The following is a 72089-nucleotide window of genomic DNA, read 5'->3' on the forward strand; positions in this document are numbered from 1 at the left end:
GAACAAATATAACAACAAGAGGTGAATAAAGTTTGTTCACAAGTTTATAGAGTTGTTGTCTAACAAAGTGCTAACAAAGTGGTATCAAGAACCAGTTAGCTTAAGTGTTTGAGTGGAAAAAAGAGAGAGTTAGAGAGTTTGAGTGTTTGAGAAAAGAGAGCTAGAGACCTAAGTGATTGAGAAAAAAGAGAGTGAGATGGCAGTAAACATTTACTCAGTCAATTACAAATCATAATTAATTTATTGTTAAGGTAATTAATATTAAAAATGTCCACAAACTACTGTATATATAATATTTTATATTATAAAATATTGTAAAGGAAAAACTACACTTATTTATTTAAGTAGATATAACTTCTTTCCGATATGCATCTCCTTATTTTTATTTATAGTGATGCATATAAGTTGATGCTTTTAATTTTGTTTTTAGCAGAGAATGAAAGATTTAAATGGCCAACCAATTTACAAAGTCTAAGGCTGAGAGCAAACAATTTGAGCAACAACTTTCTTTCATCTCTAAGTGGTCTTGAATGTCTCCAATTCCTTGATTTAAGCAAAAATCAATTGGGAGGAGCACTTAATATAAGCGGTCAGTATTTTATAGATTATTTTAGGACATTCATTGTTTATCGTTTTATTCTAATCTTTTAGAATTAAGGTTTAATTATTTATTTAATTTTCATAATGCTACCAATATTTTCTAATAGTTTCTATACTAACAATTACTCATTTTAATCTTACAAAAAATTTAATAATTTTTAATCCATATATATTATTTTTTATTTTTTTAACTTTATCATATATAATACTATAACTAAAAAGATTAAAAATGATATGTATAAGAGATAAAAATAATTTATTTTTAAGAATAGATAAAATTTGTTTAATTATAGGTCCAAAAAATAATTTTACCTACACTCAATATAAGTTATAAAGTTATAGAACTAATTATATAATTACGGATATAGTATATGTGAAATTTTTATCGTATTTTCTAATTGTTTAGTTAAATTAAATTTTAAAATATTTTTAACTTTTAAAAAAGGAAAACAAGCAACGATTTCTCATAACATAATTCTAATTAATATCATTCTTAGCCATTTCTCTTTTCATCCCATAATTAATAAATATATCATGTATGAAATAATTGTTTAAAGACGTGAATCCCCTAAATCTTTTAACTATACTACTAATTGAAGAAATAAAGTTTATGCTAAACTTTTATATACAAAATAATATCACCATGGGTTCTAAAACAAGACAATATACAAAGATATATACATATAAAAAAACCAAAATACTAGTGGAACAAAAGTTCTCATAACTCTTTTTCATTCTTGGTCCATTCATAATTAGGGCTGGGCAAAATAAACCAAATTGCACTGAACTACCAAAAACTGCACTGAACTAAAACACAGTTCGTATGAACTGCACTGAACTGAAAAACAATTCAGACGAACTGAACTGAACTGTTTTTCTGAAAAATAAACTGGACTGAATTGCACTATACTGAACTGCACTGCACTATAGTATGAATTGTACTGAACTGTTATAAACTGAACTGTTTTATGAACTGCACTATATCAGAACTGAACTGCATTATTTTTTAATTGAACTGCACTATTCTTGAATTGAACTGCACTCATTTTTAACTTAACTACACTATTTTTGAACCGTTTTTGAATCAAATTGCACTGATTTTGAATAAACTTCATTATTTTTGAACCGAATTGTACTATTTTTGAACCGAATTGCATTGATTTTGAACTGAATTGCACTATTTTTTAACTGAATTACATTATTTTGAACCGAATTGCACTAATTACATATGATTGTAATACGCAATAATAATATAAAGTTTATAATTTAAAAGTGCTTAGGAAATAATACTTGAAATATGTCTCATACTTCAATACACCAAAATCAAAATAATTATACATCTTAATACATAGGTTCTCCGGTAGGTTCTCCCATAAACAACATCAAAATATTAATACATCTTAATACATCTTCAATCATCTAAATTAATTGCACTTGAAGGTCCCACTTCGTCTTGAGAAGTTATATCTACAAAAAAAATATATATTTTAGGCTTTCATATAAAGTATCAACTAAAAAGTATATAAAGTTTTCATATAAACTCAACTTGCTCAAATTCATCAAGCTCTTTAGGATCCTCATTAAAAAGTATAGAGAAAGGTGTTCCTCTTATTAACTATAGTTCTTTTAGTATTAAAAAATGGAAAATATCATTTATGATAAAAGAATAATAAAATAAGTTTCAAATAAAAATAATTAAACCATTTTTAAACATCCAAATCAAATAAAATATTTATTACTTAATACAGATAAAGTAATTATATATGTTATTCTAAATTGCATTTTCCATCCAATCATATATTAAAAAATATACGGGTATTATTAGTTAATCTGAATCAAAATATATTCTGATTTTATTAATTTGATTTCAAATCATGAAAACCATACCAGTACTAATTTATGTGATTATGCCTTAAAGTATATATTGTATATATATAATAATAATAAAATAAACTTGAGTCAAAATATATTATTACTGGTTTGAGTCATCAAATCTTAACAAAATATATTTATCATAATTTCTCAATTATTACAATAACATATTTTATGAATTAAAATTTAAAAAGAAAAAGAATGAACACGTGAATCCTGCTTCATTAATAAATATAATAGATTTAAATTGTGAGTATAAAGAAAGAAAAAAAGGATTAATATGAATATATTATACAGGTTGGGTATATAAAGAAAGAAGTTGAAGCAGAAGTGATTATTCTTTTTTGCGTGTATTATTATATAAATAAATAATTAAATATATTATTTAGGTAAATAAAAAGGAAAAGTGTTGGTATATATAGAGAGAGAGCGGAGGAGAAAATGCATCAGTGAGTGAGCATGCGATTAAGATGGATGCGTGATGGAGTGTGGGCCGTGGGATTTAGAGATTCAGGACCCAAAGGAGTCTTTTAAGTGGAAAGAGGAGAGAGCCATCTAACTACAGTTCACTGTACTGGTCTAAACAGTTAACTGTTTCCAGTACAGTAATTTAAACTTTAACTTAAAAGTAGTACAGTTTAATTTTATTATTAATAGTTCAGTTATTTTTAGTTTAAAATAGTACAGTTAACTTAAATACAATACAGTTAAGTTAATTTTGCCCAGTCCTATTCATAATAGCTCACATTACATATATAAGGGTAAACTAATATAATAAACATCCATATTAATAGAAATATATTTTATATTCACATAAATATATTCTTTTTAAGTTAACACTCTCATCTCATAATAGTCGCATACATTTTCATATCAGAGAAGTAGCACAAAAAATTATTATTGAATTTCTTCCATCTAAGATACAAGAATCTCTAACAACATTCAATGATTCAAAAGAAAACTCACTCAATAATTACTCGCCAAAAACTTATATTAACTATATCCCACCAAAGACTAACAATTACTCGTTACAACCACCACATGTTAAAACTAACCTTAGGGTCTTGTATCTACTATGAAAAATAGTGATACATGAATATTCTTTAAATGATAGTAAAAGAGCAAGATGATCAACTATTATCCTAAATGAATATTCTTTAGGAATCCTTTTACGTCTCTTCTTTTTTTTTTTTTATGGACACCTTTAGATGCTTTATTAAAAAGTCGCCATTTTTTTTTTGTCGCCTTAAAAGGTCGTCGAATTTTTTAGTAGTGTTAGGCCACTAGGCACCTTGAAAGGTTATTACGCAGATCACTAATTCTTCTTGATGAGCACCTTGGTAGATAATCTCGTACGGAGTTGGTTATCTTTTAAATTGATTTTTAAATTTTATTGTTGTGAAAATTTGTACTTCCAAGATTTTAAAAAAGAAAATGTAATCTTAAAAATCCAATTAACATAACGTAAAAGGAAAACAAACAAAAAGAATCTCCTCACAAGGAAACATTATTCTTCAACATGCTTGATGAGATAAATAAAAAAATATTCTTCAAATATCATTGTAAAGAAACATATAACAATTAATTGATCATATTTAGTGATCAAATCCCAAAAAATCAAATAGAACAAAAAAGAGAGATAAAAAAAAAAAGAGAATTCAAGTTATCTTGAGTCATCATCTGATAAAAATAAAATTATAATTGTCAACCGATCATAGGATATCCTCACAATGCAAGGAATTGAACAATTAGTTCTAGAGATCTTCAAACCGACCAAACAACATTCACCATACGTCATATAACCCTAGAATGACGCATGAGTAGAAGGTGTGAACACTACACACTGCCATCCAATTGTTTGTGATATCATATATTATAAAAAATTCATTTTGGACGTTGGGAAATATTTTACCAATACCTCACTATGGACGCCAAAATATTCTACAATTTCTTTATCAAATACTTAGTAAAAAGTATTGGAACTCTTTTATCCAATATCATACATGCTAGAAATATTTCTAAATATCATTTCTACCTTTTTTTTTTCTACGAAAGTGGTGTAAGTAAAGTTACTAAAAAGTTGAATTTAGATATATTTCTTTCATTAAACATGGTCAACTTTTAGGTTAAATTTACACTAGTTTTTGGAAAAAGAATACTTTTGGTTATTTGAAATATATATACTAGTTTTGTAATGCTTCTGAGTAAAGAAAAATATAACTTTTCATGAATGTTTGTTGATTTTTATTAATTCTTAATTTACTTTTTGCAGGATTATCGACTTTATCGAATTTGACGAATCTTTATCTAAGCGATAATAATATCCATAATTTTGTGGTCCATCAAGGTATCGAAGAAAAATGATTTAAAAGGGTCTAATTTATTGTTTGGGGACAAAGAAAAAGATATATTAGCTAAATTTATAATACCAACACATTGTTGAATCTCATAATTTCGTCAAAGTCCTTATAAGCATATATGACCTATCTTATTTAGTAGCCTTGTTAACGTTTATTTACATTTGTTTTTAATTCAATTTACATATCTTTCAGGCTCAAAAAGTCTCAGTAGATTGGATGTCCTTAATTTAGATGGGAATATGATTGATGGAAACAAACTAAGAGAGTCATTGCGAGCTTTATCATCATCCATTAGGGAACTTTCTATATCCAACAATAACTTCAAAGGAACAATTGTAGCTGAACGTAGTATTATTTTTTGTTTTCACAAAGGTAAATTAATTTGATAGTTGTTACATTAAGATTGATGTAATTTTGTTTTCTACTATGCAGATTTTCACGATTTAAGCAACCTAGAATATTTGACATTGTACGGAAATAATAACATAGAGAGTAAATTTTTCAAAAGTATTGGAAACTTGACGTCCTTAAAAGTTCTGTTTGTTTCATATTGTCATATAAATGACACCTTTCCCGCTGCTGGTAATTATATTCTTATTGAATGTTATTCATGCAATACAAGTTCTAAAAGTTTTTCTTAGTTTCATTGAAATCTTTATACCCTTATTGTTATGACTCTCTCAAGATGTTTTCTTTTTTTTTTTCAAATTTTCGTTCAGGTTGGTCTAAAATGAAGAAGTTGGAAGCTTTGATTCTAATAGATAATGGATTTGAAGGATTTCTTCCCAATTCTTTTGTTAACATGACATCTCTTCGGAATTTGGAACTTTCTCAAAATAATTTTGTTGGAAGGTTTGATTCTAACATTGCAACCCTTTCATCACTTGAATATTTCAGTTTTGAAGAAAACCAATTTGAAGTTCCTATTTCTTTTTTTCCATTTGCCAATCATTCAAACCTCAAAGGCATATGGGGTGAAGGCAATACAATCATATTGGACTCACAACACAATTTGCACACTTGGATTCCAAAATTTCAATTAAATGTTCTTAGCTTGTCTTCAAACATTCAAACTCGTTCTTTTCCGCTCCCAAAATTTCTTCTTTATCAAAAACATTTAGATACACTACGATTTAGTAGTTTGAAGTTGGAAGGAAGGTTTCCTCATTGGTTGTTAGAAAACAACACAAAATTGGTTGAAGTTAATTTTATAAATTGTTCTTTGACTGGTACCATGCAATTACCATTGCGTCCTCTTCTTGGATTATGGAATATTGATGTGTCTAACAATATCATAATTGGTGAAATTCCAAGGAAGAATATAAGTTCAATTTATCCAAACTTGCAATATCTTAACATGTCTAGAAACTACTTCCAAGGTTCAATTCCTCGTGAGCTTGGCCGAATGAAGTTATTGAGGGAGTTGGATCTTTCAAACAACCAATTGTCTGGAGAAATATCAGGTGACATATTTGAAGCTGGACAAGAACTCATTTTCTTGATACTTTCAAATAATAAGCTCGAGGGACCAATCTTTCCAATACCCACTAATTTGGAGTCTTTGTCATTGAATGATAATAATTTCAGTGGTAAACTTTTGAGCAACATTTTTAACACATCCATCATTTCGTTGGACGTAAGCAATAATCATTTGGTAGGAAACATTCCAAGCCTTTTGGACAAATTTGTCAAGATTATCGGAGCTTCGAATGTCCAATAACCACTTTGAAGGATTCATTCCATTAGAATTGTCACAACAACTTAGAGATCTAAGATATTTAGATCTCTCCCAAAATAATTTGACTGGTCTTGTACCATCATTTCTAAATTCTTCTGTGAAATTTGTTCATTTGAGCAATAACGAATTAACATGATTATCCAAAAAAATGTTCAATGGAAACTCTCCTTTAGTGATGTTAGACATTAGCTACAACAAAATATCTGGAAATATTCAAGATATGATGCAAGACCTTAGTTACACAAAGTTAAATTTTCTCCTTTTAAAAGGTAATCACATTAATGGGGATATACCTAAGCAATTATGTCAGTTGATAGATTTAACCATGTTGGATCTTTCAGACAATAAATTTTCTGGAGAAATTCCCCATTGCTTGGGGAAAATGCCTTTTGATAATAAGAATCTTGATCCATTATTAAAAGCATCAAAGGGAAGCTTCATTGTTGAAGAATATACAAGTCAAGCACCATTAGCATCAGAGCATAAGAAAGAGAAAGCAAGTTTCACTTCAAAGAGAAATACTTATTCTTACAGAAGCATCCTTGGTTACATGTCTGGAATTGATTTATCTTTAAATAAACTGAAAGAAAATATTCCACACGAACTTGGCAACTTGACGAGAATTCGAGCATTGAACTTGTCTCATAATGATTTGATTGGACAAATTCCATATTCTTTCTCAAATTTGGTGCAAACAGAGAGTTTAGATCTTTCTTTTAACAAGTTGAGTGGTCAAATTCCTCCTAAGCTCAATATCCTAACCTCACTTGAAGTATTAAGTGTGGCACACAACAACTTATCAAGCTCGATACCTGAATGGACAAACCAATTTGCCATATTTGATGAGAGTAGTTACGAGGGTAACCCGTTCCTTTGTGGACCTCCACTATTAAAGATTTGCCATCCATCTTCTACAATTTTTCCAAAGAACTTAAGTACTGATAAAGATAATGGTAGTTTGGTGGACATGTATGTATTTTGTGTGAGCTTTATTGTATCGTACATATTAGCATTGTTAGCAACCATTGGAGTTTATATATCAATCCTTACTGGAGCTAAGCATGGTTTTACTACATGGAATTGGTAGTTTAAATTGTTATTACTTTATTGTGGACATTTTATTTTAGGTTTTTTAATGTGAGGATTATGTAACATGTACCATGTATCCCTAGGATATCTATTTAGGATATCTATTTCACAGTTATTCAATAAAATAAATCATGCAAGTGTTTGTAACTAAAGTTAAATTATGTATATAATAAATAAACACTAACTTCATGTATTTCTAATTTAAATGAAACCTAACTCTAACCAACAAATTCATCACATTTCAAACATATATGGACAACTTAATTGAATAAATGTAAGATATTAACTTCTTACATGGAGGCATCTTGTATTACAAGAAACACAATTTTGGTACCCAAAAACATCCCAAACAACAGAATAAAACTTAAAAACTTTAACATATTCAACACCTCTATTATTTTATATTAATATAACTTTCCTATCTCCTAAATTGATTAAGGTAGGTGGAGGATAAAACTCTCACAAATTAAAAAAAAAAAAGAGAGAGAGGTTAAAGTCACGGGATCTTTGAGAAATATGAACTTACCCATATCAAGATTATGATCGGCTTAGCTTGGTCTATCCTACACTACATAGAGGTGTGACTCAATCATAAAAAAATGGATAATTAATCTTGAATTAATCATAAAAAAATGGATAATTAATCTTGAATTATACAAAAAGTGCAGAAAATTTTAGAAAAATGAATTCTTAGAATAAATGAAGAATATCTTTTGGATCTATTTATAATAATTTCTTGAAGAATATATTCATTGTTCATTTAATTCAAAACTACATATCTTAACCTTAATAAAATGGGCTTACAAAGTTTTTTTTACAAGCCATGCACCATAAACAATGCTTCTTTTAATGCACTTTAGACTCAATCATAATTGTTTCGGAGTAGGGACCAAGAGCCTACTAAGAGAACCTCTCCAAACTTGCTCTACTCTTCACTACAGTTGTAACTTCAACAAAATCCACTCCTTAGCTCGATCGGCTGGGACGACGATCGGGGTACCTGTCTAAAAGGCTCCGATGCTTAAGTCAGTAATGGACCGATCGGTATATCAGTATAATTGTTGTAATAAATACGCAATTAACAAACCTACCTTTGGGCCCTATTTATAGCTTTCGGCATGGGCCTGTAATTAGGGTTCCTTAATCACGGCCCAATGACCCTTTAATCAAGATTACTGACTCGTTTAATGTTAATTAATTCGACTTAAGTTATTTAACCGTGCGACCGATGGCTGCCTGGCTGGGTTAATTATGTCCTGTTTTTAACAAGCGAACGATCCATGTGCATTGCTGATCAACCGACGAATGCGTGTAAGGGACTGCGCGAATCTAAAGAGATTGATCGATCGATCGACCCGATAGTTGATCCACAAACGGGTCCGATCGACCGATGCGCCATTGGGGATTAGAATGTCAGTCACTGATGTGTTACCGATGGACCGATGGGCCTGAACATGGGTGACTTGTGAGACCGATCAACCAATTGCTTCTTACGGTATAGTGACTTATTTGTGTAACCATTTGACCGATGGTCTGCGAACTTGTTCACCAGGCCGTTTGACCGACGGGCTCTTATCGTTGCTATACAGAGTTTATAGAATCGAGTGACCGATGGTCCTACACAATTTATTTACCGGGCTGTTCGACCGATGGTGTTTTATGTACGATTGGCCGATTGACCTATTGGACGTACAATACACAAGCCCCCCCAGCCTCGAGCGAGTGAAGTGAAGCGAGGAGGTTTACCAGGACCGTAGTGCCGACTGACCGCCGGCTTCTCAACGGTTACTTTGCATCGTAGATCGTGCTTGTCAGTTACGATTTGAAGCGTCGCGAGGTATAGGCCTGTTAGTACACAAAGAGACATTCATTTCATAATTGTTACATTAAGATTAATATTTTTTTTCTACTGCGCAGATTTTCATGATTTAAGGAAGCTAGAACGATTGACATTGGATGGAAATAATAACATGGAGAGTAAATTTTTCAAAAGTATTGGAAACTTGACGTCCTTAAAAGTTCTGTGTTTCATATTGTTATATAAATGACACCCTTCCTGCGGCGGGTAATTATATTCTTATTGAACGTTATTCATGCAATACAAGTTCTAAAAGTTTTTCTTAGTTTCATTGAAATCTTTATACCCTTATTGTTATGACTCTCTCAAGATGTTTTCTTTTTTTTTTTTTTCAAATTTTCGTTCAGGTTGGTCTAAAATGAAGAAGTTGGAAGCTTTGATTCTAATAGATAATGGATTTGAAGGATTTCTTCCCAATTCTTTTGTTAACATGACATCTCTTCGAAATTTGGAACTTTCTCAAAATAATTTTGTTGGAAGGTTTGATTCTAACATTGCAACCCTTTCATCACTTGAATATTTCAGTTTTGAAGAAAACCAATTTGAAGTTCCTTTAAACATGCAACTTCATCTTACTCTCACAAAAAATGGTGATATCGCAAAAAGAAGAAAACAACACAAGACCGTAAAGTGCAAAGGTAAGCTAGCTATACAAGAATAATCATACCTCACAAATAACAAATTTTATTACAATTATCATAAGCAATCAAGATCACACACATGTATTTTATCAGACTCTCTAGAACTTGATTTATCCGAATAAGTGCAACCTGAGTAGAACTTCAGACACTATGCACTTATGGTGGTGGAATAACTCGCCTACCCAAGCTACCACACACAAGGTAAATCATGTTTTACTATCATAGAACCCTATGGTCGTTCTCATGATAGAACTTTATGTCACTCTTACTACTTAATCATCCTTCTCTACATGAGTATGAATGACTAGTAGAGTTTCAGGATTAGCTCCTAACATGTAACTATTCTATTGATCTATTCTTAGTGCACACCCTAAAGATTTAGGTATTTAATGAGATTCCCTTCTTAGGAACACCCATACATTATCACCAATTACAATTATGACTTATGACTTAGACTCAAAGTTCTCCTAATTACCACAATATTCATCAACAACATACAACAAAATTTACATATTTCAATTTAAACAAGATCAACTAACTAAAATCATACCAATTCAAATTTTATCAATCTAATAAACAATTGCACAAATCAAAAAGCCCTCATTTTGATATAAGTTTAAGACTAACTTCCTTTACCTCTAGTGCAGGCCAAGCTTGAAATAACGAAACCCAAAATTGATTTGAGCACCAAAACCATAATCAACCTTTGAACTCGTGAACCCTCTACCTTAACCTAGAGACATTGAAAACATGCTTGGAGCGAGCCAAAATAGCCACTGATTAGCAAGTGAAATCAAAGGCTCTAGTGGCACATGCAACCCAAAAATAGACTGGGCATTGAAGGAGACCAACAAATCAGCTTACCCGAACAAATCAGCTTACCCGAATGGAGAATATATTTGGTTAGACTTAGCAAGTTTGTCGTGGTGAATGTAGCCCCAATCTCTTATCAGGAAAAGGATGATTTTTGGATGAGTTCTCAAAGAAAGGAGATGAGGGTTTTCTTTTCAAAGAGAAATTGTTTGATACAAGAAGGAACTTTGTGTTTATGATTTTCTAGAAGTTGAATTGGGTTTTAAAAAAGAAGAGAAATAAAAGAGGTTTTAAATTATGTCTTTTAGAATGAAACATAAAATTATGATATATTTTTAATTTTGAACTAAAATCTTAAAATCATAATTTTATAATTATATAATTATGGATTAAAATTATAAAATTATAATTTATAAAATTTATAATAATAAAATTATATATGATCGACAATAAAACGTAACATAACAAGATAGTAAACATATCAATCACTTAAGAATTAAGAATTATAACCCTTAAGTTAACGGTTAACAAAAATTCAATTAAGAAAATAAAATTTATTAAATATTTAATATAAAATAAAAATTTCATTCAAAATTTTTAAATTTATCATAAACTTAAAACATAATTAAACCTATTTTATTTGTCTTAAGAGATAATTAAGCCTATTTTATTTGAAGTAAATATCACTTTACTTCAACATGCACTCTCCTTCTTATTCTTAGTGGGTACTAATAAAAATTGATGTTAACAAGTTTGTCTTTTTTATCAGAAAATGACATATTTAAATGGCCCACCACTTTACGACACCTAAACCTTCAGAATAGTAATTTAAACAACAGATTTGTTTCATCTCTGAGGAGCCTTCCACGTCTCCAATTTATTGATTTAAGTCTCAATCAATTAGAAGAAGGGCTAGAAATGAACGGTCAGTATTTTTACTTTATTAGAACATTCAAAAATTACTTTGAGATATTACATTCTAATATTTTTTTAGAATTTATATAATATCACATAATTTGTTAGAAGAATAATGACTCCATTTCAAGATATGCATATGCATCTCTTATTCTTAATTAGTGAGTACTAATAAGTTGATGCTTTCAATTTTGTTTTTATCAGATAATGACACATTTAAATGGCCAACCACTTTACAACACCTAAGCCTATGGAATAACAGATTGAGCAACAAATTTCTTTCATCTCTGAGGGAACTTTCACATCTCCAATATCTTGATTTAAGCGATAATCAATTTGAAGGAGCATTAGATATAATCGGTAAGTATTTTTATTGTTTATTTTATTCGAACATTCAAAATATATTTTCTAATATTATATTATAATATTTTAGAATTAATATAGTAGTCAACGATTTGTTATAAAATCAGGAGTCTAGTAAACATTTACTCAAGTCAATTACAAATCATAATTAATTTATTGTTAAGGTAATTAATATTAAAAATGTCCACAAACTACTGTATATATAATAGTTTATATTATAAAATATTGTAAAGAAAAAACTACACTTATTTATTTAAGTAGATATAACTTCTTTCCGATATGCATCTCCGTATTTTTATTTATAGTGATGCATATAAGTTGATGCTTTTAATTTTGTTTTTTAGCAGAGAATGAAAGATTTAAATGGCCAACCAATTTACAAAGTCTAAGGCTGAGAGCAAATAATTTGAACAACAACTTTCTTTCATCTCTAAGTGGTCTTAAATGTCTTCAATTTCTTGATTTAAGCAAAAATCAATTGGGAGGAGCACTCAATATAAACGGTCAGTATTTTATAGATTATTTTAGGATATTCATTTTTATCGTTTTATTCTAATGTTTTAGAATTAATATTTAATTATTCATTTATTTTTCATAATGCTACCAAGTTTTTCTAATAGTTTCTATACTAAAAATTACTCATTTTAATCTTAAAAAACTTTAATAATTTTTAATCCATATATATTATTTTTTATTTTTTTAACTTTATCATATATAATACCAGAACTAAAATGATTAAAAATGATATGTGTAAGAGATAAAAATAATTTATTTTTAAGAGTAGATAAAATTTGTTTAATTATAGGTCGAAAAAATAATTTTACCTACACTCAATATAAGTTATAAAGTTATAGAACTAATTATATAATTACGGATATAGTATATGTGAAATTTTTATCGTATTTTCTAATTGTTTAGTTAAATTAAATTTTAAAATATTTTTAACTTTTAAAAAAGGAAAACAAGCAACTATTTCTCATAACACAATTCTAATTAATATCATTCTTAGCTATTTCTCTTTTCATCTCATAATTAATAAATAATTGTTTAAAGACGTGAATCCCCTAAATCTTTTAACTATACTAGTAGTTGAAGAAATAAAGTTTATGCTTAACTTCTAAAATATAAGAAAACAATGACCTCTGAAAATTACTCAAATACCCCAACTTAAACGATTGACAGCTGTCCAATTTTCATGTTTTTTGGTAACTTTTCCTTCTCTTAAAGATAACCCGTGATATGCTATTACCATTTCATTGATGGACCAATTTAACCCTGTTATCAAACATCTATTTCGTTTAAATGTTTGCCCATAAATGTAATATCCACTTTCCCGCCTGTTTGAGTATTGTGTGGAGGGAATACTTTGCATTAAGTTTATGGATGTTCCATCCGTTAATAAATGTTAGGTCAGAGTTGGATTGTTATAATTTTTTGATTTGTAAGGCTGTTGTTGCGTGGTTCCTTTCTCCAGATTTCCTATCTTTGTAAAGGTATGCCATTTCCATTCTTTAGTTTTTCGTATGTGGGTTTTTTATTTCACTGCATAGAAGAATTTAGTTTTGGGTTGTTCTTTCTTCTAGGTTTCCTTGGTTTCAAGGTATGCCATTTATGTATCAAAACTTTCTTTGCTTCCTCTTCCGCTCATCTTAAGTTGTTATTTCGTATTTGGGTTTTGTGGGATGATCTTCACTTTAAATAAAGTAGTGCTGGGTGGTTCCGTTGTCTGCACTACTTCTTCTTCGTTCCCCCAGTTTCCCAAGGTATGCCATTTTTATTTTGTGTTTTGAGTTTTTGGTTGGATTCTCTATCTTAGTTGTTTTGAGCCATTTTAGATTTCGTGTTTGTGTTTTCTAAGTTTCGAACCTTGGTGTTTGGTGCTTGGTTTTGTATGTTTCAAAAAAAGTGTTCTATTTCAAGCATTCCGAAAATTTAATTCTAAAAATCTCATTTCAGAAACTTTGTTTCGGAAATTCTTCTCCAAAATTTTTTGAACCGAAAATCTTGAAAATATTGTTTCGGAAAGCCTGATCCAGAATTTATAATCCAGAAGTCACCTCTATAAGGAACATATCGTCATTTTAAAAAAATCGATAGGGTGCATGATGAAGCAATTGCTAATTTTGAACTACAGTCCATTAGTCTTATTTTTTAAGACATGTCCTATCCTATGAGATATTTTAATGTTATGTTTTCAATTTTTCTTAGTACGTCTGTTATTTTTATTCTTTCATGATTTTGTTGTATTCATTTTGAGTAGATTTTTCTTTCTTCATTATTCATTACTTCTAAATCTTTCTTATTCTTTTTCCGCAAGTCCTTTTAAAGAGGTTTACTCATATTTCTTTTTCCTGTTAAAAGGTATGATCTACATGTTTCAGTTTCCATTTTAAAGATATTGTTTTTTACTTTTAAGTTGTTTTTTGCGGATGTCCTTTTAAAGGGTTTACTCATTTTTGTTTCCAGCTTGTAGAGTCAGCTACTAGACAACTGAATCATTGTCAGGTATTGTTATATTTAGACACAACCTCTGTAATTATATTGCATAGTAGTAGAATTGTTTGGTTTTTCTAAGCTTTTTTATATGATTATTGTTGCTATTGAGATTGTTTCTTCAATTTGAAACATTTTACTGATGAATCCAACTTTTAGATAAGTTAAAGCAGTTAGTTATAGCATCTCATATGTGTACCTTCTAAGCTTTTGACTTGCCTAATATATATTCCTTTCTCAGTTGGATTAATTATTTTATCTTGAAGTAAAGACGTATAAAACACGAGAATTCATGAGAAATTATATTCAACTAAAACATGAAATTCAATTAGAAATTATATCTGGAGTTCCTTCTGTTGGATGTTATAATTCCGTTCTTGCAGCTGACTAAAGTTGGTTTTGCCCTGTCTGAATGGCTGCAAGTGCAAAGTTGATATTGTAAACATGTCCAAACAAGAATGAGTTTTATGCAATTCCCCCACATATTTTCTTATTTATAATCCCCATTATATTTTAGATTAATGTTTAGCAAGTCAACGCAGTCAACCTTCAAGAACCTTCAAGAACACGTACCTATGCAGTATCCTGAAGTTGTTTTGTTTGTGGAGGTGTACCAGAATGTTCGCAAGGGTACCAATGTATTTCTCAAATTTAGAAGGACTAATATTTTAGGTTGATGTAATTGCTTAAAATTTGAGGAACCCTTTATTATGAACAACTTCTGTTATATCATAGCTTTATGTAATTGCCTTCTCTTATTTCTATTGTATGTATGAAGATTAGCAAAAAGCTTGTGAATATGTTGTTTTTCATGCTTTGTGTTATACCGTCCTTCATTCCTTTTGATTTTATCAAAGGTGTTGTCATTTTTTCACACTTTCCTGTTTCACAAATTTAAAGATAGCCTTGCGGCATTCTTATGCAAGGCATTCTTAGCCTTGCGACATTCTTAGCTAATATAGTCCTGCATGCATGTTACATTGGTTCATTTGCATTTTTTGATCCACAGTATACATCATTTTACTGTTAGGTATACTAATCAACACACATGAGGACTAATGAACGACCGGTTTCAACTCTTTCCTAGGGGTTTTTGTTTCAATTAGTTTTTTTGTTTTGTTTTGGTCCATGGAAAATTGAAAATTGAAACAGTATGATGTTACGCTGTTATGAGTTTTTGCAGGTTTAGGTATCCTTGTATATAAAGAAATGAAGTTAATTCCAGTTTACCATGGAATGTGTACAGGTTGATACTTCTTGGTATGGTCTTTGGAGGATGTTTTAATGGGTCTCTGAGCTGGCAACTAATCGTGTAGGAGTAGGATGAATGAGAAAACTTCTGTCATTTGCAGACTGAGGAAGATGCTTTTCTTTTCTTTTATGAAATATTAGTATAATATTTGTATCTTTAAATGTCCAATTGGTTACCAACTTTTGAACTTGATTTCCCGTTTGTAAAATTTTTTCTTTTATGAGATAAAGCCTATCCTGATTTTATTTCGTTTTCTCTTTATTTTATTTTATTTTTGTTTCGGGGAGCAAAAATGGATATTATTTATAGAAGAAATAAATTTTAAGACTATGAAATGATAAATTATTATTTAGTAATCATTTGAAATAATTTTATTATTATATATAATTCGATTCTTTTCATTTAGGTCTACAAAATGCAATTTTTTTTTGTAGAATTTCACGTAATTACAATGACAATTTTTTCTTTCTTGTGTTTTGTACTAACTTCTTTTGGAGAAATTGATGAGCAATCTTTTGGAGAAATTGATGAGCAAAATTTTATGAATAAAGTTTTTATGTGTTGATTATTCTTGGAAAATAAAAGCAGGCTACAGTATTGGAAGGCAAGCTTTTGGATTCAGTTATGTATTGTGAGAATTTTAAAAAACAAAACTTTATGTAATTATGATAAGTTGTCTTGCTTGAATGTGTCCCAAAATTAATTTTAAATATAGTTAAAATTGTAAAAACATAAAATACATAATTACAAAATTATATAAACCATAATGTGTCACAATGATGAATGACTTGCTTAGTTAAGTTTCTAACACTAGATAGTTAAGTTTCTTCAAATCAGTAGCATAGAAAATATAAATTATTATTAAAGACCATTTAATAACATGAGAAACATAAATTATTATTTAAAACCATTTAACGCAACTAGATGGTAAAATTTCTTCAATGAAACCTCTGAATGTTTCGGTCTCTTCAAATTAGTAGTATGGGAAACATAAATTACTATTCAAGACTATTTAATAACATGTGAAACTTAAATTATTATTCAAGACTATTTAATAATATGGGAAACATAAATTACTATTTAAGACCATTTAATGTCATAACTTACTCTGTCAATCCATCTTACGTTCAATGAAAACCTGCACAACTTCCAATGAAAATTTTAATTTATCACTGCATTGAAAATCTAAATTTATCATTGCTCAAGAAACCCTACACAACTTCCAATGAAAAAAAGTTTAAATATATTTGCATAACGTCTAAATAATGAATACGAAATCTGAATAAACGTTTGTATAATTTTTTGTAATTATTATTTGTATTGTTCCAGATAATCATCATTGACCACTAATCTAGATAATTGAACCGCTCCATTAATTTGAACTACTTGAAATAAACGTTCTGATGATTCAATTGATTAAAAATCAACTATTGAAGTAATTCATTCATCTCTCTTGATATCCGAATATGGTGCACGTTTGTATAAATATTTTTTCATTATTATTTGCACTGTTTAAGATAATCATCATTACATTGGTCCACACATTTCATCTTCAACACGCCCATGCGTAATGCAACTATCTTGGTATTAGTAAATTACTAAATCTATGCGAATTCCAACTAATGAAAACACAACTTTCAATAAAGAAGTTTTTAAATTTATTGGACCATTAAAATGATTATTATATTTGCCTTTTTTTTAAGTTGATTATTCATGTGTGGACATTACGTTTGCACGAGACCAAAGTTCTCAATATTCGTATATTTTATTTTAACAACAATATGTACATATGCATTTCATTTCATTATAATATATAACTCAATGTACATTTCAAAAAAATAAAATAAAATGTGTGTACCTATCAAGAATTAGTTATTATAAATTTAAGGATTAAATATGTTTTTGATCCCTCAAGTTTCAGCAAAATTTGGAATTAGTCCCTTATCAAAACTTTTGACCAATTTAGTCCTTCATCTTTCAAAATACGTGAATTTAGTCCTTTTAACCAAATTTTGTTAAGTTTATCTGATGTTTCAAGCACATTTCATGATAGTATTTAAGTTAACATTGAAGCAAAAATGTATCAAATAGTGTAAATAATTTAAATACTATCATGAAATGCGCTTGAAACGTCAAATAAACTTAACAAAATTTGGTTAAAAGGACTAAATTCATGCATTCTGAAAGATGAAGGACTAAATTGGTCAAAAGTTTTGATAAGGGACTAATTCCAAATTTTGCTGAAACTTGAGGGATCAAAAACATATTTAACCCTAAATTTAACGTCTACCTTGACAACAATACCTACATTTATTTTTGTTTAAAAATGTTAACATCAATCTTACATTGTATTTGCATTTTTGTTTAAGTTGATTATTCATGTGTGTACATTACGTTTGCACGATACCAAAGTTCTCAATATTCCTATATTTTATTTTAATAACAATATGTACATATGCATTTCATTTCAATATAATATATAACTCAATGTACATTTCAAACAAAAATAAAATAAAATGTGTGTACTTATCAAGAATTAATTATTATAAATTTAATGTCTACCTTGATAACAATACCTACATTTATTTTTGTTTAAAAATGTTAACATCAATCTTACATTGTTTGCATTTTTGTTTAAGTTGATTATTTATGTGTGGACATTACTTTTGCACGAGACCAAAGTTTTCAATATTCCTATATTTTATTTTAACAACAATATGTATATATGCCTTTCATTTCAATGTACATTTAAAAAAAAATAAAATAAAATGTGTGTACCCATCAAGAATTAGTTATTATAAATTTAATGTCTACATTGATAACAATAGCTGCATTTATTTTTGTTTAAAAATGTTAACATCAATCTTACATTACGTTTGTATTTTTGTTTAAGTTGATTATTCATGTGTGGACATTACTTTTGCATGAGACCAATGTTCTCAATATTCCTATATTTTCTTTTAACAACAATATGTACATATGCATCTCATTTATGTAATATATAACTCAATGTACATTTTAAACAAAAATAAAATAAAATATGTGTACCCATCACGAATTAGTTATTATAAATTTAATGTCTATATTGATAACAATACTTGCATTTATTTTTGTTTAAAAATGTTAAAATCAATCTTACATTATGTTTGAATTTTTGTTTAAGTTGATTATTCATGTGGGGACATTACTTTTGCACGAGACCAAAGTTCTCAATATTCCTATATTTTATTTTAACAACAATATGTACATATGCATTTCATTTCAATATATTATATAACTCAATGTACATATGCTCGGAACAAAAGTTCATAAGACATCTGATTATTATACCTTGTTGTCAAAACCACACCCTTCAGATTTATTCTCAAATGTAATCATTTTAATATTTCACTATAATCTAAGTATAACTATAAACTACGTATGGTGTAACTACGGATTATATCGATATATAATGCACCTGATCAATGGTCTTAAATAACTAGATAATAAAACATATTGTCGTAATTAACCAAAATCTAAATGATATATTTACAAATTCACATAAATTAAATCAATAATAACAATACCTTAATTTAATTTTTAACCAATATAATATATAATATTTAAACAAAATACCTACAACAATAATAACACAAAAAAAAAAAAAACCGTGCGTACACACGGGTACCATACTAGTTTATATACAAAACAATATCCACCATGGGTTCTAAAACAAGACAATATACAAAGATATATACATATAAAAAAACCAAAATACTAGTGGAACAAAAGTTCTCATAACTCTTTTTCATTCTTGGTCCATTCATAATAGCTCACATTACATATACAAGGTAAACTAATATAATAAACATCCATATTAATAGAAATATATTTTATATTCATATAAATATATTCTTTTTACGTTAACACTCATCTCATAATAGTCGCATACATTTTCAAATCAGAGAAGTAGCACAAAAAATTATTATTGAATTTCTTCCATCTAAGATACAAGAATCTCCAACAACATTCAATGATTCAAAAGAAAACTCACTCAATAATTACTCGCCAAAAACTTATATTAACTATATCCCACAAAGACTAACAATTACTCGTTACAACCACCACATGTTAAAACTAACCTTAGGGTCTTGTATCTACTATGAAAAATAGCGATACATGAATATTCTTTAAATGATAGTAAAAGAGCAAAATGATAAACTATTATCCTAAATGAAAATTCTTTAGGAATCCTTTTACGTCTCTTTTTTTTAATGGGCACCTTTAGATGCTTTATTAAAAAGTCGCCATTTATTTTTTTCTTGGTTGCCTTGAAAGGTCGTGGAATTTTTTAGTAGTGTTACGCCAATAGACACCTTGAAAGGTATTATGCAGGTCACTAATTCTTCTTGACGAGCACTTTGATAGATAATCTCGTGCCGACTTGGTTGTCTTTTAAATTGATCTTTAAATTTCATTGTTGTGAGAATTTCTACTTTCAAGATTTTAAAAAAGAAAATGTAATCTTAAAAATCCAATTAACATAACGTAAAAGGGAAACAAAAAGAATCAAAAGAAGAAATATATGAACAATAAGCCAAACTCAAAACAAAAAGAATCTCCTCACAAGGAAACATTATTCTTCAACATGCTTGATGAGATAAATGAAAAAATATTCTTCAAATATCATTGTAAAGAAACATATAAAAATTAAGTGATCATATTTGGTGATCAAATCCCAAAAAATCAAATAGAAGAAAAAAGAGAGATCGAAAAAAGGAGAATTCAAGTGATCTTGAGTCATCATATGATAAAAATAGAATTATAATTGTCAACCGATCATAGGATGTCCTCACAATGCAAGGCATTGAACAATTAGTTCTAGAGATCTTCAAACCGACCAAACAACATTCACCATACGTCATATAACCCTAGAATGACACATGGTAGTAGAAGGTGTGAACACTACACACTGCCATCCAATTGTTTGTGATATCATGTATTATAAAAAATTCATTTTGGACGTTGGGAAATATTTTACCAATACCTCACTATGGACGCCAAAATATTCTACAATTTCTTTATCAAATACTTAGTAAAAAGTATTGGAACTCTTTTACCCAATATCATACATGCTAGAAATATTTCTAACTATCATTTCTACCTTTGTTTTTTCTACGAAAGTGGTGTAAGTAAAGTTACTAAAAAGTTGAATTTAGATATATTTCTTTCATTAAACATGGTCAACTTTTAGGTTAAATTTACATTAGTTTTTGGAAAAGGAATACTTTTGGTTATTTGAAAATATACTAGTTTTGTAATGCTTCTGAGTAAAGAAAAATATAACTTTTCATGAATGTTTGTTGATTTTTATTAATTCTTAATTTATTTTTTGCAGGATTATCGAATTTGACGAATCTTTATCCAAGCGACAATAATATCCATAATTTTGTGGTCCATCAAGGCATCAAAGAAAAATGATTTAAAATGGTCTAATTTATTGTTTGGGAACAAAGAAAAAGATATATTAGCTAAATTTATAATGCCAACACATTGTTGAATCTCATAATTTCGTCAAAGTTCATATATTTACTATTGCACAAAATATATTTGTCACTTCCTTATAAGCATATATGACCTTATTTACATTTATTTTTAATTCAATTTACATATCTTTCAGGCACAAAAAGTCTCAGTAGATTGGATGTCCTTAATTTAGATGGGAATATGATAGATGGAAACAAACTAAGAGAGTAATTACGAGCTTTATCATCATCCATTAGAGAGCTTTCCATATCTGACAATTACTTGAAAGGAACAGTTGTAGTTGACGGTAGTAATATTTATGATATTTACAAAGAGACATTCATTTCATAATTGTTACATTAAGATTAATATTTTTTTTTCTACTGCGCAGATTTTCATGATTTAAGGAAGCTAGAACAATTGACATTGGATGGAAATAATAATATGGAGAGTAAATTTTTCAAAAGTATTGGAAACTTGACATTCTTAAAAGTTCTGTGTTTCATATTGTTATATAAATGACACCCTTCCTGCGACGGGTAATTATATTCTTATTGAACGTTATTCATGCAATACAAGTTCTAAAAGTTTTTCTTAGTTTCATTGAAATCTTTATACCCTTATTGTTATGACTCTCTCAAGATGTTTTCTTTTTTTTTTCAAATTTTCGTTCAGGTTGGTCTAAAATGAAGAAGTTGGAAGGTTTGATTCTAATAGATAATGGATTTGAAGGATTTCTTCCCAATTCTTTTGTTAACATGACGTCTCTTCGGAATTTGGAACTTTCTCAAAATAACTTTGTTGGAAGGTTTGATTCTAATATTGCAATCCTTTCATCACTTGAATGTTTCAGTTTTGAAGAAAACCAATTTGAAGTTCCTATTTCTTTTTTTCCCTTTGCCAATCATTCAAACCTTAAAGTCATATGGGTGAAGGCAATACAATCATATTGGACTCACAACACAATTTGCACACTTGCATTCCAAATTTTCAATTAAATAGACTTAGCTTATCTTCAAACATTCAAACTAGTTCTTTTCGGCTCCCAAAATTTCTTCTTTATCAAAAAGATTTATATACACTACAATTTAGTAGTTTGAAGTTGGAAGGAAGGTTTCCTCATTGGTTGTTAGAAAACAACACAAAATTGATTGAAGTTAATTTTATAAATTGTTCTTTGACTGGTACCATGCAATTACCATTGCGTCCTCTTCTTGGATTATGGAATATTGATGTGTCTAACAATATCATAATTGGTGAAATTCCAAGGAAGAATATCAGTTCAATTTATCCAAACTTGCAATATCTTAATATGTCTAGAAACCACTTCCAAGGTTCAATTCCTCGTGAGCTTGACCGAATGAAGTTGTTGAGGGAGTTGGATTTTTCAAACAACCAATTGTCTGGACAAATATCAGGTGACATATTTGAAGCCGGACAAGAACTCATTTTCTTGATACTTTCAAATAATAAGCTCGAGGGACCAATCTTTCCAATACCCACTAATTTGGAGTCTTTGTCATTGAATGATAATAACTTTAATGGTAAACTTTCGAGCAACATTTTTAACACATCCATCATTTCATTGCACGTAAGTAATAATCATTTGGTAGGAAACATTCCATGCCTTTTGACAAATTTGTCAAGATTATCTAAGCTTCGAATGTCCAATAACCACTTTGAAGGATTCATTCCTTTAGAATTGACACAACAACTTAGAGATCTAAGATATTTAGATCTCTCCCAAAATAATTTGACTGGTCTTGTACCATCATTTCTAAACTCTTCTGTGAAATTTGTTTATTTGAGCAATAATGAATTAACAGGATTGTGAAAAAAAAATGTTCAATGGAAACTCTCCTTTAGTGATGTTAGACCTTAGCCACAACAAAATATCTAGAAATATTCAAGATATGATGCAAGACCTTAGTTACACAAAGTTGAATTTTCTCCTTTTAAAAGGTAATCACATTAATGGGGTATACCTAAGAAATTATGTCAGTTGATAGATTTAACCATGTTGGATCTTTCAGACAATCAATTTTCTGGAGAAATTCCCCATTGCTTGGGGAAAATGCCTTTTGATAATAAGAACCTTGATCCATTATTAAAAACATCAAAGGGAAGCTTCATTGTTGAAGAATATACGAGTCAACCACCATTAGCATCAGAGCATAAGAAAGAGAAAGCAAGTTTCACTTCAAAGAGAAATACTTATTCTTACATTGGAAGCATCCTTGGTTACATGTCTGGAATTGATTTGTCCTTAAATAAACTGAAAGGAAATATTCCACACGAACTTGGAAACTTGACGAGAATTCGAGCATTGAACTTGTCTCATAATGATTTGACTGGACAAATTCCATATTCTTTCTCAAATTTGGTGCAAACAAAGAGTTTAGATCTTTCTTTTAACAAGCTGAGTGGTCAAATTCCTCCTAAGCTCAATATCCTAACCTCACTTGAAGTATTAAGTGTGGCACACAACAACTTATCAGGCCCGATACCTGAATGGACAAACCAATTTGCCACATTTGATGAAAGTAGTTATGAGGGTAACCCATTCCTTTGTGGACCTCCACTACTAAAGAGTTGCCATCCATCTTCTACAATTTTTCCAAAGGACTTAAGTACTGATAGAGATAATGGTAGTTTGGTGGACATGTATGTATTTTGTGTGAGCTTTGTTGTATCATACATATTAGCATTGTTTGCAACCATTGGAGTTTATATATCAGTCCTTACTAGAGCCAAGCAAGGTTTTACTACATGGAATTGGTAGTTTAAATTGTTATTACTTTATTGTGGACATTTTATTTTAGGTTTTTTAATGTGAGGATTATGTAACATGTACCATGAATCCTAGGATATCTATTTAGGATATCTATTTCAAAGTTATTCAATAAAATAAATCATGCAAGTTTTTGTAATTAAAGCTAAATTATGTATATAACAAATAAACATTAACTTCATTTATTTCTAATTTAAATGAAACCTAACTCTAACCAACAAATTCATCACATTTCAAACATATATGGACTGAACTTAATTGAATAAATGTAAGATATTAACTTCTTAAATGGAGGCATCTTGTATTAGAAACACAATTTTGGTACCCAAAAACATCCCAAACAACATATAAAACTTAAAAACTTTAACATATTCAACCAACACCTCTATTATTTTATAATAATATAACTTTCCTATCTTCTAAATTGATTAAGGTAGGTGGAGGATAAAACTCTCACAAATTAAAAAAAAAAAAAAAAGAAGAGAGGTTAAAGTCACGGGATCAATTATTTGAGAAATATGAACTTACCCATATCAAGATTATGATTGGCTTAGCTTGGTCTATCCTACACTGCATAGAGGTGTGACTCAATCATTAAAAAATGGATAATTAATCTTGAATTATACAAAAAGTGCAGAATATTTTAGAAAAATGAATTCTTAGAATAAATGAAGAATATTTTTTGGATCTATTTATAATAATTTCTTGAAGAATATATTCATTGTTCATTTAATTCAAAACTACATATCTTAACCTTAATAAAATGTGCTTACAAAGTTTTTTTTACAAGCCATGCACCATAAACAATGCTTCTTTTAATGCACTTTAATTAGACTCAATCATAGACGATGAAAAGTTAGGCTGAGTCTAAAATTTATCTTATTTAAAACATTGGAAAAAAACTATTAAAATAGGAAATGAGAATGGAAAGCTTATGTAGTATAGTACAAGAATCTATAATAAGCTTAGAAAGGTTTAGACTAAGGAAATAACAAGTTGTTTGTCAAGAAAATTGATTTCACTTATAACAACTTTTAAAACGCTTAACTATAATTAATAATTAGGATTCAATTATTCAAGAGCATAATAATCTAACTGTCATAAATCAATCTTTCTATTTGTCCTTAAGTGTATGTATGAAAATGTAAAGTCCAATAATCTTGTATAAACACATAGGGAAGAAGTTATGGTCTTGATAAGGGACAACAAGCTAACATGATCTAAGTTAAGATTTTTCCCTGACAAGATTTTTGGAAAGAAAAATCGTGATGAAATTGGTTTTCGCATGGAGATAGAAACACTACCTTTTCCCTATCATTGCTTTATGTAAAAGAGAATTTATTATATTACAATTCCGAATGATGGTGATAGTGTTGCCGAGCAATATGTAGGAGAAAATTCAATTTTCAAGGATGATGATTGTGTTCTTTAACCACCGAAGAGATTGAAGAACACATTTTAAAAATTTCTATACATCATTATGTTCTATTGAGATCTATATCGAGATTGAAGTTCAGAAAAATAACTTATAGAATTATAAAATAGGTTATGTTTAATCTAGTGACTCCGTTGAAAGAAGATAATGTAAAACTCACAAATTTAATGAGGTTAATTTTTGCTAAATGAACATTATGATACTATTAAAAAAATAATTTAATTTTAATTAAACAAAGAGACACTTAAGTCATCCTAGCTATTAAAATTTAAATATTTATTAAATATATCTTAAATTAAGTTGATGCATATTTAAAAATAATTTTTTTTTCTCAAACCGACACTTATAAATTGATTTTTTTGTATTAATTTAAATGTGTTTTCACCTTCATCAATGTGGAGATGAGTCTATGTGCAATTTAATATAACTTTGTAGCAATGTTGAAAAGAGAAGAAACGTCTAAATATTACAAAAAGTACATCATCAAAATTGAAATAAAATGTTTCGAATGAAACATGCACACAACTTCAATTGTTAGTGCTTAAAAGTTCACAACTGAAAAATCTAAAAAGAAATGATTGAAATGAAACAACCACATACAATTTCAACTCAGGGATAACTCACTACAAAAATAAGTAATTTTACCGGAGGTTATTTAGTTGAGGTTTTAATAACCTCCAGTAAGAAATACATGTACCAGAGGTTTTAGAAACCCTCTTAAAATACCAGAGGTTTTTTTAAGAACCCCCATGAAATTTGGATCTTCTTTTATTTCTTTCATTTTTCTCCTCTTTTATCATTTTTAGTTAAATAACTTTGCCTTTCCTGTTACCTCTTTTTCATCATGTTAACCTATGAGGAAGAAAATTCAGGCTTCTCGTGCGTCACCACCGTGCCTCCACCATGCCTTCGCGTGTGTGCCTCCATTATGCCTTCACCATTCTTGTTTGAAGTTCAAGGTAATGAACTACACATAGCAAAAACATACGAGAGTTCAAATTTTCTTTTTCCATTTTTTTCTTTCTTTGAAGCTGCTCCAAAAGATCAGATTCTACTGAGGAAGCTTGGTGCCTTGGATATTCTTCGAGTCTCATTGTAAATAATTCATTTCTTAAGTTCAATTTTGATTTTAATTATTCTCTTTATCTTTATTCATGATTCATTACTTCTCCACTGATCAATTCTTCTTTCTTTGTTTTTCTCATCTAAATTGACTTTGATTCACTTGATTTGATTGACTATAAAATTTTCTTGCATTTCAACACTGGATTTGACAGTTAATTTCGTTCATGATAGTTTTTCTCGTTAATTTTAGGTTTTAAATTTTCGAATTCAGAGTTTTACTGAATCTTTTTCTTCATTTTAGTTTCTATACACAATTTATGTTAATAAAAACTATTTTACATCACCAATTCATTCATTGAGCCATTCCATAGCAAAATACGAAGCATGCCTTGCACATTCACACATAAACACTTCATTGTCAAATACCAAACCAATACTGATAAGCAAAATTAGTTTCTGTACATGAATAGTTTAGTTTTTTTCTTTCATGAAAACATCTGAGTATGCTTGACTACTGATTGCAATTTGCAGAAGAATTTGATCTACATATCAAGGTTAATTAACATTTAATGCAACCCATAACCAAAAGTATGAAGTAAATTATTCATTTGATCATGGTAGAGTATGGCTCTCTATATGTTTTAGGCATAGATGTTGAACTACACATATCCTGCTTCACTTTGTTTTAGTCATTCCCAATCCTAAGAGCAAAAGTTCCTTTAAATCTAGTTTTTAATATTTTTCTTGTGCACAGAACAATTGGTTTAATCTGTTTTGAGCAAGGTTGTAGAGGAGTTTGACAAGTGAACAAGCCAAGGTGAAAAGGTATGACAATTTAATTACTCATAATTTCCTTAGTTTTTAGATAATCGACCTGTCCTGTTATAAGTTTAGTACATTCCTAGTTGTACTGGTTCTTACTTAAGTTGACTTTGTTGGCAAGTTGTTCTTGATTTTCTTCACTATCTTGTAACTTCCTAAGCAAAAGTAACTTTGATTGATCTTGTTTCTCAAAGCAGTGGGTCTGTTGTGGCAGATAAAAGGTAACATAACTAGTGTTTAACACATTCAAGGATCTTCATGAAACTTAAATAGCTATAATTTACAAAAGAAACTATACTGCTACTTATCCTCCTGATGGATAAATTAATTTTTCTTATACTAGTTATATTTTGTTTATTTGAGTTGCATTAGCCATTGCATGACTATGCAGGAGGGACAAGCTGATACCACTCTTGAATTCGTAGAACAGTGAGAGAGAAGGGAGTAATATGGAAGAAAACAATTTAGGAATTGTTATTAATATGAGCATTGAGAAAGAATACAAGAACTCTTCTCCAATCTACAATCAATTAATATATATCGTTAAAAGGAGGACGAGTTTTCCACTGAACCTGGAATCTTAACTTTGAGATTTCCATTTGAGATCACAAGAGGTAGGGAAGACGAGGTAGTACACGATTTTCTACTTCACTTGTTTGTGTAATATTTAACCCTTCATAGTTGTAATCCTTATCACTAGATATTTACTGATAGCTTCTGTAGTGGGAGTTTTTTCACAAATTTCTCTTGCAAGATTATAGAGAGAATAAGGGAGCAATATAGAAGATCTAATGTAGTAGAATATCCATTGGGAAGATGACTTGATTGACTCCTCACCCTTGCCCTCTCATTTTCACAAGCATGCAACATTAATGGACTTCCTTTGCAGTGCAAAAGTTTGCATCTGTTACACTCACAAGCTTTAACATCTCCAACACTAGGGGCAGTTTCAGCCACTTAAACTCCCAATGGTTGGAATTCTACCATTTCATTTAGAATCAATGCATTCTCCCCTGAATGCCAACTTTAGGTTTTTATGTTTTTCTTGTATTTTTTTTCTTCTAATTGTAGAGTGATCTTTTTTAATCATAAATGAATTTGGGAAACTATGACTTGGTAGCAGAGTCGTGTTTTTGGGAAGTCTGATTCTAATAATGAAAGTTGTGTTTCTCGATCTCTAATTTTTTAAATAATATCACATATAAAAGAGAGAAAGAGTAAAACAAACATCTTTAAGTCACAATAAATAAAAATAATGAAAATTTATTAACTTTTAAATAATTAATTAAGTTTAAACTTCTAGTAAATTTAAGTACTTTTACTTGAATCTTAAATAAATTCTTTTTATTAAGTATTCAAACTTTTTATATTTTTTAACAGATTTTTTAATTAAGTCAATATATTTAATTTTTGTGTTAACTATATTTTTTTAATTATTTGTTTTCTCATATTAAAAATATAATATTTTATAGTTAATATAAAGTAATATTGAAGTTAGTCTAAAATCATGCAAGTCTCTGTTTTGGGTATAACATTATCTTATGTTGGAAATAGGTCCAGTGAATTTCACCCAGACCGAGAAGAGTAAGGCGTGAAGGATCCTACATTTATGAGGAGTTTATGCCAACTGGAGAGACAAATGTTAAGGTTTGGCAGTTTTTAGAGTTATGTTGCTTTCTATTCTTTGTTTAAAAAATCATTATCAAGTTCCTAGACTAATGCAATTATCATTTAATTGCAGAGTTGTTACTCAAAATGAAGGAAGATGAACTAAACTCAATTATTGTTGAAATGAGACAGCATTAGGAGTTTCAAACCCCAGATAGGACAGTAGTGGGGGTTTCAAAAACCCCAGATAGTAATAAGGGTTCGAAAACCCTAGGGAGTTATGAAGGTTCCAGAAACCTTAGGCAGTAGTGGGGGTTCCAGAAACCCCAAGCAGTAGTGGGGGTTCCAGAAACCCCAGTAGCGGGGGTTTTGAAAACCCCCGGTAAGTTGTGCTTTTCCAGGGGTTGATAAAAATCCCTGCTAATCTGTTAGCCACGCTGGTCCTTCCAGGGAAATTCCAAACCCCTGGTAAAACTATTAGTGGAGGTTAAAACCCCCAGAAATGCCAAATATAACCCCCACTAAAATTAATTTTTTTTGTAGTGACTAGGGCTGGACATAATTTACTAAACTATACTAAACTATAGTTAATTGTACTATATTAAACTAAAATATACTAAACTATTCATAATAATAATTGAACTGTACTATAAAGTAGTTCAGTTTTAAGAAACTAAACTTATGTTAAGTTAACTATTGAACTATAGTAGATTGAAAGAGCAAAATACCTCAAATAGAATATTGGTATTAGGATAAGAATTGGACTTATGTGTTTTATGTCTTACATTCTATTCTTTCTCTTTCATATTGAAATATTTATTTTATTTTGTCTTAATTTTTTTCTTTACTCTTTCTTTGAGAAAAATATAAAATATTTATAAATAATTTATTAAAAAAAATTATAAATTAATTCAATATCTTATTTTATTTTTAATGAATTTTACTATGTAATGTTATTTTTACGTTATGATTTTACAGAAGTTATTTTTAAAAATTAAATTTTGTGACAGCTAACATTTTTATAATTTTTTATTTATATTAAAGTTTTTTGTAACTTAAATATTGAAATTAGTATAATAAATATAAATATTGGTACTAACGTATTTTTTATTTTAAAATCTTATGTAATATTATTTTTTTAGTTTTAAAATATTTATTATGTGGCATCAACTTTTTTAAAGAGAATTTATTTTAAAAAATTCTTAAAATATTAATTTTAGAACTTCATAAAATTTCTATAACATTTTTCACACAAATATTAATGAATAAAAATGTTAAAAAAAATATTAATTTTGAGAATTTTCTAAAATAAATTCTTTTAAAAACTTTTACGCAACATAATAAACATTGTAAAAGTAAAAAGTAATATTACATAAGATTTTAAAATATAAAAAATAATTTAATATCGATATTTATATTTATTATATTAATTTTAATATTTTAATTACATTTTAAGTTACGGAAAACTTTAATATAAATAAAAAAAATTTATAAAAATGTTAATTGGTGTATTGAAGTATGATGCATATTTCAAGTATTATTTTCTAAGCACTTTCAAATTATAAACTTTAAATTATTATTGTGTAGTACAATCATATGTAATTAATGCAATTCAATTCAAAATAGTGTAATTCAGTTCAAAAATAGTGTAATTCAATTCAAAATCAATGCAATCAGGTTAAAAAATAGTACAATTCAGTTCAAAAAGAGTGAAGTTTATTCAAAATCAGTGCAATTCAGTTCAAAAACGGTTCAAAAACAGTGTAGTTAAGTTAAAAATGAGTGCAGTTCAGTCCAAAAATAGTGCAGTTCAGTTCTGACGTAGTGCAGTTCATAAAACAGTTCAGTTCAGTTTATATTATAGTGCAGTGTAGTTCAGTCCAGTTTATTTTTAAGAATAACAGTTCAGTTCAGTTCATCTGAATTATTTTTCAGTTCAGTGCAGTTCATGCGAACAATTTTTTAGTTCAGTGCAATTTTTGGTAGTGCAGTGCAGTTTGGTTTATTTTGCCCAACCCTAAGGATAACACAAGGATGAGGTAAGGATTATTAGTATACAAGAACCTCTAACAAACTTTTCTCATTCGTTATTTAAATTTATAAAAAGTGGATGAAAATTTGATACAAAAGCGCTTCATTCAAATTTAATACAAAACAAACTCGTTCAAAACCACAAAATGAATTATGTATTACACATTAAAAAGGATTGAGCAGAATTGAGAATATATCCTCTTTTATGGGAAATCTAGAGCAAAGATTTTGAGAATATAACCACTGAGAAACTTGGCTAATAGTTCTTCTGCTTTTTGAGTAACCCCAATAATTTATTTGGCTGGTTCTGCAAGATATACCTCAGCTCCAAAGTCCACAGTGTAATTTTTCTCTTAAGACTCACATAAGCTGGCATATCAAAATAGTCTCTCTTTTTTTAACCATCAGTAAAAAAAAATACTAAAATTAGTCACTATCTTGAACAATACAAACAACATAATAGTGTCTGTGGAGTGGAAAGGGACAATTCTTCAGCATTATAAACATTATCATCGGAAAATATCGATGAACCATGTTTCCTTGCTATGATTTGACTAGCATTATCAAAACTCAAAAAATATTATTACAGGCCAAAGTTAAAAAATATTATTACAGGCCAAAGTTAAAAGGCATTTAGAACTTGTTTGATTCCTTTCTCAATCTTTGGTTTCAAAATTGTTTTCTAAAAACAATTTTTTTGAGTTCCTATGCTACTAAAAACTTGATTTGAGTTGGAATGTATACTAATAATTAGTGTAATCTTTTGAGTTATAATTTTTTTGAAAGAATTACACTTTAATAATTAGTTCGTATGCTACTTCAAACTAAATTTGAGTTATAATTTTTTGAAATAATTAGGTTTTAATAATAAAATATGGCTGATATTGTATTGATGATAATTTTTATTAATATATCATTCTTATATATGTATAAAATCTGAAATGTAGTTGAAATTGTTTTAGTAGAGCAACCAAAATATGGTTTCAAATCAAACCTCGTCATCTAATGAGATGGTTTCTATTTACAAAACTATAATATATAAATAGGTCCTCAAAAGCAAATTATCTTTCTTGTCACATCTTGTGTTAAGATCGAAAAAAGCATTCACAGAAAGTGAATGTTTATAAGCAACATTATTACGTGATGTAGAATTTCGCAACACAAACTATTTAACATGTCTTTTAAACTAAATTCTTACTTTGTGTAGTAATGAATCAAAGTTGGATAAATGTGAATAAGTGATGTGTATGAGAATGACTTTGAAGAATTTCTACAATTTGCTCAACGACATAGGAGTGCCTTGAATAGAAAATATATTGTCCCTGTGTTAATTGTTTGAACGAGAGACAACAACAAATTCAGTTGATATGAGGGCATTTTCTATAATATGGTATCCTAAAGAGTTATACAACATGGACCTGACAAGGTGAAGTTGTTCACCTTCGAACTGTATCTCAAAGTCAAGTCAAGAGTCTAATCTACATTGTGAGAATCTCATGAAATATATGATTCACGATATTGGAAAAGATAATTTTCCACGAGCACACATGTATGATTTATTGAAAGATGATTCAAGAAAGACTTTATATCCCGGTTGGACAAGTTTCACTTATTTGTCAATGATATTAAAATCATTTAATATTAAAGCCAAAAATGGGTGGATGGATAAAAGTTTCACTGAGTTGCTCGAACTATTGCATCAAATGCTCCCATAGGGTAATACATTGTTAGCCCATCATTATGAGGCGAAGAAGATACCATGTTCAATGGGTATGGAGCACCAGAAAATTCATGTTTGTCCCAATGTTAAGGCTATTTCAACAAAGAAACAAGTATATTTTTCTTCATTAGAAAGATACACTTCCTAAATTAACATAAATTTAGTATATAAACAAACTAATTGCCAACATAGGGAATACTCCTGTCTATGGTTTTCTTGAGCATCAAAATATACTAAAATCTGAAAATGAAAAAATGGAATGTCAGTCTTACATTCAAAAGTAGATGGAGAAATCCAAAAAATGAATTTACATATATTAATGCATAAGTTGAACTCGCTACTTTAGCTATTAAGTAACTAATTCCAAATCATTAATTAAATTTCTTCTTTAATAGGTCTCACTATCAATTGATGATTATTTATCCAATGGACATTATTGTCGTTTAGTTATGTTCATTGCATAAGAACATACCTTAAGCTTGAAAGGTATATTGCAAAGGTATGTGGTAATTACAAAAATCATGTGTTATTTATATAACAAAATGTCTACAATATGTCAGGAGATAAATCCACTTCATCTTCAGATAACTTCTAAATGATTGCTCATAAGGTATTACTTTCCATTAAGTCTAATTTATAGTAACTTTTATTATTGTTTCATATATCAATTACATAAATTTCATATATTAGTGTAATAGGCAACAAGAAAACTGAGTGTAGATACTATGTTATGTACAAGATGTGGATCATAGCTCGTGCTAGTCTCAAAGATTCTTGGAATGAGGTAAAACATCAAAAGATTAATCTTTGACTTTGATATATGTTGTTATGAAATAACTAATATACAATCCTAACTAGAGCTTCTTAACACTGTTGAATGAAGAATTAGGATTTGAACCAATTGAAGAAATTGGGACTGCATGGGTCAAATACTTCTTGCAACCTAAAAAATAGTTAATATGTCACTAGTGCAGGGAAGGGAAACGAAAACAGTTATTTTCCACTTTTGGCTTCGGGTTCGCACCCGAGGCATATATTGTCGAGGTAAAATGACACTCCTTATGCCTCAGTTATCAACCCGAGGCATAAAAAACAGTTATTGCCTCCGTTTCCACCAACCGAGGCCTAAACTCCTTTTCCCACTCTCTCTTCAAACCCCTTTGGGAGAACAAGTTCATCACCACCGTGCTTGAAGACATCACCTTTATCAGCATCCATCAACACCCAGATGAACTTTTGCTTGCTCTTCTCCAACCCATTTGCAACCTCCTTGATTTGTTCCTCAAAGAAGCTTGTTGTTGTCCCAAACGACACATACATCGCTGGCCTTGCCTCTTATCGATCGAGCCACTCAATGCAAAAGTGCTTCCTTTTTTTAGTCTTCTCAATGGACAAGTGATTGAACGACCTAGAGCCTAGTGGCTCTTTCTGCCAATGATCCTCTCTATCAGCTCCATGTAAGGTCCCTCGAGAGCCCTCGTGGTGTTGTATATGATCCCTTTGTTGAACTTGTGAAACACATACTAAGAGGTGATGAAAGAAACAGCGGCGGTGGAAGAAGCAGCGACGTTAGAACAATCTCGTTGACGGTGAAGTGGCAGCGCAGTGGCAGTGCAAGCAGAACGAAAATGCAGCGGTGCAGTGGAGTTGCTCGAAGAAGAAGAAGATGCAGTGGTGGCCACAGAACAACCTCCTCCACGGTGCAGTGACAGTGCAACGGTGGTGAAGCCGGAACGAACGGCTGGGGCGTAGTGGAAGAAGAAGAAGAAGAAAAGATTTGCGATGCTGTGTGGGGAATGCTTAGAGAAGAAGAAAATCACAGAAGGTTTGCGCTACTGCGAAAAGATTTGGGTTTTTTTTAACCCTACGAAGCGATACTGCCTCGGTTAATTCGAAATTGAGGCATATTGTCTTCTTATATGCCTCGGTTGGCAGGAGGACCGCAACATAAGGTTCCTACTGCCTCGGTTATAAAAGAACCGAGGCATATTCTGTCAGTGAATTAATAAAAAATTAAAATACTGCAAATTAACTGCATCGAGTAAAAAGAACATGAAGCAGAAAAGCTATTAGGCCTCGGTTCAGTGGTAACTGAGGCATAAAAGCAGGTAAAAATTTTCAAATTGTGAGGACAACGTGAATTTGTAAAAATTTTAAGCTATATGCCTCGGTTAGTATAACAACCGAGGCATAAAAGGTGACTTTAATTACAAAAATGCTACCACGTATTTATATGCAGCGGGTGCACAGGAACCGAGGCATATACTGCAATGTAAAAGCTCTAAAATGCACTAATGTGTATCTTTCCTTTTGCTATTTATCAGTTATGGCACTAAGTGATATATTAGATTGGTTAATGTCATAACTAATCTAATATGTGCTATTTTTTTTAAAATTCATACAAATATTAAACCAATTAATGTAATATATCTTTCAAAGATGTTTTTCTTTTATCTTTTTATTAAAGATATTAGATTGATTTGTCCATAACCAATCTAATATATGTAAGACATATTATATGAGCCTATATTGTATTGGTTTGCGAACCAATCTAACATTCACTTCCTAATCAATTATTTACCTTTTTTTTTCAAAAAATATCTTAAATATTGATTAAAATATAACTAAAGCTACGTGGCAAGTTTCTTTTACAAATACTTTATTCATAATCGCTTAGTAAATTTATTAATTGAAATATATTAACAGATTAAAAAGTGTTATTTAGTTATTTAACAAGAATTAACAACACGTATATCGTAGAAGTGACCTAATTAATCTCAAAATAATTAATTTTTTATTATTAAATTTTGACAACTTTCTCTTATAATTTTAAATGTCATTTTTTAAGTAATTTTAAAACTACTTTAATCAAAATATTATTTTCATAAATAAAATATCAGAGTAAAAGTTAAAGACACTCACTTTTATAAATTATAAAATTAATATTTTTAATAAATTCTTTATTTGTTTATTCTAAATATTAATATATATATTATTATATTATTATGATAGTTGTGAAGGGCATTACTCGTATTGGATGAGTGTGAAACAATAATAGTTGTGAAGTCTAATACGGCAATTTGGATGAGTGACTGAAAGTCTAAACCATTTATGACAGCAGATCCAAAGTCAAACACGCTTTTGTTACGTTCACACATCACTAAAGAATTAAACAACATCATCAATTTCACTCTCTTGACAATATCATCCGGTCTTTGAGTTTTTCTTATTGAGAAAATAATTTGAAAAATGAAAAAGAGTAATATATATATATATATATATATATATATATATAATACATATTTATCTTATATAATTAAAATTAAAATTTAATAAATACTAATTGATTGAATAATATTAATTATACTATGTTTAGATTTATGATAACCTAATATTTTTAAATCTATTAATTATATTTTCAATTCATAATAAATAATCTATATTGATGACTTTATTTTTAATTATGTCAATTTTGGATTTCATTTGGTGCTGGTTCTGGCATATTAGTTGACGTGAAATCAATTTTTTTTAATTATTTTTTAGTCTTTATCTGTTTTAATAATTATTAATAAGTAGGTCAATATATAATTAATTTTTATAATTAAAATTAATAAATAAATATCATTTTGTGTATAAAACGTATTATAAATAAATTATGAAGGATAATTATTAAATATATATAAATTATATTTATTTTAACGTTTACAAGTAATTTAAATAGTGTTTATTTTTAATTATAACATAATTTTAGAGAAATGTATATTTCGGATTCATCTTGACCTTTGGATTTAGCTCAAGTTATCATCAATAACGTTGAAAAGAATGATTTTTCTTTTTAATGTATATTTTTTTAATTTTAAACCTTTTGTAATTATTTTTTTAAATTTTATATAATTAATCATAATAAAATTTTAATTATGTTTATATTTTCAATAAAGTGGATATATATATATATATATATATATATATATATATATATAATTTTATCTTTTTAACAATAAATTTAAATAATTATTCATGATAAAAAAAAATAAAAACAGTAAAATAATTATCCATAATAAAATTATAAAAATTATTTACTTTTATAAACATTATTTTATAATTTATTGATAATTTTATTTTAATAATTAATAATTATTTTATAATTTAATAAAAATTTTACTATAATAGACACACATGCACTAGTCTTATTTAATTATAACTCTTAGTTTTAGTAAAAAGTATAACACCATATTTATTTATGTTAATAAAATTGATATGGGTTAAATATTTTTAATGTGAAAATCATACTAATAATTACATTTTTTACTAAATAAAACATTTTCGATCTTGTAAAATTTTTAAATTTATGATAATTATTTTATGTTGATGTAGTGTAAATATTGTACGGAAATTTGATTTAAAGAGAAAATTAAAAAAAATAAATTGAAAAAATATAAAATTAAAAAGTATTAAAATAAATCTGTTGGAATAAACCCTCTTTAAAATTTTCTGGTTCAAATAACTATTCTAATTCATAAAAAAGAAGAATGAATGTATTTTCATTGTTTTTTAAGCCCGTATTTTATTTTTGTTAGAATTGACTTCAACGACTTGTATGCTCCAAAAATTAATAAGCAACTTAAGAAAACTTATTCCCATCATATTTGTTTATGTTTATAAATGAATTTTTTCACTGTTGAGAAATTATTTTAAATTTTTATCAAAAGATTTATTTCACAACTTTTAATTAAAAAGAAATTTAAAAATAAAAAATAGTAAATAGTAAATTACCTCCATTTGATTAGATTCCGGGTTTCAAATTTAACGTTAGTTTAAATTTAAAAAACTGAAGAATGTAACCTATGGGTCTATAATATACATGTATTGAGTTCCCTATTTAAGGGAAGAAAAGCAAATCCTTCATGTGGATGAAGAGAAGAATGAAGAGTGTTGTGAGACTGTGTTTCCTGATTTTCCTTTTATTGGAAGCCATGTGGTGTTGTGAAGGATGTTGGAAGGAGGAGAGAGAAGCACTTTTAGGCATAAATCCCCTTTGGGACTCTTCTTATTTCACTCCGAATGTCCACACGGATTGCTGTGAATGGGATGGAGTGTACTGCAACTCCTCCACAGGGAGAGTGGCGCAACTCCATCTTTCTTATAACTATTGGAATTCTGACAGCGAACAATATATTAATTACTCGGAATTTTCTGTCTTGAAAGATTTGAAGAACCTCAGCTTGTTTGGTAATATAGTTGGTTGTGTGGGCGGTAAAGGTATTCTTCACTAAAACTTCCTTCATCTTTACTTACTCAACACTACCAATATGTGTGTTATGTTTTATATATGGAATACTCATTATTTCAACTTTATTTTACATACTTCCCAGACTTGCCAAATCTCCAGCTCCTTGACTTGACGGGTAACACGCTAGATACTGCTGCCCTTTTATCTTGTTTGGATGGCCTTCCATCTCTTAAGTCTCTTTCTTTAAGACATAACAGCTTCAATACATCTTCATTGAACCACGGTGAGACTACCAATTTTTTATTTATTTTAAGAAATCACAACAATATTATATATTTTTTATTATCATGAAGATCTTCTAAATTTTTACACTATATTTTCTTTTTTTACATTTGTTGGGTTCTTTCACAACTTTTTTGGTGCATATATATAAGTTTTTGAAAGTGTGTCACCAAAGCTGCATAGTAATCTGGAGGTTCTTGACATAAGTGGGAACTATTTGAGTAATGACATCTTGGCATCCTTAGAGGGATTCACTTCTTTAAAGGAACTCAATTTGGCTGAAACTCAATTGGACTCAGATCTTAACATTCAAGGTAACTTTTTCATTTCATTAATAAAGCTGAGTAGTTGTTAATTAAGGGATTACATATTCCTTGCAGGTTTATGCTCAAGATTGAGGAATCTTGAGATTCTTGACTTGTCCTACAACAACTTCAACCACACTGATATTGGCTCTGCTCTTAGTGGACTCTCATCCCTCAACTCTTTATATTTAATAAACAGTCAATTGAGTTGGAGATCAATTTATAGTAATCCCCATATACTTTTCATATTATAGAAATCTTCATCATTTGTTTGTTTTTTATTACAAAATATATCTAACTGTCTATAATCGAAATATGTATTGTTAGATATTTCAAAATTGAGTTCTTTGGAAAAGCTTCACTTAGGCTCGAACAACTTGAACGAGTCTGGGAGTATATTGAGGCCTTTCAAAGGTAAGTTGTGATTAATAATATTTTATAGTATTTTATTTAGAGTAGATATCACTCTACTTCAACATACACATATATGCATCTCCTTATTCTTAATTAGTGAGTATTGATAAGCTGATGCTTTCGATTTTGTTTTTATCAGAGAATGACACATTTAAATGGCCAACCAATTTACAACGCCTAAGCCTATGGTCTAACGGTTTGAGCAACAGATTTGTTTCATTTCTGAGAGGCCTTCCACATCTCCAATTTCTTGATTTAAGCCACAATCAACTAGAAGGATCGTTGGATATAAGCGGTTGGTATTTTTATCCATTATTACGTTCTAATATTTTAGTTAATATAGTATTCAATTATTTGTTAGAAGTAGTGATTTAATAGGACTCTATAATAAACATAATACACTTAATTACAAATCATAATTACTTTAATGTTAAGATAATTAATATTAAAAGTGTCCACAAACTACCGTATATATAATAGTTTATATTATAAAATATTTTAAAAAAAGTACACTTGTTTATTTAAGTAGTTGTGACTTCTTTCCAATATGCATGCTCCCTATTTTTATAGTGATTACAGATAAGTCGATGCTTTCAGTTTTTAAGAGTAGAAAAAATAATTTTACCTACAATCAATCTAAGTTATAGAACTAATTGTAAAATTACGAATACAGTATATGTGAACATTTTATTATATTTTCTAATTGTTTAATTAAATTAAAATTTAAAATATGTTAAGGCCTTTGAAAGGTTAGGTTGCGATTAATATTTCCTAATATTTTATTTAAAGTAGATATCACTCCATTTCAACATATGCATACGCATCCTCCTTATTCTTAATTAGCAAATAGACTCATGCTTTTCTTCTGTTTTTTTTTTCTTATCAGAGAATGACACATTTAAATGGCCAACCAATTTACAGCACCTAGACCTGAGTTTAAACAGATTAAACAACAGATTTGTTTCATCTTTAAGGGGCCTTTCACATCTTCAATTTCTTGATTTAAGCCACAATCGATTAGAAGGAGTACTCGATGTAACCGGTCAGTATACTTTTATAGATTATTTTAGGACATTCATTATTTATCGCTTTATTCTAATGTTTTAAAATTAAGATTTGATTATTCATTTATTTTAAAAGATAAGATTTTAACCGGTCATTCTATACTAAAAAATTACTCATTTTAATCTTGCAAATATCACTTTAATAATTTTTAATCCATATATTACTTTTAATTTTGTTAACTTTATAATATATAATACCAGTACTAAAAGAGATTAAAAATAATATGTATAATATTAACGACTAATATATATCCAAAGTTAATTTATCCGATAATGACCTCCATCCTGGAAATAGTCAACACAAACTTCTAACATCAGCTAATTTACCTACATATGATATGAGAGAGTAAGTTCAACATAATGTTAGTTATCAAGTTCTTGTTTCTTTATCAAATACTTAGTAAAAAGTATTTAGAGATTATTTATCTATTTTCCAATGCTTATTTATCAAGTCTTAGTAAAAGTTGAAATTTACATTTATATCTTTCATTAAACATAGTCAACATTTAGAGGTTAAACTTACACTAGATGTTGGAAAAATAAAAGTTTTGGTTATTTGAAAGTAAACTAGTTTTGATGCTTCTGAGCGAAGAAAAATATAACTCTTCATTGATTTTTATTATTTTTTTCTTTTGCAGGATTATCGACTTTATCCAATTTGACGAAGCTTTATCTAGGGGATAATGATATCCATAATTTTGTGGCCCATCAAGGTATTAAAGAAAAAACATTGATTTAAAATGGTTTAATTAATTGTTTAGGGACAAAGAAAAGATGTATTAGATATATTCATAATACTAACACATTGCTGAATCCCATAATTCTGTCAAAAGTTCATATATTTATTTTTGCACAAAATATATTTGTCACCTTCTTAGAGATACATGATCTATCCAATTTAGCCCAGTTAAAGTTTGTTTACTTTTTTTAATTCAATTTACATATGTTTCAGGCCCAATAAGTCTCAGTAGGTTGGATTTTCTTGATTTAGATTGGAATATGATAGATGGAGACAAACTAAGAGAGTCATTACGAGCTTTATCATCATCCATTAGAGAGCTTTCCATATCTGCCAATTACTTGAAAGGAACAATTGTAGCTGACGGTAGTAATATTTATGATTTTTACAACATTCATTTCATAGTTGTTACATTAAGATTAATATTTTTTTTTTCTGCTGGACAGATTTTCATGATTTAAGGAAGCTAGAACGATTGACATTGGATGGAAATAATAACATGAAGAATGAATTTTTCAAAAGTATTGGAAACTTGACGTCCTTAAAAACACTTTCTCTTTCACACTGTCATATAAATGACACCCTTCCCACAGCTGGTAATTATATTATTATTTAATGCTATTCGTGAAATACATGCTCTATACAATTATTTTGTTAGTTTGATAGAAATCTTTATATCTTATTATAACCCTTGCAAAATGTTTTCTTGCTTTTTCAAATTTTCATTCAGATTGGTCTAAGATGAAAAAGTTGGAAGAATTATATCTAATAGATAATGGATTTGAAGGATTTCTTCCCGATTCTTTCGTTAACATGACATCTCTTCGGAAATTGGAACTTTCTCAAAATAATTTCATTGGAAGGTTTGACTCTAAAATTGCAACACTTACATCACTTGAAGAATTTGGTTTTATAGAAAACCAATTTGAAGTTCCTATTTCTTTTTCATCATTTGTCAATCATTCAAACCTTATAGCCATAAGGGGTAAAGGCAATAAAATTATATTGGACTCACAACACAATTTGCACACTTGGATTCCAAAATTTCAATTACGCAAGCTTAGTTTGTCTTCAAGCATTGGAACTAGTTCTTTTCAGCTCCCCAAATTTCTTCTTTATCAAAAAGATTTAATTATACTAGAGTTCACTAGTTTGAAGTTGGAAGGAAGTTTTCCTCATTGGTTGTTGGAAAACAACACAAAACTGATTGAAGTTACTTTTAGAAACTGTTCCTTGACTGGTACCATGCAATTACCATTGCGTCCTCTTCTTGGATTATGGAATATTGATGTGTCTAACAATATCATAATTGGTGAAATTCCAAGGAAGAATATTAGTTCAATTTTTCCAAATTTGGAAAATCTAAACTTGTCAAGAAACTTGATCCAAGGTTCAATTCCTCGTGAGTTTGGCCAAATGAAGTTATTGACTGAGTTGGATCTTTCAATCAACCAATTGTCTGGAGAAATATCGGATGACATATTTGAAGATGGACAACAACTCACTACCTTGATATTTTCAAATAATAAGCTCGAGGGATCCATCTTTACAATACCCGCTAATTTGAAGTATCTATCATTGAATGATAATAACTTTAGTGGTAAACTTCCGAGAAGGATCTTTAACACATCTATCATTTCATTGGACATAAGCAATAATCATTTTGTAGGACACATTCCAAGAATTTTGACAAATTTTTCAGGATTATCAGAATTTCGTATGTCGAATAACCACTTTCAAGGGTTCATTCCATTAGAATTGGCACAACAACTTACAGATCTAAGTTATTTAGATCTCTCCCAAAATAATTTGACTGGTCTTGTGCCATCATTTCTAAATTCTTCTGTGAAATCTATCCATTTGAGCAATAACCATTTAATAGGATTGTCTAAACAAATGTTCAATGGAAACTCTCCTTTAGTGATGTTAGACCTTAGCTACAATGAAATATCTGGCAACATTCAAGATTTAACACAAGACCTTAGTTATACGAAGTTGAATTTTCTCCTTTTAAAAGGTAATCACATTAATGGGGATATACCTAAGCAATTATGTCAGTTGATATATTTAACCATGTTGGATCTTTCAGACAATAAATTTTCTGGAGAAATTCCCCATTGCTTGGGGACAATGCCGTTTGATAATAAGAACCTTGATCCATTATTAAAAGCATCAAAGGGAAGCTTCATTATTGAAGAATATAGTCAAGCACCATTAGCATCAGAGTATAAGAAAGAGAAAGCAAGTTTCACTTCAAAGAGAAGTACTTATACTTACATAGGAAGCATCCTTATTTACATGTCAGGAATTAATTTATCCCAAAATAAACTAAAGGGGAATATCCCATACGAGCTTGGAAACTTGACAAGAATCAAAACATTGAACTTGTCTCATAATGATTTGAGTGGACAAATTCCAAATTCATTCTCGAATTTGGAGCAAATAGAGAGTTTAGATCTTTCTTTTAACAAGTTGAATGGTCAAATTCCTCCAAAGCTCAATATCCTAATCTCACTTGAAGTGTTAAGTGTGGCACACAACAATTTATCAGGCCCAATACCTGAATGGACAAACCAATTTGCCACATTTGATGAGAGTAGCTACGAGGGTAACCCATTCCTTTGTGGACCTCCACTACTAAAGAGTTGCAATCTATCTTCTACAATTATTCCAAATGAGACAAATACTCACAAAGGTAATGATAGTTTGTTGGACATCTATGTCTTTTGTATGAGCTTTGTCGTGTCATACCCATTAGCACTGATAGCAACCATTGGAGCTTTATACATCAATCCTTACTTGAGGCAAGCATGGTTTTACTACATGGAATTGGTCAGTTTAAATGGTTACTACTTTATAGTGGACAATTTTTGTAGGCTTTGTAGTGTGAGAAATATATAACGTGTACTTGTATCCCCAAGATATTTGTTTTAGATTGATTCAATAAAGTAAATCATGTAAGTGTTTCTAATTCAAGTTAATATAAGTAAATAGCAAATAAACATTAATTCCATGTATTTCTAATTTAAATGAAACCTAACTCTAACCAACAAATTCATCACATTTCAACATTTATCACTAGTGTGGATTCGACATTTTACTTCACTTATAGACCTCGGTTATTGCGGAACCTCCATTTCCCCCAAAGTCCATAAAGTTTGGTAGGATAGCATGTGCAAAATTTATAATTCAAATATACAGTAGTATTGATTAGGATAATATTTGAATTGTGGATGATTTTTAATTATCTTTTAAATATATTTGGATTGTGAACGTTTCATAAAATATTTTGTTCTGTCTGTTCTGGTTTATGGAAAAAAAATATGGAGGTTTAAATGTGGGAATAATCATAAAACATAAATCATATTAAAAAAAATTGCACATTAGACCTCGGTTCTTACCACAATAGAGGCCAAAAAGAGGTCTACGGCCTCGGTTCTTACAATAACCGAGGCCAAAAGGTCTTTGAAGATTTTATTTAATTAAATATTTTTTGACTACATGGCTTCGGTTCAACCACAACCAGGGCAGAAAAGTTTCCTATATGGTCTCGAGTTGACTAGAACCGAGGTAGAAAATGGGTGTTTTTTAATTCGATCAACACCCGAGACCAAAAGCTACCTCCTTTTTGCCTCATCCTAATATACCTCGATTCTGGAATCGGAGCAGAATAGTGAAAATAATCGGAACCAAAAGTCCTGAATACAGTGGTGTATGAATTGAACTTAATTAAATAAATTTAAGATATTAACTTCTCCTACATAGAGACATCTTGTATTGCAAGAAACACAATTTCAGTACCAAAAAACACCCCAAGCAAGGGAATAAAACTCAAAAGCTTTAGCATATGCAACCAACACCTCCATTATTTCATATTAGTATAACTTTCCTCCTCCTCAATTGATTGAGATAGATGAAGGATAAAAATCCCACCAATTAAAAAAAAAAAAGAGAAATTTATAGGATCAATTGTTTGAGAAATATGAGTTTACACATATCAAGATTATGATAGACTCAATCATAAAATAGATGGATGATTAATCTCGAATCATAGAGAAAGTGAAGATAATTTTAAAGAAATGAATTCTTAGAATAAATGAAGAATGAATTTTTTCTTTTTGGATCTATTTTATTCATTTAATTTAAAGCTGCATCTCTTAACCTGAATGTGACGCTTACAAAGTTTTCTCAGAAGGCATGTGTGATTTCTTAGAAAATCATGACAATTAGTACTGTGACGCAATTGGTTAAGATAATCGAAAATGCAATTTTACAATATTAAGAATATATATATATATATATATATATATATATATAAAAGATACAAATTTTGGTGTATATTTATTCAAGTAAAGCGGTTATAAACCCAATTCCGTGAATAATAGTAGATAACTTGGATTCATTCATGAAAATAAGAGTAGTTATGATTTACTATTTTTGTCGTCAATCTCTTAGGCTACGAGATCTAGGAAGAATGAAATTTTATAAATAGGATAAGACATAAACCGGTGGCGGATCTTCAGTCAATATCGTGGGAGTATCAAAAGTTTGGTTGAATTATTTTTTTGTTCATTTTTTCGTCCAAAAATACCATATTATTTCTCTAGTTTTTTTAGTCTCAAATTAGTCTCGGTCTTTTAAAAATTGATGTAATTTAATTTTTTTGTTAAATTTTTTAAAGTGAAATAAAGATTTTTCATCAAAATTGACACTAGAATTATGTCAATTACATTAACAAAGAAAATCTTTATTCACAACTAAAATTTTTATGAAAAAACATTGATCCAATCCAAGAAACTTAACAAAAAAAACAAATTGTTTATATAAACTAGTAAAAACATTGTATTTATTTTTGTATGATATTAAAAAATAATAAAATAATAATTATTGTTATTGTTATAATTATAATTATAAAATTAAATACAGATAATTTTTATAATTTTATTATAATTAATTTTCATTTATAGTGATTAAATTTTAAAAAATAATTAAATAAAAAGATGATTAAATAAAATAAATGATTACTTAAAAAATAATATTAAGAAAATAATTATTTTTATTTAAAAAATATTTAAAAGGTCAAATTGAAAAATAAATGTGAACAATAAAATTAAAAAATTTCTTATATATTGGTATATAATTTTTTTTAATATTAAATATATAAATTATATTAAAAATATTAATTTTTAAAAAACACATTTAAAATTATATAGTAAATAATATAAATATAAAAATATTTTGGGGGGTCACAAACCTAGATTTGCCATTGACGTAAACCACATTTTTCTCACGAAAGGACGTGTTGAAAACAATAAAAAGAGTGAAATAGATGTATACCGAGACAGAAACAAAAGAGAGAAATCGAAGAAAACAAAATTTTACAAATGTAAGAGAAACTAACTAGATTTTTTTCTTTTATCACAATATGTGATTTAGGGAATATAAGACCCACTTATTTTTCTGCCTCAATGTTTAAGGATCTGTCCTAATCTATTGGGCCTAAGGCTAGTCCATAGGGTCCTCAAAATTCCTAAACCAGCCCTAACATTCTCATTCTACCACTTTTCAGAAGTTGTTCCTTTTCCCTCTTAGAACTGCCTACGTGAGCTCTGCTAGGGTTTGACTCTCATTCCTCGTTGAGCTAGAGAAACTCCATTCTACTCCACGTAAGTTGGTTCTCGATTCATGCTTTCTTTTCTCCTGCTTATTCTTCGTGGTTCCAACTAGAGTTCTCTTAGTAACCTTGTTTTTGGTTATGATGTTAGTATTTCTAGCTCATAACTCTGTTCCAAGAGTTGTGGTAACATTTTGTTGAGTGTATGTGCTTTCCACTAGCATCTATCTAGGTAAGGGAAGTTAGGGTTTCGTGCTTTTCATGTATCTTGCTTGTTTTTCAGCTTTGTTTCGTGCTTTTGGTGATTATATGGTGTTTACCATGGTATGAAGATATATTGTGCATTGCTCTTGATGAATCTCTGTGTTGGCATGCGTGAACAATGGAGGAAATCTGGTATTCTCGCCCAAGCGAGTGGGTCTCGCCTAAGCGAGAGTATCAGAAACCCTCCCAAGTGCTTGCGCAAGCTGTCACTCAAGCGACGAGCTCCTGTTTTGAGCGAGAAGCCATCTCGCTCAGGCGATAAGGTCTCGCCTAAGCAAGAAAACGTGAAAGCCCCACTTTTCTACTATTCGAGGTCTCTCCTAGGCGTAAGGAGCTCGCCTGAGTGAGGGTTTCTAGCCTGAGCGAGAACTGCGCAGGGACGTGCTTAGGTGCTATTTTCTCCTTTGTTTTTGGTTGATGGTCACATGTTTGATTGAATTACTCTGATAAAGCATGAATTGTGTGAATATGCCTGTATTAAATAGTTTGTGGGCTGGAATTGATGAGCTTGGTATGATTATGCGTATGAAACATGGTTGGATGGTTGGTTATATATATTGGCATGAGAGTGATCTGCATGATAACTCTACGGTTGGTTAGTGAAGTATGGCTATGGTATGAGTTGGACGTAATTCCATGAATCTTTTGGTAAGATTCCTAGTGGTGGCTTGTTAAATGGACGTAATTCAATGACTCTCTTGGTGAGAGATCATGGTGGTGCCTCATGTAATGGACGTAATTCCATGACCCTCTTGGTGAAAGCTCATGGTAGTGCCTCAGGTAATGGACGTAATTCCACGAACCTCTTAGTAAGGTTTCGTGGTGGTGCCTCAATATATAATTAAGTAAGGATTCAAGTAATCATTGCATCCTGAAGCTCTAAAGAGTCAATTAGTCTCACGTAGAGCGTACTGACTTAAGTGATGAAAGTAGCAAGAGGCCCTAGTCTTTGGCAGGATAATGACCTTAGATGTTTAAAGACTAACCTTGTGCGTGGTAGGGTGAAACCCATTGGCAATGGCTCTACAGAGCAATAGAGGCCACCACGAGTGCAAGCATCCACTGAATCCGACTGATTATATGTATCCGAATAATTGAGTCTTAAAGTCTTGCTTGTTTGCTATCACATGTTTGGTTGATTCATGTATTCTTGACTTTTAAATTGCATGCTCAATCGTATGATAAAACCTTTTTACTCTAGCTTATCATTTCTGTTTGCTTGTGTGTTTTGTGTGTAATTTTCTCCTTTTGCAATGATCATCAATTCATTGATGTGAATATATGTGGAAACCCCTAGTAGTCATCAGGGTGATGGAAACTCTGCAGTGTAGCTAATCTTGGGTTGAATTCCCTTGCTCCGAGTATTTCTTTAAGGCACTGTAGCCTATACTATCTTGCTCTTTGAGCATGTAGTTTTGGATAACTGTCAAACTTTTGTTCTTATTTTGTTCATGACATTGTGATGTGCCCTAGTTACTCTTCTAGTATATTTTGGATGACTGTAATGGTTAACACAAATATATTTTGTTGTGTGGTTCTTTATATTATATTGCATGTAATATCTCATTTAATCAAGTTTATTTATTGAATGGACATCCAGGAAATGGGCCATGTAATATTGATAGGGGTTTATGAAAACAAATAATAATTGGGTTAATTATGTTTTTCGTCCCTCAAGTATTATGCGATTTTGTTTTTAGTCCCCCAACTACCGTTTGGTCCAATTTGGTCCCTCATGTTTTGAAATGATTGGAAATAGTCCTCCTTTTGGACGCCGTTAGTTTTGTTTAACACCTGGCAAACGGACTGCCCGTATGGATCCCGTTTTAAGCTGTGTAAGTGGTCTATGTTTCTGCACGTGCTAATTGAAGAGGAAGACATCTAAATAAAAGAGGGGTTGGGAGAAGTTTGAAACCCTAAAATTGAAATTTGAGAATTGGGGCTTTAAGGCAGTGGAAGTGGTGCATATCGTCACTGTGCAGGCAAAGTTTGGCAAAGTTATTGCGTTCTTCACTGATGAAGAGTGGTAGCAAAGGGTTTCCATGTACGCCGCGGAATACGGGTTCCAAAATGTCGCAAAATTGTGCGTCATCTTCAGAAATGTCATCCAAAGTGTGTGGGTGTGGGGAAAGATTGTTGCTCCTAAAGGCATCTACTATGAAAAACAAAGGGAGATTATTTTGGAGATGTCGAAATTGGGTTGTAAGTTGAAAATTTCGTGACTTTTACTGGATGTTGCTTTTGTATTTGTGGTAATGGTTTCATCTTTTTCTTTGCCAAACCAATTCACATTGTAATTACTTTGAATGGGTTGATGACGAGGAATCCGATTTTCAAGGGAAAGAAACTGAAAGTGAAGCCAATGGTGGAAAAAGAGTTGATGGTGGGAAAAAAGGTGAAGGAAGATGAAGTTTCTTTGAAAAGGGAGAAAATTATACTGGATTTGATGAAGAAAAATGAGAAGTTAAAGATGAAATTGCAACAAGAGAAAAAAATTGGGACATTCCTATTTTTTTTATTTGTGATATCGTGGGTCTCAACAATTGTAATAGTGTTCATGTTGTTGTTCAAAGTTAATTGTAATGTTTGAGATTACTATAGTGGGAAGTGTTTTGTAGTTGTGATAATGGTATTTTTGGAATGGTAATGGAATTTGAAACATTTGGTTACTGTTATGTCTTAGTTTTTGGAATGAAAATGGAACTTGTAGCTGTGATTAAAATGGTAATGGAACTTATTTACACTTATTATTTTCCATTAATCTCAGAATGTGGAAATTTTGCTTAATACCAGATTCAGCATATTGAAACAAAACTCACGGTAATGAAATAATTACATCATAATTTACTGATATAACAAAGTGGTCTGAATTGTTTTCATTCATAAACAATAAAAAGTTATCCAACCCAAGCTGTCAATAAAGTGTAGTAGACAAGTGGTCCATAATTGTCAATACAATAATCCAATAGTTCTTCAATCAAAAAAGTGATTCACTATCACTATGCCCAATATTCTAAAACAGTGGTCCATTATCATAATGCACTGTATTCCAGAAAAGTGGTCCACCATACAAAAAAGGCAACAAAAAAAGTTGATTCTTTCACATTCACGTGGGCTGTGCTGAAGTTGCAGTACTTGTTTGAGACCCTAAAACCCGTGTTCCCATTCTTCTTCTCCTTATGGTGGTTCGTGCTCTTTCTCCATGGTTGATGGGTGCTGCAACCCGTAGTGTGGATGCACTACCAGTTGTATGCATCTGTCCCTGCCAATTGGGTATGAATTAAAGATTCAGAAGTTGTATTTAGGAAGGAAAGAAATTGTAAATATTACAAATGTGCGTTTACCTTTCTATTTTTGATTCCCCTTCTACAGCTTCTTATGTTATGGCCTAATTGTTTACACCTGCTACATTTGATGATGGTATTCTTCTTTGATAGTTTCGAATGGCTGACATGTTCATCAACTTCCCTTCTTAGCTTTTTGGGTCTCCCATGTGGAGTTTTGTAAATGGGTGGCAGTAGTTCAAGTTGATTAGTTTTTGGCTAAAGTTGTTGTCCATTGATTGGGGTTATTTGAGGGCCATAGGAAGCCTTGTAGGCATCCCTTTTGTAATATGCATGAACATAATCCTATGGGTTTTCTACCTTGTAATTAATGGCTGCCACAGCATGCCTACAAGGTATACCTACTAAATCCCAAAAATAACAACTACAATTATGGTTACTTAAATCAACAACAAATTTTTTCATTATGAACCCCTGCGTCACTTCAAACTTAGAATCCCTTGCCCATACATGAAGCCAATTCCCACTTTTTTCTATTTCCCTGTCCAGCCTTTTTTGTGGTTTAGGCATCACAGTTCCTGAATATGCATTCACTTTCTCTCTAAGGGTTGCAAACCTACTCATTATATATGATCTAATCCATTCCATCATACTAATGATAGGTTTATCCCTAGCCAGTAAAATAGTACTATTAAATGACTCTGACAGATTATTCATCAAGACATCACATCTTGGATACATGTTGAATGCATGTTTACACCAAGACTCCCTAGGAATGACAATTAACCAATTAAAAGCTTCAGGGTTGATGTTTCTCAACTCACACATCTTTTTTTCCCATCCTGCATAGTACGTTGCCTTTGCTGCTCCCATCACCAAGTCTCTGATCACTACACCACCACCAAATTTCTTCTTGAAATTGCTACATAAGTGTCACAAACAGAAACGATGCTCTACTCCATTCAAGATTTCATCAAAGACAGTCATTAGTCCCTGCAAAAATGTAAATCAGAGTTAGAATTTAATGTCAGTTTTACATTCCAGTTTTAATGTAAATCAGAGTTACCTTTTGTTGATCTGAAATGAAAACTCATCTATGATTTTCAATGTCCCCAATATCTTCTAACAACAATGTCAAAAACCACCTCCAGGTCTCCTTGCATTCGTTTTCTACTACTGCAAAAGCCAGCGGATAGTATTGATCATTGGGGTCCTTACCCACTACAACCAACAATTGACCACCATATGCTGTCTTCAAGTGGCAATGATCCACACCTATAAAGGGTCTGCATCCAGCCAAAAACACTTGCTTACATCCATCTAAACACATGTAAAAACAGCCAAACCTAGGTGGCAGAGTTGGTTGGGGTTGATTTATCTTAATCTTGAAAGTTCCAGCATTCACTCTCAATAATTCAGCCACATAGTCATATAAACGACCATATTGTCGTTGACCATCCCTCACCAAACAGTCCATGGCAATCTGTTTTGCTTTCCCAGCCCTCTATGGTGTTATGCCTACACTATATGTCTTCTTCACCTCGTCAATTATTTGAGCCATAGTCATAATACCAACATTCATAAATTTGTGTATAAGGACCTGAGCAATCCAGTCCTTATTTGCATTTTTGTTTCCAAATACCCTTCCACATTTATGACGCCCAATAAGTGTCTTGACTCTGTAGGTTTCCCTCCCTCCAACCCTGCTAGCCATGATTACAAAACCACATTTCTTCTTACAAATTGCCCTCACTCGCTTCTGATCATTTTTAACAAATTTTACTTCTTTTCCATTAAGAACATTATGCTCCATTAAAGCCTGTTTAAAATCCTTCAAAGATCCAAACTCCATTCCCAATTTAAATTTGAAGTCTTTATTCATATCTTCAGATCTGAACTTACAAAATTTGGGACCAACTATGCCAGCACCCTCATCACTGTCAACATCAAAATCTAAGTCATATGTGTTATAGTCCTCATTAATGTCATGCACTCCAACTTCTTCATTTGTCACAAATGCCCCTTCACCAATATCTCTTTTCCTCTTCACTCTGCTTTAATTCCGTTTGAATGATTTCCACCTATCCAAAACAGGCCCAAACTTCCTCACAGGTGGATCAATATCCATCCCAAACCCATCATCATCGTCTGTCACCCTCTCTTCTTCCCTGTCATCTAATTTCTCTCCACCTAAACCTTCTTCATCTTAACAATTAACATCTTCAACCATTACTTCCTCTTCTGCTACCACATTCTGTTGAGCCATAACTTCATCTTCTACAACCACATTATCTACAGCCACTTCTTCCTCTTCAACTACCACATTATCTGCAGCCACTTCTTCCTCTTCTACAACCACATTATATGCAGCCACTTCTTCTTCTTCAACTACCACATTATCTGCAGCCACTTCTTCCTCTTCTACAACCACATTGTCTTCAATGAATACATCCTCTTCTCCTACCACACTCTTTTCAACCAGTACTTCCTCTTGGTGTACAACATTCTCTTCAGCCACTACCTCCTCTGCTACACCATCACAAATAAAGTGAACAACTTCAGGCTGACTAGGTACATGTTGAACGTATATATCAACCTCTTTCTTAGTCTCCTCTACAAAGTTAGCTAATGCCATTGCTTCCTTGTCACCATTCAGCATTCGTAGATTGTTTAATAGCTTCTCTTTTGAACCCTTCCACCACAGTTTAACATCACCCCCGTATTTAAACTCTTTGACGATGCCCAATGCTTCAAAATAAGACCAACAATCGAGGTCGATCCCTTTAACTACATGAATCTCACCCGCAACGTATTTTAATCCCTTATTCCTTTCGAATCTACCCATATGATGAAAAGCAACTGCAAACCCCATTTCCAGCCCTACATTTTCAATCAATAGACAAACTAAACAAATACAACCATACACGAACCAAAAAATGCAACCAAACCAGACCAAGAATCCAAAAAAAACATGAAGGAACGAACTTACCTTAGGTCGCAATTCTACTCTTCAATACTTTAATCCCTTACATCAACCTCCCGATTCCACTCCCGATTCTACTCTTCAATGCTTTAATCCCTATCCTCAAGCTCCCGATTGCTGTGTAGTGGTTTAATCCCTTCCCTCAAGCTCTCGATTGGTCTCTGCAACGCTTTCGTTCAGACAAAATAACTCTCCCACTAAAGAAATGACATTTCCTCTCTTTTTAATTTGAACAACCACCTTCTCCTTTAATTCGGACAAGTTTAATTCGGACAACAAATAACATTTTCGTTTTACTTAATTAAAATTAGTACGTGCAGAAACATAGACCACTTAAACAACTTAAAACGGGATCCATACGTGGCAGTCCGTTTGCCAGGTGTCAAACAAAACTAACGGCGTCCAAAAAGGAGGACTATTTCCAATCGTTTCAAAACATGAGGGACCAAATTGGAGCAAACGGAAGTTGGGGGACTAAAAATAAAATCATATCATACTTGAGAGACGAAAAACATAATTAACCCGTAATAATTTGATTCAGAATGGGTATGTATAGCGCCGATGTATATGTGGTTTAAGCCCTTGAAATTAACGGTTCTGATTATTTATCCTAAATGTATTGTGGTATTTGTATTATAATATATAAGTCTGGGTAAGCGGGTAAAGTGTTGTGTTAGGTATTGCGGAAGAGAATTAAAGCATTTGTTTTGGGCTGGTGAGTTAAAGCATTTGCTTCGGGTTTGATGCAATTTTTATGGATGAGAGTATATGCAGAGGTTTTTCTTATGCGTTGGAAGTAAACCTTTTGATTATTAGGTATTGATGTTTTTCTTACGATAAAAATTATGTGCTTTTGGTAAATTACAGTTTTGTTTTGTTTTCAACGCGACTTCGGAGGCACATTATGTTGTTTTGATGTTATTATGTTACATGAGAATTTGCATTGTTGAGATTTATATATAACGTACGATATAATGTTTTATAATATTATAGGGATATTGTTCAAGTTATAGTTTATATACAATATTCAACAAGAAATTTGGTGTGAATTTGTATAATATATATATATATATATATATATATATATATATATATATATATATATATATATATATATATATATATATATATTATAGGAGGTATGATATATATAGAAATACTAAATATGATAAACGAATATTTTATACAGTGATATGTTTATATCTGAGATGAAAGGAAGTATACGGCTATAATAACCAAAAGAATATGACCATCACGATGTAATTGTTTTAATATATGTAATTATGGCAAAGGTGTTATTATAATATAGTACGTATAATTTTCTTTTAAAGATATATGTAATTATTTATTAAATTTTTTATAATGCCACACAAAAATTTATGATAGAGAAAGTGAAGATAATTAATCAATCGTAAAATAGATAGATGATTAATCTCGAATCATAGAGAAAGTGGAGATAATTTTAAAGAAATGAATTCTTAGAATAAATGAAGAATGATTTTTTTTTATCTATTTAATAATTTATTGACAAATATATTCATTATTCATTTAATTTAAAGCTACATCTCTTAACCTGAGTGTGGCCCTTACAAAGTTTTCTTAGAAGCCATGTGTGAGAGTTGCTAGAAAATCATGACAATTAGTATTGTGACGCAATTGGTTAAGATATATAACCGAAAAAGCAATTTTACAATATTAGGAATATATATATAATAAAATAAAATAAAAGATACAAATTTTGGTGTATATTTATTCAAGTAAAGCGGTTATAAACCCAATCCTGTGAATAAAAGTAGTAGATAACTTGGATTCATTTATAAAAATGCAGAGTAGTTATGATTTACGATTTTTGTCGTTAATCTCTATTAGGCTACAAAATTTAGGAAGAATGAAATTTTATAGATAGGATAAGACGTAAACCATTTTTTTTCTCACGAAAGGACGTGTTGGGAACACAACAAAGAGTGAAATAGATGTATACAGGGTTTTTATTCCCGAAAGGTGAAATTTGAAACCTTATTTTCTAAACTGGTGCATTTTTTTTTTTAATTTCGAACATAGATAAGTTATGCAGTAGATCTTGACGAAAATTATTAGGAGAGTTAAAATAATATATAAAAAATTTATATATTTAATTATTATTATTAATAAAATAAAAACGAATACATAATTTAGTATAACAATAACTAAAAAAGAAATCAGACATATCTAAAAAATTATCAAAAGAAAATTCAATAATAATCAAACCACACTTAAAATCTAGTTATAAAAAAACACAAAGTACAATATTTTTTTTTATTTTCATAAAATAAAAAATTAATATACAAGAGACTGATTAAATAAATGATTAAACTAATATTTTACTATCAAGTGAGACAAGAGATAATTATATTCTTTATTTATTCGAGAATGGAAAAAAATCGTTGAGAGATGAGAGCACAAATAATAGATCTTTTGGACTTCAAAAACAAAAGAAGAAAGGTGAGAACAATTTGTGAGAAACTCAAAACATATAATGGAATCACATTTAAAATTCGATTATAAAAAAATGTACAGTATAATATTTTTTTTTCTTCTATGTTCATAAAATAAAAAATTAATATAAAACAGACTCATTAAATAAATTATCAAACTAATATTTCATTATCAATTGAGACCAAAGAATTACCTTCTTTTTTTCTCCCTTGAGAATGGAAGAGAACAAAGGAGATATAAGAGCAAAAATGATAGATCTTTTTTCTCTTCAAAAACAAAAGAAAACAGTTGAGAATGAGATATGAGAACAATTTGTGAGAAACTCAAGACATATAATGGAACCACAATTAAAATTCGGTTATAAAAACACACAGTACAATATTTTTTCTTCTATATTCATGAAATAAACAATTAATATAAAAGAGGATCATTAAATAAATTATTAAAATAATATTTCACTCTCAATTAAGACAAAAAAATTACCTTCTTCTTTTCTCCCACGAGAATGAAGGAGGACAGAGGAAAAATAAGAGCAAAAAAATATATCTTTTTCTCTTCAAAAACAAGAAAAACAGGTGAGAATGGAAATGAGAACAATTTGTGAAAAACTCAAACTATAATAAATAAATAAATAAATAAATATCTTAATAAATCATTTTATTCTTTATTTTTTATTATGTTTAATTTTATATTTTATTATTATTAACATTAATTATTATGTTTATAAAAGAAATAAAATATTTGATTTAATCATAATATATTTTTTAATATCTATAATATAAAAATATATAAAATATATATAATATAAAAAAAATTCAAAACTTTTGGGGGGCCATGCCCCCCTACCCTAGCAGTGCTCTGCCACTGAAGTGGTGTGAAAATGGAATGACTTCGTCTTGAAGAAGTTATGCGAAAATGGAACAACTTCAGTTAAGAGTTAACCAGAGCTGAAGTCGTGCCAAATTAAAGAGATTTTAATATATTTGCTAGAAGTCGTCAAAGATCGAAAAGACTTCACTTAAGTTAATTACGAGAATAATTAAAGTCGTGCTTGAAAGATAGGACTTCAGAGAAGCAAAATCTTGTGCAAAATCTTGCCAAAATAGGACGACTTCATTTACAAAGAAAGTTTTGTCATAATGACACGACTTCAGTGTATTGGACTATAAAAGAAGTCTTGTCATAATGGCACGACTTCAGTTGAAACATATTATTGTAAAAAAACAATTATTTGGTTATGATAATATTAAATTGAATAAAGAAGTTAAAATTTTATTGTATATAATAAAGTGTAGAAGAATAAAATAGATATAAAAATGTAAAGAAAAGAAAAAGTATTTTTAATAACAAATATATGAAATTCAATAATTTTTTGGATGATATACATTAAAATAAAAGTGAACAACAAAGTCGGTAAACTGAAGTTACAAGAGTTATATAAAATAAAATTTCACTGTCTATTTAGGTAGTTACTTATTATGACCAATACTTTTGAAAAAGAACATTTAGTCCATTTTGTTGAAATTTATATATAACGTACGATATAATGTTTTATAATATTATAGGGATATTGTTCCGGTTATAGTTTATACAATATTCAAGAACAAATTAGGTGTGAATTAGTATATAATATATATATATATATATATATATATATATATATATATATATATTTATTTATTTTAGGAGGTATGATATATATAGAAATAATATATATATATATATATATATATATATATATATTAATATATTATAGGAGGTATGATATATATAGAAATAATATATATATATATATATATATATATATATATATATATATATATATATATTATAGGAGGTATGATATATTATCTGGGTTGGCTCATCACAAGTTGGGTTGAAAATGAGGCAACCCAACCCCGCTCACTTTATGGTGAGTTGGAAATTTTCTAACCTGACTCAACCCACCACGGATTGGTGGGTTAAGTGGATTGACTCACTAACCCGTTTAAAATTTTAAAAATAATTTTTTTTTTTTGCATTTTTAACTTTTTTTATCATTTTTAAAGAAAATTTTATGATGTTTTGTTCTTTGGACTTATTCCTAAAATGTCAATAGTCGACCTTCAAGCTTCAAATATATGTTACATTACAATTGGCCATTCTTGTAGTGAAATCTAAGTTAATAAGGTAAAGAAAACTAAAAGTTAGTAACCATACTGATGCACAAACCATGCTAGCCCAATACAATAGTATAATCAAACCAAATGGGCTCAAAGTTAGTAACCACAATGATACAAATCAAGTTAACCTCAACAAAATAGTATAATCAAAACCAAATGAACTCATGACAAATCCCATAATCAGAAATGTAACAAAAAACAGAATAGCAAATGTCATAAACTACAAGTTCAAATGTCTCCCTTTTTAAATTATGACATAAGAACAACCCAGATTTTTAAATTACAAAACAGAAGCCATAAAATACATGTTCAAATGTCTCCCTTCTTGTTAATAATGGCATCCCTAAAAGTGGAATAGCAAATGCTAAACAAAAAATCTGCAACAGCTGAAACAAAATATTATAGTAAAATAATCATCTAATTCTTGTTGAAATACATGCATTAAGTTGCAGTGAGCATTCCTTACTTACTTCCAATAACTATTGTCCATCATGAGGTGCATTAGAGTCACGGACAGAAAAGTCTAGAAGAATTTCTTCTTCTTTTTGAACATCATCATTATCGTCATCTTCAAAAACAAAACAATTTATTAGCAAATATTGGTATGATATGAAGAAAATATTGGAAAGTAATATAAATTAATTTACCGATATTTTCAAAGCCATGTAACCAATTTTATGTTAAAATTAGTGCTTGAACATTGTCAGGAAGAAGATTAGATCGATACTTGTTGAGCACATGACCACCAATGCTAAATGCAGACTCACTAGCAATTGTTGTTATTGGAATACTCAACACCTCACATTCTAATATATAAAGGTTTGGATAGCGTTCTTGACGATCCTTCCAATAACTCAAAACATCCAACTTTTGAAAATACTTTGGCTCAAGTGGTGTTTCAGTTAAATACAAATCCAACTCAGACTTGCCAGTTACATTCACATGTTGGCTTACATAATTGATATATTCCTATAGCAATACAATGCAAACATAAAATGGGTTAAAAAAAGATTACACAATAATAACAATAGACGGGAAAGATGACTAACTTGCATTATATGGATCAATCTCTTCATCTTCAACTATGTTGATATGTTCTTCTGTTGAACAAGTAACTTGGGAACTTGATGCATAAGATGAATTTGACCTTACACTCACATATTCTTCAAACAATTTATACATCTTTCCTTTGATATGATTAAGTTTTTCATCACAAGTCGAAGCATAAAGCTTTGAATAATAAAATCAAAGAGCCTCAAGTTTCATACGTGGATCAAGAATCATGGCAATTGACAAAATGGTACTATATTCACTCCAATACTTGTCAAATTTATCCATCATTCTTTTTGTCATATCTTTCATTAGTGGGTCATCACTCTTGAGTGTATCCCTTAGCAACCACTCAATTTTCCACACTTGCATAAAATATTCATTAGATGTTGGATAAGATGTGCCCGAAATCAAATTGGTTATCTTATAAAATGGCCTTAAAAATTCACACATCATCTGAGTCCTTTTCCACTCTTTAGTGCTTGGACAATGTTTAAAATTTCTATCACGTATAGTGAAACTTCCAAAAGCACGACGATACTTAAGACCACTTTCAAGCATTAGAAAAGTAGAATTTCGTCTAGTAGGCACATCTAACCTTAAACCCACCTTAGCATCAATACCCCTCACTTGAATAACACATTCTTTAAATGCTATTTTTCTTGCCTCTGACCCTTTCATATATTTAATGTTATCTCTAATTTTCTGCAAAGCAACTTCAGCCACTTTTAAACCCTCTTGAACTATAAGATTCAAGATATGAGCACAACATCTCACATGGAAAAATTCACCATCACATAACAAGCTATTTTGTAAACTTAATTGTTCACACAAGATTTGTTGCATACGATCATTAGCAGTAGCATTGTTATAGAAAATATTTTTCTATCAAGTCCCCACTCAGTCAAACATTCAAATACCTTATTTGCTAAATCATGACATGTATGTGGAGGTTCCATTTTACAAAAAGCAAGAATCTTACTATTCAGTTTCCAATTGTTATCAACATAATGCGCTGTTAAACAAATATATCCCTCTTGAGTACAAGCAGTCCAACAATCTTATGTTAAGCAAATTCGGTTATGACATTGATGCATTTCAAGTTTCAATTTCTCCTTCATTTGAAGATGAAATTTCCATAAATCAGAGACCGTTGTATACCTACTCACATGTTTTAAATGGCAAACCATGTTTCACAATAGCCATTGTCATAATCTCACGAACATGCTTTTGATCAAGTTCCCTACTCCTCAACTTTCCCATATTGTCAATTATCATTCCTTGTACATCCTTATATTTTGGGCCTCCATATTGTCAATTATCATTCCTTGTACATCCTTATATTTTGGGCTAACATTACATTTTTTCAAATGACACAATAATGTTGAAGTACCTATTTTAGTTCCACCAATTACATACTCTTGCCCACATGCATTACATTTAGCCTTCTCTTTTCCATCTTTCACTCCAATTTTAGTAAAATAATTCCAAACTTCCGATGTACAAGTCTTAGCTTTCTTACTATCCTTTTCAGCATCATTGCTTTCATTGTTTATTGAAGGTGGTTCCTTAACTTTCTGATTATTGATACTGTCATCAACAACATTGCAATTGACATTGACACTCTCATGAATATTTTCAGATTCCATGCTATAAATTACTTTCTGGAAAAAAAAAATCAAAGCTAGAAAATCAATTTGTGGGTAAACTTTTTCATGCACTTCAAACTTCAGGTTATAATTTTAATTACAGAAGCAAAATTCAGAACCATTCAAGGTGAATATGTTTTCCATAAATCAGAACCACAAAGTACAAATATATCAGAAACATAAAACAGCATAAAAACATTCCAATAGCTTAGAAAAAAAAGTTAAGAAACAAACCTCAGATGAAGAGCAATTGCAGCGGAAGAGCAACCACGCAAAGGGGCAGAGACATGAAAAATCACTCTCACTCTGATGACCACTCACGTGGAGGAGCACCAAGCAGAGCAATCGCACTAACGAGCAAACGACCACTAACACGAAGCACCACCGATGCAGACACGGAGCACCACCGACGCAAACACGGAGAACCACCGACACAAATGCAGAAGAGCACCGGAAAAAATAAATTGAAGGAGCACCAACGAACAACAACCACCAGAGCACCGACAACAAACACAATGAAGAAGACGAAGGTCTCTGTGTGTAGTGTGCGTGAAGAAAAAGTTGTGCGTATTGTGTAGTCAAAGTAGACGAGGGTCTCTCTGTTGACGCAAAAAAGGAAAGGGAAAAATGAAAAGTTTAGGGTTTCTAATTCCTTTTAGGTGGAATGTCATCTGATTAAAATTTTGTTTTTTTTTAATTAGGTGGGTTGTGGGTCAGCTCACTATAACCTGGCTCAACCCGCTTGACCCGTGGGTTAAGTGAGTTGAACCCGTTTTAGTCTATAATCATAAATTTTTTTAAATTTCCAACCCGACCCAACTTGAACCCGTGATGAGCCGGTCGGCTCACGAGTTTGGGCTCATATTGACATGCCTACATTGGTATGATAAATACTTATATAAGTGATTAGTTTTTATATTTGAGATGAAAGGAAGTATACGGTTGTAATAACCAAAAGAATATGACCATCACGATGTAATTGTTTTAATATATGTAATTATGGAAAGGTGTTATTATAATATAGTACGTATAAATTTTTTTAAAATTATAATAATAAAATTAATGTAAGTTTTTTTCAGAAACCGTATGTAGTGTTTTTTCTAAGGCTAAATATATGATAATAAAATGAAACTTTTGTTACATGAGTATTAGGGATAAATGATTTTAAAAAATGGGTTTTTTGATATATATTTTGAAAAGTTTATATGTGACTGTGAATGTGTTTTATCATAGTTGGAGAGGCTACTCGATTTGTTCCACCATAACTAGATAGGCTATGCGGAAAAGTGTTGTGTTCCACCATAGTTCGTAAGAGCGCTTTGTTCCACCATAGTTGGGAAGGCTGCTCGGAAGAGTGCTTTGTTCCACTGTAGCCAGGGAGACTATTTGGAAGAGCGCTTTGTTCCACCATAGCCAAGAAGGCTGCTTGGAATAGCTGGGGAGGCTACTCGGAAGAGCGTTTTGTACCACCATAACCAGGGAGGTCGCTCGAAAAAGCGTTTTATTCCACCATAGCCAAGGAGGCCTCTCAAAATAGCATTTTGTTCCACCATAGCGGGGGAGTCCATGATGAAAAATATTTAAGAATAATATTTCCATCCACAAATTTTGTAGGTATAAAGGGTCCATTCATACCAACATCTCATGCACCTTGTCAACGTATTCTAAAAGGATTTTTATCCATATTTTTCAAAAAAGGATAGTTTTCTCTAACAAACACGGGTGATCTATTAATTTAAGCCCTTTTTTTAGAAAATGTTTGTCAAACATCAACAATGATCAAGATCTTTTAATTGATTATCTTGCAATTAAGGATAGTTCTTGATTTGGAATATTGTGATTATGGATTGTGGTTCCGAGCTATTGTGAAGATGAATATGTGTGTGAACGAGGGTGAACGGATGGATCAAAATGTTAAGGAGAAGATCTATAGAACTCACTGCTATGTTTTTCTCTCCTCTGTTGTCTAAAAAAACCAAAAATTTGTACCCCTTACGAAAATGATTTTTTTCTCAATATGAACGTGGTTGCCGTTTTCAAATTCTGATGGAGGTTACCAACAACAGAAGGGTTAAATATATTTTTGGTCCCTTAACTTTCAGTTAATTTTAGAATTAGTCCATTTCGAGACTTTGAACCAATTAAATCCTTCATCTTTCGAAATACGTGGATTTAGTCATTTTGATCAAATTTTGTTAAGTTTATTTGACATTTCAAGTGTGTTTCATAATAGTATTTGACTTAACATTAAAGCAAAAATGTATCAAAAAGTATAAACAACTAAAATACAATCCTGAGATGTGTACGAAACATCAAATAAATATAACAAAATTTGATTAAAATGACTAAAATTACGTATTTCGAAAAATGAAGGACTAAATTGGTCCAAAGTTTCGAAATGGACTAATTCTAAAATTTTTTGAAAGTTAAGAGACAAAAACATATTTAATCCAAAATGAAATAATCGCTCCTGAACTACTCCTACAACTTGCATTATGTTAGAGTGGAAAAAATACAAACGGGGTGAGAGTAATAAAACAATGGGCTGTTCAGCCCAACTTATTAAAAGGTATGAATATAAAAAGAAACTAGGCCTTTGGGCCCAAAAATAAAACAAAAAAACCAGTTCAAAAATTAAAACGAGTGGGTGAAAAAGAAATTGGGCTACTGCCAACCCATTATGGAAAGGAAAAGAACAATAAAATAAGAAGGAAGAAAACAAACATTAATTAATTTTTATTCTTTTATTATTTTATCTTTTTATTTCTTTTCACAAATCTTTATATGTTTTCTTATTTTATTTATTTAACCTCGAAATCTAACTTAAATTTTTTTTCAAATCCTTTTACTTTTCAAGACGAAATAGGGTGTAAGAGCGAGTGTGATACGGCGTTGATAGTGAGTGTGAAACCAAAATAGTTGTGAACTATCAAACAATAAATATATTATTCACAGGTAGTCCTTTTTTTAGGACAGAGTAGAACTACGGCCCCAAAACTTTTTTATTTTAATTTTCATATATTTTAAAATTATATTTATATATTATTTACTATTTATATTAGGTTTAGAAAATTTCTTACAACTTTATTTATATATTTTATTTATTTATGTATCTATTATTTATAAAATAAAATAAAAATCAATTTGTTTGATTTTGATTAATATAAGAGATTAATATAAGAGGTTATTTTGTCCTTAAGTCACAAAAAAAAAAAAAAAACATGAGAGTAGAAAGAAAGTAAAGACATAAATGGGGAACAAACATTAGACATGAGAGAGATAGAAGAATGCATTATCATAATATCTTTTATTTTTTCATAAATCAAGATTAGTATTATTTATGTATCTTTCTCCTATTATAATATTTTTTTGAAAGTTTTTTCTAAATTAGTATGAACCCTAATTATGATTTTAAGGACTTTTTAATGAAATTGACGTGAACCTTAGTTATATTCTTACACAAATTAATATTAATTCTAAATTATGAAATTTAAGAATTTTTTTGTTTTTTTTTGCATAATATAAATTTTTTTAAGATTTATGGATGTATTTTAGGCTTCATTATGAATTTCGCTTGCATATAATTAATTAGGTGAAGACTTTGAATTGGAATAGAAATTATAATATATTTGTGTGGATTCAATGAATTAGAAATATTACAAATAAAAATTATGTAAAAATGGTTTAAATAAAAAATAAAGAATTTTATTTAATTAAAAAATTATATAAAAAAATTAATTTAGTACCTCTAAATTCTTGTGTATATTAAAATTTATTATAAATAATGATATTTTAACTCACTTTTTGATATTTTTAATTCATTATTTTAATCATCATTAAATTATTTATTTTAATTTTTTTAGTGATATGATAGTGATAATTAGATTGGTAAATTAAAAATAAATAAAAAAGTGAATTAAATAATTATAATATTATCCAATCTATTACGGTGGATGACTAACTGAAAGTCTAAACGATTTCTGACGACAGATCCAAAGTCAAACATGCCTTTTTCACGTTCAGATCTTCCACCTATTGAAATGACTAAAGAATTAAACAACATCATCGACTTTATTAACAAGAATAATGATTTTACTTTTTAGTAAACATACATAAATTATGTGAAGGCTACTACTAAAGGTACTTTCGAATTAAAAAAAAAAATACACAAAACACAATCAACATTAAATAATGAAAAAAAAAAACTAACACTTGAAACTATTATGATTTTATTTTAAATTGAATAAGGATAAATAAATGAAACAGTATTTTTCAAATCGAAGAAAAGATAAAACTAATTTAGTGAAACACATAATGTATAATTAAAACAAATTCTTCATCTTTATTGCAGTAATACTTATAAAAAGAATTATTATATGAATATGTTATGAATTAATGATTGTCCACTGATTTGATACATTTACTCGTACTCATATGATTCATTATTCTTTATGTAAATATTTGTATTAACTAAGTTGATTTGTTTCTTTTATGGATTATATGTTGTATCTATAAATAAGACTTTTCCTATCAATAATAATACATAGATGAGTTGCTCCCTATTTTCTCGTTCTCTATTCTCTATTGTTTCTTCTCTATTATCTATTATTTCCTATGTTATTTTATTTCATAACACGTTATCCGCACGATGCTCCAACCAATTGAGGACTGGTGGAAGCTTCTTCTCTCTAACGATAATGCTCTGCGTGTCTCAATCGAGGCTCTTTCTAATCCTTTCTTAATTTGTAATTTTACCTTATATTCTTCCCATTGTGATAAGAATTGTTTAACTTTATCAATTTTCATATCCATCTTATTATTTTATTTTTATTATGGCGCGGTGATTATTATGTTATTTTGATGATGATTATTATTATTAATATTATTATTTTATGTGGTACTTCTAAACACGCGAAACGTTGCAAAATTTGGATTTGTGACCTTTGATATTACAAGAAAGAATTCCTTATATTGAATTTTAAATGTTGAAATACATTTAGATGCAATGGATATTAGGATTCCATTAAATAAAGAAATAAAACATCTAAGTAACTAATTTGCTCATGCAACAAAAATATTGTGAAAAGAGATTTCACAAATATTATGAATTTATTTCATGCCTATGTATGCCTGGCTGGACAAAGCAATAAAGCTTTTGATAAAAAATCATGAGATTTGCCTAATCTGCCCCATTCCCATAAGTGAATGTAGCAATAAATATTATGAATTTATTTCATTATTTCATGCCTTTGTATGGCTGAAGAAATCAATGAGCTTTTGATAGAAAATCATGAAACTTGTCCAAATTGGTTCTACTCCATTCCTAGAAGTGAATGCAGCAACATTTGATTTATATTTTCCTGATCGTGATATTGATTATGGACATGGTTATAAAGAAAATTTCAAAGACACATTTTGTCACCAGAAGTGGTACTATGATGTGAAAAAGGGAAAAGGAAAATGTGAAAATATTGACAAAAAAAGATGAAAGTATATATTATCATTACTGTGGTAAAGGCCATTTGAGTTGTACTTATTGCACATCAAAGCATCTTACAAATAATGACAAAAACATAGAAACACAGTTTGCTTATGAAGATGGTGATTCTGATTATGGCCATATGGATGATACTCATATTGATATTATTATTTTCTTTGCTAAAGCAAATGGAAACATTGATCACCTCATTGATTATGAGAGTGTTAAAAAAAATCTCATATTGATATTTACGTTTATATGAAAAATGAATGTTTGCATTAGTACTAAAGGATATGTGTCTTATTGATAGTGCAATAACATATACAATTCTCAAGAGTAATAAATTTTTCTCTTGTTTGATAATGCGAGACATCAATGTTAGTATTATTTATAGTACTACAAATAAATTTGAAGGTTCTGGAAGAGCTATTATGCTTCTACTAAGAAGTTGAATAGAAACTTATTAAGTTTCAAGGATATTTGTCTAAATGAATATTATATTGAGACAAACAATGAAAAAGATATGAAATATCTTTATATCTCTATGATTGAGTTGAAAAAAAAAAGTATTGGAGAAATTATCAACATTCTTTTACAGTTTGTACTACAAGTTTATTAGTACAATTGAAATGCATGTCATGGTAAACCAGAAGTTTACAAATCAAAATAATTGCCTTGTTTGACATGATCAGTTATTATGATGCAAAAAAAAGGGGTTGAAAAACTCATGTGGACACGTTTGAAGCGTGGTAGACCTATTGGTTCCAAAGATAAAAACTCTTGAATGAGAAAGTAAGCTAAAATGCAAGATGACCTAATCGAAAATGTGGAAATCCCAAAAGATTCATTTGACATAATTAATAATTCGGTTCCAAAAGAACTCAGGTACCCAAAATTATTGAAATGATGAGATCTCAATAAATTATGTCATGAATCATATAATATGGAACCAAAATGAAGTCAACATTGATGAAACTTTTACATATAATATAGCAATGAATGTTATGAATGACAATGAGGATCAATAGCTAGTGATCATTGAAGATTGTTGACAAAGACATGACTGGCCAAAGGAAAGTATGCAAAGAAGCATAACTATATTTGTTTGCTAAACGAAAGGTTTTTGGACGTATAGTTCGCACACCTGAAGTTGTGAAACCCGTTGGGTACATATGGATTTTTGCGCAAAAATCAAATTAAGAATGATGAAATTGTTAGAAACAAAGCACAATTGGTTGCTCTAGGTTGTCCACAAAACCTTGTATTGATTTGTGAAAAAACATATTCACTAGTATTGGATTCAACAACATTGCAATATTTGATTATCCTAGTTGCACAACAAGGTTTGCATTTACATCTAATGGATGATGTTACAACCTATTTGTACAGTTCTTTTGAGAATCATATTTACATGAAAATCTCTGAAGGATTTTATTTGCCCAACAAGACAAATTCTAAAGAGGGTTATTCAATAAAATTGAACATGCTCTTTTATTGATTAAAGTAATCAGGACGTGTGTTGCATAACCGTCTTATTGAGTACTTATTAAAAGAAGGATATAGAAATGATCCTATTTGTTCTTGTATTTATATGAAAAGATCCAAAAATGAATTTGCCATAATTATTGTTTATATAGATGTCATAAACATTGTTGAAACTCCTAATGAGCTCACAAAGGCAATTGATTGCTCAAAGAAATAATTTGAGATGAATGATCTTTGAAGGGCAAAGTCTTATTTGAAATTAGAAATTGAGTATTTAAATAAAGGTGTTTTTATACAGCAAGAGACTTATATAATTAAGGTGCTTAAAATGTTCTAAATGGACAAGTCATGTCCATTATGCACTCGAATAGTTGTGAGGTTGTTAGATGTTGATAAAGACTCTTCTTAGACCTCAATGAAATGATGAAGATCTTCTTGGTCTAGAAGCACTATATCTTAGTGTCACAGAAACACTAATGTATCTTGCTAATTATACTCGATCTAATATTGCATTTGCTATAAATTTGTTAAGCAAGATATAGTTCTTCAACTACAAGTAGAGTAAAACATATACTTCGTTACTTTAAGGGTACTACGAATATGAGCTTATTCCATCCAAATGATTTAGATTTAGATTCAGACCAATGAGTTATGTATATGCATGTTATTTTACATATTCTCACAATGTCACAATGGTTGATCACAAACAAGATGTTTGTTCGCATGTGGTAGCACAATTATTTCATGAAGGTATATGAAACAAATCATTGTAGCAACATCGTCTAATCATACAGAATTACGAGAAAAGTTGTGAATATGTTTGGTTAAGGCCTATAATTCAACATGTGCAAGAAACTTGTGACTATCCCCGACAAAGATGGAATCAACAACCATATATGAAGATAATAGTGTATTGTTCAATTGAAAGAATGATATAGATATCCAAAAATTCATTCATGTGAAAATATGCCAGGTCTATTTATGAAATTTTTGCCAAGAAGAACTTTTGAGCAAATGATTCACAAGTTCGGACTCCGTCACCTTAATGGTGTAAGTTTACATGAGGGGGAGAAATAAAATATCTGATGAACAATATTGTATTAAAGAATACAGAATGTTGTACTCTTTTTCCTTCACTAGATTTTTATTATCCCAAAAGGTTTTTCCTAGTAAGGTTTTAACAAGGCACATTCTTTTATCAATGGACACTCAATGGAGTGGAGAGTGTTATGAATTAATGATTGTCCATTGATTTGATACATTTACTCATATGATTGATACTCATATGATTCATTACTCTTTATGTAAATATTTGTATTAACTAAGTTGATTTGTTTCCTTATTACATGTTGTATCTATAAACAAGACTCTTCCTATCAATAATAATACATAGATGAGTTACTTCCTATTTTCTCATTTTCTATTCTATATTATTTTTCTCTTCTTTATTATCTATTATTTTCTATGTTATTCACTTTATTTCATAAAAGAATATAATTTCTCCGATGAAGTGTAGAAATAAATAAATCTAACATGGATTGGCTACGGATTTTCTTGGTGGCAGCGGTAAATTTTGGTGTCATGGTTGACCAGAAGTCAACTCGTTGTCATTTATTTCTGCGTCACTTCACTGATAAACAAATACAATCACTTTTAAATATATATTCTAATTTCCGAGATTCGCGTGATGTTTTTCTTTTCGATTTTTTTTATTACTTTTAACTCTTCAAACAGTTTTTATTTTATATTCCGTTCGTAGAAAAATCAGTTATGTTCTTTAGACAAAACATGTTAAGTTGTTTCGGACATATTTGCTGATTTTCTGTCCTTAAAATCAGTTTTCAAATTTTCTTTTGAAGTTAAACTTCTTTTAGCAAATGCTTTTCTTTTTAGGATATGTCATATAAAAAAAAATCAATGTAAAAACGTCATTTTTATTAGTAATCGAAAAAAAAACAAATATATTCTAAGAAAAAATTGGAGATTGGAAAAATTATATGAATTAATTATTAAAAAATTCAAATAATAAACGGTTGTATATTAAGTCTACAAGAAAATTTTTAATTAAAAATCACTTTTAGAAGAAAAAATAGTTATTCACTAGTGATAAATTTAAATATTAATTTATAAAACTAAAAATTATTGGTTACTACAACGGTCACCACGATGAATAAAAAGTTATACATAATCACTAATTAATTAAAGACTAATTTAGAAACAAATTCATTTGATAACGAAAACATTGATAACTAATTTTTAGTAAGTAATTTTCTTTGATAACCAAAACTTGATAACTAATTTCAAATGAAATGGTTTCAAATCCAAACAAATGCAAGAATCATACACTTTCTCAAGCAATCACGTATATGAAATAATAGTTACATTAGACACACTGATTCCCAATTAAATCACCAAAGTCGTTGCATTATCCAACTTCCAATTTTAGAAGTGTGATAAGCCAGCAACAATTCTTAGGAAGAAGGTAATTTATATAGAAGTCAAAAACAATTGCACATAAACTACAATTTACCTGCTTTCACCGAGGTATAAACTAAACCTAAACACTCAAGATACATACCATCAGAAGCTTATTTGCACCATCAAAAATGGCAGCAAGTCCTTCATACTGATCAGGATTAAAGTCATCTAGTGTTGCAATGAGATATTCATCGACAGGGGTAGTCTTAACTCTCTCAGAACCATATTTAACTAAAGCAACAACGCCATCATTCTTATTTGTGACAAAAGATGAAGGAAGAGCATCCAAAGAACACGCTCTTGTAGTGGTGTTGGTGTCATTTCAGTTTCAATATAATGAGAATAAAGCCACTATCCATAAGCTTAAGAACAAAATAGAACTGCAATGTATATGACAAAATGTAAAATTGTACGTTCCCACATTTCCAGCCTCAACATTAACTGATCTCCTAGATAATGGACTTGACAGCTGAAAAAAAATTTAAAATCTTAAAATGGCAAAAACACCACATTCATAGCCTAGAAGCATGCTCTAGAAATTATGGTCACAGTAATTTAGATTCTGCCATCTATATCACATTCATATTTTAACAAATGGTGCTAATAAACTAATTGAAGAAAAGAAAGCACGTGGAAACAATATTTAAGAATACATGTAGTTAGAGCCGCACAGAAAGAACACAACTTTATCAATTGGTCTCATAGGCACAATATTGTCATTATTTTATGAGACATTGACTTGCATGTTAAATATACCAATTTTTTTTATACTACAGGGGAAGAGAATGTGATGAACAAGTGACATGAAGTAAACATCCTACTTTCAATTTTGTCCTTAGTTGTCTTAACTTTTATCAGTAGCTTAATTGCAATGTACTACATAATAAACCAACAATTACACGAAGCATGGAATTATGAAAGGACAAACTTAATAACCAAATTTGCATAAATATGTTAATTCTACAGTGATAATGAACTAAAAAACTTACTATATCAATCTCTTGCCTATGTCACCATTCAAATTGCTTGTCTCATGGAAATACATCTCATTAGTTTTAGGCCAACAAATACCAAAATGGAGTATGAAGTACATTAAAACAAAACTGCAATAAAAAAAGTCAAAATTTCCATTTTTTTTCCAATTTCAAGTAAATAGTGACCTTTCTTTTACAAGTTTACTTCATCTAGACAATTTCAACATTGACCACCTTTTGGATCTTGTTAATCACCATAAGATTCTTCGGATGTCTCCGTGCAACTTTGGGATTTTCCTTGAAATCAACCATCATCTGCATAAAAAGTACAAATTTAACTATTATAAGCATGTTTGATTCTTGTTTCACCCACATCTAATATTTAAGAAATAAAGGAAGCAAACATGTCTCATAACAGGGTCTTGAGCTTATATCTCGGTTGACCTAGAAGAAACTCAACTCAAACTTCAAATCAATAGGATTAAAAGCTAATGGTTGTTCTTGGTTGTCATACAAAGCAAAGAAATAATTCATCAATGAAATCCATAACAAGCCCAAACCAAAGCTTTTTACAACAAAATTTGGCAAACTCCTAAGTGTAGAATAAAAACATAAAAATATACCCAACTAACCTAACAATAACATTATAAATCCAAAAACAACCCAACAAATATACCCTTTAATGCTTCCCTCCAAAGATCCAAAAAAACTCAACTCAAAATCTAAGAACGACAAAGATGTCTTGATATATTTCACCGAATAAAAAGTAGAATAATACCTTTTGATGAAGGACACCTACAAAGATGAAACAGAAATGGAGTTCGATTAAAAAAAAGTAGAAGAAAAATATTTTATGAAAAAGGAAACTCAAGCTACTAAGTTTGAACGATAGCTACTGTTCAATCTGATGTTAATTGAGAAGAAAAAAAATTCTTAGATGAAGATGAAGGAAAGTTCATAGAAGAAGCAAAAGACTATTTAATGAAGACCTAAAAGGAGAGCATGAAAACAAAGTTGGGTTATTATTCCATCACCAGAAAAGTAAAAGAAGAACCTAGTAGAAACCAAAAAAAATATCTTACCTCAACAGAACATAAAGAACAAAAAAATAAATCTTCCTTTTTTCTCGGTTTGGCATAAAAGAAATCTGAAGCACAATATTATAAAAGCATTTTGAAAATTCACTC

General features: G+C 29.7%; 1 protein-coding gene, 1 long non-coding RNA gene and 2 pseudogenes across 3 annotated transcripts; all 4 read left to right on the plus strand.

Annotated features, from left to right (window-relative positions):
* The first annotated feature begins 5071 nt into the window (after positions 1-5071).
* LOC114184342 lies at positions 5072-7697 on the plus strand (annotated as a pseudogene).
* Positions 7698-8939: 1242 nt separating this feature from the next.
* LOC114184343 lies at positions 8940-24321 on the plus strand (annotated as a pseudogene).
* A 2141-nt stretch (positions 24322-26462) lies between these two features.
* LOC114182976 lies at positions 26463-29363 on the plus strand. Its single transcript, XR_003604277.1, has 4 exons — positions 26463-26684; positions 27545-27615; positions 29167-29259; positions 29354-29363. It is a non-coding gene; the product is annotated as an uncharacterized LOC114182976 (long non-coding RNA).
* An 8474-nt stretch (positions 29364-37837) lies between these two features.
* Positions 37838-43956, plus strand: LOC114183818 (receptor like protein 21-like). Of its 2 annotated transcripts, XM_028070967.1 has the most exons (11): positions 37838-38230; positions 38344-38484; positions 38636-38797; positions 38864-39013; positions 39116-39202; positions 39342-39497; positions 40089-40244; positions 40905-40979; positions 41219-41371; positions 41452-41601; positions 41736-43954. In XM_028070967.1, exons 1-11 carry the CDS (start codon positions 37876-37878, stop codon positions 43904-43906), a joined length of 3756 nt encoding a protein of 1251 aa, XP_027926768.1. In that variant the 5' UTR covers positions 37838-37875; the 3' UTR covers positions 43907-43954. The 2 variants fall into 2 exon arrangements, with proteins under 2 accessions (XP_027926768.1, XP_027926769.1); XM_028070968.1 differs by lacking the exon at positions 40089-40244 and having other exon boundaries at positions 41736-43956.
* The last annotated feature ends 28133 nt before the right edge of the window (positions 43957-72089 follow it).

Source organism: Vigna unguiculata, chromosome 5 (genome assembly GCF_004118075.2).
Source record: "Vigna unguiculata cultivar IT97K-499-35 chromosome 5, ASM411807v1, whole genome shotgun sequence".
NCBI classification, from domain to species: domain Eukaryota; kingdom Viridiplantae; phylum Streptophyta; class Magnoliopsida; order Fabales; family Fabaceae; genus Vigna; species Vigna unguiculata.

What these genes read in the sequence shown, in the direction of transcription:
- LOC114183818 (XM_028070967.1), top strand. Translation starts at nt 37,876, where the DNA reads ATGTGGATGAAGAGAAGAATGAAGAGTGTTGTGAGACTGTGTTTCCTG. An exon ending in TGGTTGTGTGGGCGGTAAAG is followed by an intron (nt 38,231 to 38,343) that starts GTATTCTTCACT and finishes CATACTTCCCAG; the next exon opens with ACTTGCCAAATCTCCAGCTC. An exon ending in TACATCTTCATTGAACCACG is followed by an intron (nt 38,485 to 38,635) that starts GTGAGACTACCA and finishes CATATATATAAG; the next exon opens with TTTTTGAAAGTGTGTCACCA.